General features: G+C 36.6%; 9 protein-coding genes across 14 annotated transcripts in view; 4 read left to right on the forward strand and 5 right to left on the reverse strand.

The window, feature by feature from the left end:
• Positions 1–5921: 5921 nt before the first annotated feature.
• On the forward strand, positions 5922–10493 carry SQD2 (sulfoquinovosyldiacylglycerol 2). Its single transcript, XM_021433571.2, has 11 exons — positions 5922–6555; positions 6890–6956; positions 7364–7434; positions 8072–8189; positions 8311–8384; positions 8493–8548; positions 8638–8721; positions 8971–9058; positions 9232–9309; positions 9513–9569; positions 9869–10493. Exons 1-11 carry the CDS (start codon positions 6200–6202, stop codon positions 10362–10364), a joined length of 1545 nt encoding a protein of 514 aa, XP_021289246.1. The 5' UTR covers positions 5922–6199; the 3' UTR covers positions 10365–10493.
• A 659-nt stretch (positions 10494–11152) lies between these two features.
• LOC110420600 (HXXXD-type acyl-transferase family protein) lies at positions 11153–13648 on the reverse strand. Its single transcript, XM_021433978.2, has one exon. The coding sequence runs from the start codon at positions 12828–12830 to the stop codon at positions 11421–11423; it is 1410 nt and encodes a 469-aa protein (XP_021289653.1). The 5' UTR covers positions 12831–13648; the 3' UTR covers positions 11153–11420.
• An 11997-nt stretch (positions 13649–25645) lies between these two features.
• Positions 25646–28521, reverse strand: LOC110420766 (transcription factor DIVARICATA-like). The gene is made up of 2 exons (XM_021434136.2): positions 27241–28521; positions 25646–26852 (listed from the first exon to the last, which is right to left on the reverse strand). Exons 1-2 carry the CDS (start codon positions 27669–27671, stop codon positions 26354–26356), a joined length of 930 nt encoding a protein of 309 aa, XP_021289811.1. The 5' UTR covers positions 27672–28521; the 3' UTR covers positions 25646–26353.
• Positions 28522–35258: 6737 nt separating this feature from the next.
• LOC110420196 (laccase-4-like) lies at positions 35259–38135 on the reverse strand. Its single transcript, XM_021433417.2, has 6 exons — positions 37944–38135; positions 37368–37519; positions 37038–37282; positions 36781–36909; positions 35774–36700; positions 35259–35666 (listed from the first exon to the last, which is right to left on the reverse strand). The coding sequence occupies exons 1-6, from the start codon at positions 38028–38030 to the stop codon at positions 35536–35538; spliced, it is 1671 nt and encodes a 556-aa protein (XP_021289092.1). The 5' UTR covers positions 38031–38135; the 3' UTR covers positions 35259–35535.
• Positions 38136–38716: 581 nt separating this feature from the next.
• Positions 38717–44411, forward strand: LOC110420412 (protein NRT1/ PTR FAMILY 8.1-like). Its single transcript, XM_089784272.1, is given in 7 exon segments — positions 38717–38726; positions 42173–42271; positions 42373–42590; positions 42668–43218; positions 43315–43485; positions 43777–44340; positions 44342–44411. Coding segments are annotated over 7 exon segments (1683 nt in total).
• A 2013-nt stretch (positions 44412–46424) lies between these two features.
• LOC110420411 (protein NRT1/ PTR FAMILY 8.1-like) lies at positions 46425–50355 on the forward strand. Of its 4 annotated transcripts, none has more exons than XM_021433715.2 (5): positions 46425–46654; positions 47852–48006; positions 48138–48355; positions 48530–49080; positions 49266–50355. In XM_021433715.2, the coding sequence occupies exons 2-5, from the start codon at positions 47901–47903 to the stop codon at positions 50095–50097; spliced, it is 1707 nt and encodes a 568-aa protein (XP_021289390.1). In that variant the 5' UTR covers positions 46425–46654; positions 47852–47900; the 3' UTR covers positions 50098–50355. The 4 variants fall into 4 exon arrangements, with proteins under 4 accessions (XP_021289390.1, XP_021289389.1, XP_021289392.1 ...); XM_021433714.2 differs by having other exon boundaries at positions 46426–46654; positions 47855–48006; XM_021433717.2 differs by having other exon boundaries at positions 46648–46745.
• A 553-nt stretch (positions 50356–50908) lies between these two features.
• On the forward strand, positions 50909–52023 carry LOC110420894 (8-amino-7-oxononanoate synthase). Its single transcript, XM_021434286.2, has 2 exons — positions 50909–51474; positions 51570–52023. Exons 1-2 carry the CDS (start codon positions 51139–51141, stop codon positions 52002–52004), a joined length of 771 nt encoding a protein of 256 aa, XP_021289961.1. The 5' UTR covers positions 50909–51138; the 3' UTR covers positions 52005–52023.
• LOC110420893 (Pentatricopeptide repeat (PPR) superfamily protein) lies at positions 51577–54842 on the reverse strand. 3 transcript variants are annotated; one of them, XM_021434284.2, is made up of 4 exons: positions 52486–54842; positions 52289–52375; positions 51825–51940; positions 51577–51716 (listed from the first exon to the last, which is right to left on the reverse strand). In XM_021434284.2, the coding sequence occupies exon 1, from the start codon at positions 54806–54808 to the stop codon at positions 52727–52729; it is 2082 nt and encodes a 693-aa protein (XP_021289959.1). In that variant the 5' UTR covers positions 54809–54842; the 3' UTR covers positions 51577–51716; positions 51825–51940; positions 52289–52375; positions 52486–52726. The 3 variants fall into 3 exon arrangements, with proteins under 3 accessions (XP_021289959.1, XP_021289958.1, XP_021289960.1); XM_021434283.2 differs by having other exon boundaries at positions 52289–54842; XM_021434285.2 differs by lacking the exons at positions 51577–51716; positions 51825–51940 and adding an exon at positions 52046–52174 and having other exon boundaries at positions 52289–54842.
• Positions 54843–56694: 1852 nt separating this feature from the next.
• Positions 56695–58401, reverse strand: part of OPS (LOW protein: UPF0503-like protein, putative (DUF740)) — a 2278-nt gene continuing 571 nt past the window's right edge. The window contains exon 2 of the mRNA XM_021434028.1: positions 56695–58396. Coding sequence (XP_021289703.1) covers positions 56823–58396 — 1574 coding nt within the window. The 3' untranslated portion in view covers positions 56695–56822. The remainder of the gene's footprint in view (positions 58397–58401) is intronic.

Below are 58401 nucleotides of genomic sequence, written 5' to 3' on the forward strand. Positions count from 1 at the left end.
GGATCTTTGCATGGCTGATCGAATTGATTTCTCTACCGATCGCTTCCACCATTTTCTACATGCACTCAGCACGTTAGATATAGGAAACTCTTAAAAATTGATTCTCTCAGCCCAATGATGCTAGGATTTGTCATCTTCAATTTACTCTGTCCAATTTAAATCAAGGTATGAGAGATATTAATGCTTACTTTACTAAGTTAAATGCAATATGGGAAGAACTAAAAATTGTTAGACCTTTACCTAGTTGTGACTATGGTTCTTGTAACTAGAAATGTTTTCAAAAATAAATCGATCAGTATGAGAAAGATATGGTGTTTAAATTTCTCAATGGTGTTAATGAATCCTTTGCTGCTCTAAGGTCTTAGCTATTGTTAATGAAACCCTTCTTCACTTTAAACAAGGTTTATAACCTTGTTCTAAGGGAAAAAAGTCAACTATCTATATCTATCAATCAAGTGTTTCATGAAGCCTCTACTATGACCATTATTACTGATGGAAGAATGAAGGACAAACCTAATGTCATTTGCAGTCATTGTGGCAAATTTGAGCACACAAAGGAAAAATGTTATAAGTTTGTAAGTTTTCCCCTTGATTTTAAGTTTACAAAAGGTAAGGGAAATCCCATAACTCCTAGAGCTGCTTCTCGTGTTAATAACTCTATGATGAGTATGGAAACAGATCAAGGTGAGGATATTACAAACTCTTTGTTTGACATTTCTCTTACCAAGAATTAAATTCAGAAGCTCGTGGTATTACTTAGTGATTAAGGAATAGATTTGGTTGATAATCCATGCTCTAATACTAACTTTAGGACAGATTTTACTTAGCATACTCCTTCCATTGTGAACTCTGCTATGGTAGGTATGATTCTAATCTCAAAATTTTCATCTATTTAACATTTGCCTTCTACGAAGCCTATTGTAAATTTTAATCATCATACGTGGATTGTTGATTCAGGTGCAACAAATCATATAACATGTTCTTTAATGTTATTAATATTATGCAAACCTATTCAAAACATATATGTTGAAATGCTAAATGATACTAAAGCCACAATTACTCATATAGGAACTATTAAGATATCATCACTTATCATTCTGCATAATGTGTTGTCTGCTTGAATTTAGATTCAATTTAATTTTAGTGAGTTGTTTTGACAAAGTCTAAAACATATCATTTGACATTTATTCATAATGGTTGTGTAATTTAAGACATAAGTACTTTGAGAATGACTGGTCTTGCTAATGTACAAACAGGCCTATATATATTGCAAACCAAGTTTCTTGGCACTCAAGTTGAGAGTTATGCCCTTGGAGATTTTGTTTTCAAATTACCTCCTCAGAAGATTTCTAAATATGTATCCAAGAATTTAGTTCCAAATAGTTCAAATGTTTTTAATGTCAGTTGTAATAGAATTTCTAGAAATTTTGATGTTTGGCATTTTCGTTTACAACATCCTTCTTCAAATAAATTATTTGTTATTCAACAGTTTTGTTCTAATGTAAGTAATTCCAATGACATAATTTGTGAAATTTTCCCACTTGCTCAACAAAACAGACTTAAGTTTCCTTTACATGAAAAATCTACTATTTCTTATTTTGAGCTAGTCCACATAGACATTTAAAGTCTAGATTCTGTTGTTACAATTCAAGGTTATCAATACTTCCTTACCATTATAGATGATTATAGTAGATTCACCTAGACCTTTCTTATGAAAAACAAATCTGAAGTTTCTCACATTGTACCAAGTTTTTACAACATGGTTGAAATACAATTTAATCATAAAATTAAACAAATAAGATATGATAATGGACTTAAGTTTAATCTCTTAGGATTCTTTTCTTCAAAAGGCATAATTCATCATCTTTCATGTATGGATATACCCCAAATGTAGAGGAAACTTCAACATTTGTTAAATGTTGCAAAAGCTTTAATGTTTCAAGCATCAATGCCTATGCATTTGTAAGATGATTCAATTTTAGTTGCATCACATTTACTAAACAGAACACCTTTTCCAATTATTAAGAACAAAATCTCACATGAAATGTTGCTTAACAAATTGCCTTCATATAAGCATTTAAGAGTATTTGGTTCTTTGTGTTTTGCATGTACTTTAAAAAGAAATAGAAAGAATTTTGATACTAGAGTTAGGAAGTGTGTTTTCATTGGGTATCCTATTGGAGTTAAAGGATATAAGCTGAATGATTTGAAAACACATCAAATCTTCAACTCTAAGGATGTTGTGTTTTATTAACATATATTTCCTTTTGCAAACAAGAACCTTCTATTTGAATTTGATTTTTTTGATAGAATCACTTTACCTTATCATAATTTGGTTGATATTTTTAACAATGTTTCATTAGTTTCTCCATATGTTGATAATTCTACACCTACATACTCTTATAACTCATTTCTTGTTACTGCCATTCACCCTACTTCACCTACATCCCTTACTAATAGTAATTCAAATGAAGATAATTCCATTTTCACAACTGATGTCATATCTGTCAATAGTCATTCACATGGAGGTAATGTTGATGAAAATCTATCCAACTCCCCACAAGATATCAATCTTTCATTTAAACCTAGAAAAAGCATAAGAACTAGGCAAAAACTCAAATACCTTGACATATATCATTGTGATTTGCCTAGTTCATCAAATAATGTCTGTCTTTATCCTATTTCTACCATGTTTCTTGTAAAAGGCTTTCTTCTTCTTTTAAGGCTTTTACAGCAACTTTTAACCAAGTTCTTGAATCATATAGCTATCAACAGGCTGTTCTATATGATCATTGGATAAATCCCATGAAATCTGAAATTAAGGCATTAGAAGAAAATAAGACTTTGTCTGTAGTTCCTCTACTTGATTGTGCTCATATAGTGGGATGCAAATCTGTATATAAGGTTAAACTATATTTAGATGGGACTGTTGAAAGATACAAGGCAAGACTAGTTACAAAAAGGTACAACCAAGTGGAGCGTTTTGATTACATTGAAACCTTCAGCATTGTAGCCAAACAAACAACAATAAGGACATTCTTTGCCTTAGCAGCAGCCAAAACTTGGACACTTTGTCAGTTGGACATAAACAATGCCTTCTTGAATGGGGAATTAGCATGAATAGTCTATATGGATCTACCACAAGGCTATGAAGTGAAAGGTAATCATCTAACAGGCTCCAAATTGGTGTGTAAGTTGAACAAATCATTGTATGGCTTGAAGCAAGCCTCAAGATAGTGGAACTCTAAATTTATAGAATCCTTACTTAGTTTTGGCTTCTAACAATCAAAGAGTGATGATTCTGTATTTACAAAAAATACTTATACTAGTGCTTTCATTGCCTTATTAGTTTATGTAGATGACATCATCAGTAACAGCACATCAATGGAGGCCATAGAGATTGTCAAAGAATACCTAAAGACAAAATTCAAACTAAAAGATCTAGGAATACAAAGTTTTTTCGTGAACCTGGAAGTTTTAAGATCTTCTAAAGGTATTTTTCTTTGTCAAAGCAAATACACATTGGATTTGATTCAAGAGTGTCGTTTTCTTGTTGCCAAACCAATCACCACCCATATGGACTACAATATTAAGTTGATTAGAGATGAAGATGCAGAACTTCTACCAGATACCACAACATACAGAAAACTAGTTGGAAAGCTCTTGTACTTGACCTTTACTAAACCTGACATATCTTTTGCGGTGTAATGTCTTTCTCAATACATGGATAAGCCTCGGGTCGCACATTTGCAACCTACTTATAAAGTTCTAAAATATCTAAAATAAACTCTAGGTCAAGGCATTTTACTATCAGCAAACTCTAATCTATAGTTTCAAGTCTACTCAGGTAGTGACTGGGCAAGATGTAAAGACACTAGAAGATCCATATTTAGCTTTGGAATATTTCTTGGAGATTCTTTAATAAGCTAGAAGTCCAAGAAGCAATCCATTGTAGCTCGTAGCTCCACAAAAGTATAATATCGTGCAATGGCTTTAGCATGTTGTGAGGTACTACGGCTTATCTATCTATTGCATGATTTTGGCATCATTCACAAAGATTAAATAGTTATGTACTGTGATAACCAATCAGCCATGTACATATGCAAAAAACCTACTCTTCATGAAAGGAATGAGCATATTGAGATTGATTGTCATTTGATGCGAGACAAAGTACAAGATGGAACTATCAATCCACAACACGCTAAGGAGCAAGTTACAAATTTGTTCACAAAGGCACTACATCCATCTCAATTTCAATTTCTAAAAAGCAAGTTGAGCATAGAAGATATCCATGCACCACTTGAGAGGGGTTAATAGAGATATAATATTTTATATATAGTTTGTATTTTAATATTTTACATCTTTAATGTACATAATATTGGCTTGTTGATTTATAAAGTAGTAACCTGGCATTACATATAAAGATAGGATTTGTACATGTTTTTTAATAATGTGAATAAAACACAAAAAAGACAATTCAGCTCTTCCCTTTCAGATATTTCTTCCATTCTTCAGCTTCTTTCTTTCTTCAGCAAATTTCACAGTTTTGTCGAGTTACTCCATCATAATTGAACCTTGACCAGAAGAATTCGGGAAACCCAATACAATTTAGCATGTATGTACAAGAATTAGAGAGGAAAAACAATGGCAGAAAGTGATCAATTTTCCTTCTCTAATATTGCTGTCAATTTCCTCGTGCTTTAAATATTTCATAATGGCGTGTCAAGGTGTCTCAATTAGTTAGTAAAAGAAAGGGTTAATGATCATTGAACCAATGAATTATATTAGCTTGTGACCCACCAGATGAGCATTTAAACATGCAAAGGAAAGGATATTCATTGGGAATATGTCATGGATATCTCCATCCTGTTATAGATCTGATAGACGTATGATATTGGTAAGTGAAGGCTGACTCAAACAACTTAAGCAATGGAAGTAGCAAAAATCTATGAGAAATTCTATATCAGCAAGCAATGTCCAGTCAAAATGAAATCTCCTTCGTTTCAGATGTTTATATTCATGGATGAACGTGGTGACTTCTTTGCAAAGATGACAATCGACTTGGTATCACTGTATATTCGCCATGCAAGCTCATACATAGAAATTTATGGAATGTTTGATAATTATAAGTTCCTCTACGATTTCAATTTTTCTGATACAACATTTTGTATTTTCATTTTTTTAAATTAATCCCACATAAATAAGTTTCGTTTCGAAAATGATTACATTGTTAACAGTATAATATCCCTTCTAAAGATTACAATTATTGAAATATGTTTTAAAATTATTAATTTTAACCTTAAATCTTTTTATGAAACTCTACTTCGTAAATTATTTTTAATTAATCAACCAGGAATCACTGTCTTGACAGATCATTTATCTTCCAAATTGAGTGCCAACCACAGGCTTGCTGTACCAAACAATCAAAAAGAGTTTTTAGGTTCTAGTGAAAAAGAAAAGAAGACAAGCAGGAAAGGGCAGTATCGTCACCCAAAGAAGCCAAGTTTGTGGTACTGCGTTTAGTTGTATGAATCATTGAGGATAATGAAGTTAAGTAGGGACCCTTCCCAAGTGTGTGACCCTTTATGCTGAAAAAGGGCAAGCAATTCCAAAAGAAATTGTACCCAATAAAATTAATTAACAACCATGGAAGTAAAAATATCACATGCGATATTATTTTGATTGTTTATGAAAATATTTACATTCTTGACACACGAAAGTTATTTAATTTGCACGTAAATCAGATGTCCTTTGGATAGAAAGTGCCGTTCGTATTGAGTTTAAGGATGATTAATCCGATTTAAGTATGAGTTAAAGAATGAGAAGTATTATCACAGTTCAAAAGCTCTTTTTCGATGTTTAAGCCAAAACTATAAAAATATTACATACTGATAACAACTCGGGAGGGAGCAAAAATGGAAAATGGATTAGTGTGAGGAGAAAAAGAGCCAGCCAAATCCTGAATAGACACTTGCCAGTTAGCCATCAAGCGTATGCTCAGGACAGGTTCCCTTCGATACTCTTTCCTGTCTTCCCCTTGTAGAGAATATCCATCCTCTGTTTATTCCATAGGCCCTTTAGATTCCTCCACCATATCTTCTACACCATATTAATCAATCCAATAAAAGGAAAAAGAAAATTCTAACTTACTTATTCAAAATTAACACCCTCCCGCTATAATTGATCGTACAGCAACACCATGTCTCTCTCTATAAATTCTTCTCTCTCTCCTCCTTTCTTCTATCCATACCCTTCGAGTTATTATTCTTCTTCTTTCACTTTCTACCCTCCAAATTCTGTTAAAGTTTTGCCTTTTCCTTCTTTTCCAGCAATACCCATCACCCTGGTTGTTAAAAGAAGTCATTTTTCTGAGCCTGTGAGGTTGAAGAGTGAGAGAAAGAGAAGGGTAGTTGTTGTTAGAGCAAGCGAAATGACAATTACAGAGGTGAGGGAGGAAGAGGAAGGGGGAGAGGAAAGTCCTCCTTTGATTGATTCTGAGAACAACAATTCCAGGCCTCGTCGTATTGCTCTTTTTGTTGAGCCTTCTCCTTTCTCGTGAGTCTCTCACTTGCTTTCTTTGCTTAAGGAGACCCTTTTCTTTTTGATTTTTAATTTCCATGAATTCTTCTTGCTGTTGAATTTGAAGTTCTTCAGTGAAAGCTTTATTGATCTTCGGTTGTTAATTAATGTTGTTTTGTAATTGAGAGGTACATTTCACGGTTGTTATCTTTTCGGTAATTGTCTTTGTGATGTGTCAGCTGTCAATTATGTGAAAGTTTAGATCTTTGCTGATGTCTCTGGTGTAACATGATCTTGGTCTACTTGTTGCCTACTCTGTTAAAATGTAAAAACTTGGCAGTCACTAAATGCATTACTTTCTATTTTGCAGATATGTATCAGGTTATAAAAACAGGTTCCAGAATTTTATAAGATATTTACGGGAAATGGGAGATGAGGTATGCTCATTATGTGTCTGCAGTTATGCTTACTACTTTGTTAGCTAATGATGTTTATGGCAATGCCTTTAGATTATATGCCATGGAAGCTTACCCTAAGTGCCCTTGCAATTTAAGAAGCTAGAGCATTTGTGTTGGGATCAGATTGCTTGCTGTCCCATGTTATAATTATTAGGAATCGATTTCATTGGCTTTTGATCTGATTCAAGTGATTCCTAGATGGCAATAGTAATGTTAAGAGGAATAATGGTCAAACGACTTGGCTGTACAAAGCCTGAAGTTCATTCTCAGTTTCTAACTTGTGAATTAATAGCCAAATTACCAAGCAGTTTTGACCAATAGTTTTGCTGTAGTCTGCAGAAAAGTTTGCAAATGATGAACTAACAGTAATGTATTGATCCTTATAGGTAATGGTTGTGACAACACATGAAGGGGTCCCGCAGGAGTTCTATGGAGCAAAGTTGATTGGATCAAGAAGGTTGGTGTAATCAACTAATTTCAAGTGATAGGTTTTCACTATGCTATCATTTCCCTTTTGTTCTTGCCTATGCTTTCTAATTATCTAGAACTGGAAAAAAAAGTTTATTTAGAAACAACAAAATACTAGCTGCTTAATCCTTTGATTACATGCTAAGATGTTGACAAGCCAGAGAGTGACTTATTTTTAACACCCATAATAGTTAATATTCACAAGGCACTCTTAGGCATATAAACATCAGAAAGTTGGTTGGTGAATAAATCAAACAACATTATCAACCCCATAGACTAGATGCGGTAGTTAATATGACTATTAGTTAGATCTAAGTTGTGTGTTCATCTGCTTACAATTGATTCAGTGTCCACGTCTTCATCCCTAAACATGGAGATAGCCAGGTTCATGAAAGATGTTAAGCACTTTTCTTTTGTGAAGAGATATGTCATGCTCAACATTCTTACAATATATCAATTATAAATTGTTTTTATCACCCTCAAGTGATCTTAGTTTGCTTTTCCTCAATTCTGAAATTTGTTTTCATCCTACTTTTCTTTGTTTTGACTGTTTCATCAGTTTATTCTTTGGATATTTATTTCCTATACCTTTTTTTTTAAAGAAATTCTCTCCCTCCTTATTGCAGCTTCCCCTGTCCTTGGTATCAGAAAGTGCCCCTTTCCTTGGCACTCAGTCCAAGAATAATATCAGAAGTTGCACGGTTTAAGCCTGATATAATACATGCCTCTTCACCTGGGATCATGGTATGCCTCTAATTGCTGCTATTTGAGTTCTTGATATATTATTATGATTTCCTTTTGAGAGTGAAAAGGTAATGAGTTGTGGTAGGAGACACACTTCTGATTTTTGTGGACTACATTGCAGGTTTTTGGTGCTCTCATTATTGCAAAACTACTATGCGTACCCATAGTCATGTCTTACCACACCCATGTTCCAGTGTGAGTTTGATACTTCTTTGCTGCCTTTTGGAAGGTTTATCATTCTAGGTTCAAAACTAAATGAACTGTTGTATGGACCCCAACTCTAACTTTTCTTTTATTCTACAGGTATATCCCAAGATACACATTTAGTTGGCTGGTGAAACCTATGTGGTTAATTTTAAGTATGTAAGATCTTTCTTTCCCCTCCTCTTAAGCCAATATTCTTGCCAAAGTCTGAGCAATTGACAGCCTTTTTGCTTTTTCATATCAGAATTTCTTCACAGAGCAGCTGATCTTACACTGGTTCCTTCAGCTGCAATTGGGAGGGATCTCCAAGCAGCTAGGGTAACCGCAGGTAAGCAGAAACATCCTTTACATTATCAAAATAGCCTTACACAATGAAACTTGGTTGTTATAATACAAAGCTTAGCCATTTGTTTGTGCATTAATCTATTTCCTCTCTCCATTGCTTACCCCAAGTGTAATAAATGCATTTTGTGCTTTAAATATTCTCTTACTTTGCTTTTACAGATGCTGGGCTGTTGATGGTAAGTAGATAGCTAAGCTGTAAACTAACGTGCTTTTCCTTTATCAATACTTTCAGCTAACAAGATCCGTCTTTGGAATAAGGGTGTGGATTCTGAAAGCTTCCACCCTCAGTATCGCTCTCATGAAATGCGGTTAAGATTGAGGTGCTCCACTTATCCGTTATTCTGTTCCTTGCTCCTCAATTACAGTTGAACACTTTTTCTATTCTGTTCCTTGCTCCTCAATTACAGTTGAACACTTTTTCTATTCTGTTCCTTGCTCCTCAATTACAGTTGAACACTTTTTCTCTTAACGCTGCATATTTTTGCTTGTACAGCAATGGTGAACCAGATAGACCATTGGTAATTCATGTTGGGCGTCTTGGAGTTGAGAAGAGTTTGGATTTCCTCAAAAGGTACCATTTCAATTGCATGAAAAACGGTTACTAATATCTTCCTTCATAGGAATTTCCTTTCATAATTAGTTAAAACATAATTCAATGTCTTAGCTGAAAAGGAAAAACTAATGGAGTTATCTCAAATTTTCATTGCAATCATTTACTCCCTTCAATTTATGAATTTTGTAAATTTTTGACATTGGGATTGTGCTATTTCACAGCGTTATGGACAGACTTCCAGATGCAAGAATTGCTTTTATTGGGGATGGACCATACAGGTACTTCACTTGATGCACATGAATTTACCCTACTCTAAAAGAATATACATATCATGTATTAGATGGACAGATCTAATATCATACTCTCACCCGTACTAGACTGCCCTAATTGGATTGGTGAATACTTTAATCTGTTCTCACCAATTCAGGGATATTATATCTGCTAAGTGATTGTTAATCTGAATTGTTTCCTTAATAAAAGTCTCATTTAGAAAATGAGAGAAGTTGGTCAGGAAATGTAAGATTAAGCAAAAACCTTGTGCTTCTCTGTTAAATATAATATGGTCTCTTCTTTGCAGGGAAGAGCTAGAGAAAATGTTTACTGGCATGCCTGCAGTGTTTACTGGGATGTTACAAGGTGAAGAGCTCTCTCAAGCATATGCAAGTGGTGATGTGTTTGTGATGCCTTCGGAATCTGAGACACTTGGACTTGTTGTTTTGGAGGCCATGTCTTCAGGAGTCCCTGTTGTGGGAGCTCGTGCCGGGGGAATCCCAGACATAATTCCGGCAGAGCAGGAAGGCAAAACTGGCTTTCTCTTTAATCCTGGAGATGTTGACGACTGCTTGAGCAAATTGGAGCCTCTACTACGAAATAGGGAATTGAGAGAAACCATTGGCAAAGCCGCACGTGAAGAAATGGAGAAGTATGATTGGAAAGCAGCCACTAAGAAGATACGCAATGAACAATACAATGCTGCTATTTGGTTCTGGAGGAAGAAGAGAGCACAGCTACTGAGACCTCTGCAATGGCTGGCCAGACGCCTTTTCCCATCACAAGAGGTCAACTATAGTTGATGTGTGGATATATTACATAGATTTGCTTGGTAGAATTAAAGAAAATAGCATGTCAAAATAGGGATTGTGAACCTGTACTGGCCTTCAAACAGGCTCTTTCTATGGTGTATGTATGATTCTTTTGCAACGTGTTTCTTTGTTGTATATCACGTACTCGAAATTGTTTGAATGCAAGTTTTTTCCAGTATGAACGCCAAACTATGCTTTTCCATAAATATCTCTACTTTTGGTTTTCCTGCAACCATACTCTCAACTTCAAGCCAGTCACTAATTGCAAGTAAACATATCTTTAGGAGTTAAAAGGATTGATTAGTTCAAACATTTCTATTTCAAAGTTTGCTTAATATTCTCTATCAATGTGCTAAATTGAGGTCATGTGTATCAAATTTCAAGTTCCATGTCCAACACCAGCTAGCTAGCTGCCCTCATGCCGAAGGTTCCAACTAAAATGGTAACTGGACCCTGTGGCCCAACATATTGTAACTGGATCCAACACTGTGAATGTTGTGCTGGTTTTGGGCCTTTAGGGAAAGCTGATTAGAGCTCGATAATTTTTCCTTGTGGACCCTCGAACAGAAAAGTTGCTATTGCTATTATATCGTTGGAAAAATAATATTACAACGTTTTTAGTACGTTTATGTACTTTTTATGACATATATTTTTTGTTTTCAATTACTTTTAAAATTTTATCTCCTTAATTATAGAATAGGCAACTTGATTAGTGACAAGGAAATTCACACGTCTTTATATATTGGAAAAAAATTTCAAAATAAAAAAAAAACAAAACAAAACAAAAACCTTCCTTTGATTTCGTCACGTGGAAAATGAAAGCTTCAATGTACAAAGCCAAAGCCCAACATACCAACTCCGTGGTAAAAGTAGCCAAAACGTTACCGCTTTAGTTCTTATGATTGATTTTACACAAATGAAATCACAACCGTCCAAAGATCACCGCGTCTTCCGACCCGAAGCCCTTAACCAACTAACCACCAATCATAAATTGCCACCTGGGATTCAATTTTTTTAAACAGGAGGTTCAAACTACAGTGTAGTCACTCACACGATCGCGGATACGTACTGCATAAACTCTGCGTCGTTCTCAATCCCCGCCATCGTATCAGGCGCCAAAACAACCTCCAAGTCAACGCTCCCGTTCCCTTCTCTTGCAGGAAAGGCCGAGATCTTCCCGTCAAACTTATTGGCCCTACCACTCCTCACAGCCAAAGGTCGGCCCCACCCGAAATCATTATCGTACATTGGAAATCTAGGAGAACTTCCCATGGTGATCGATGCGCCGTCGGAGTTCCCTAGCGGGAACAGCCTCGGCTGCTTCTCCCAATCGGCTACACCTCTCCGCACCGTACCGTGGTCGTGCGCCACTACGTTTTTGTGAAGCAGATCGGCGCTCCAGCCCAAGTCTTTAGCCAGCAACTCGCCGGCTAGAGCGAAAGTCGGGATACTCTGAATCGCGTTCCCGAAATAGTACGGCTCGAGCTTGGGGTCCAACCTGTGCCGGCAATTCACAGCCATCCTAAACGTCGTCGTCTTGGTGGCCTCTAATTTTCTGGCACGCGTGACCGACCTCCAAAGCTGAGCACAGAGCGATTGGAAAGACGAAATCTCATCGTTACTGTTTTTCACCTTGCCGTTGGACAAACCGTTGGTTTCTCCGTTAACGGATTTCCAGCTGTCGTTGCAGAGCTTGCCCAAAACTTCGGAATTCGTTTGTTTAGTTAAAAAACGACCGTAATTAGCTCTGCATTTAAGTTTCAAAATGGCTTCTCTGGTGAAATGGAAAATCCTTTCCCTCAATGGCTCGTCGCCGGCGAAAGTAACTGTGGGTCCGCCGGGAGGGAATTTAAGCACGGCTTGAGAATTAAACACGGTGTTACGGCTAAAATCAGGGGTTTTCGATATTTTTGAAGCTCCTTTAGTCATCTCAGCGAACGTGTTGAAAAAGTGCCAGAACGAAGTCCCATCGGTCACGGCGTGGTTCACCGTGCACCCGATAAAAACCCCGTCGACTAACTCGGTCACCTGAACCGCAGCCAACGGCTTGAAATGGCCTGAGTAACTAAGCGTCTTGTCAAAAGTGAAGAACTCCTTGACACAATAGGGGACATCGCCGGGGCACAAAATGTCGTGGATGGAAACTTTAGGAGATTTCACCACGAGGAACTCTATGCCGGCGTCGTTGCACGTGATGTGCACATGCCCGTCGTGGTCTGTCATGAGACGACCGGCCAAAGGAGGGAAGTGAGAGAGAGTAGTTGAAATAGATTGTTTAAGGAAGACCACTAGGTCGTCGACGGAGAAAGGAGGAGCCGTCAGCAAAACTCCTTTCTGAATGTACTGACAGGAGAGCATGGGGATGTCCGAAACTGAGAGCTTTAAGGTTTTGACATTGGATTTCTGGTCTGGGAAAATCGTGCATTTGGAAATCAGAGTAGCTGAAGAAGAAGGCATGATGATTCTCGAAAAAGGGTATTCTTTGTTTCTTTCTTTTTTTTCCTTTGTCTTAAGCTCTCACTAGATAAACAAGAGGGGTGTAGGAGTGAGGGAAGAAGGAAGAGGCAGAGAGGGTTTATATAGGAGGAGGAAAGGCATCGGGTTCATGAACTTAAAAGCAGCTTGGTAGTTTCGTGGTGGTTGTTTCTTTGCCTGCTTTGCCTTTTTTGGCTGTCTTCTCATTATATCCATTTGTTTATGTGACGGATTTTTTTATCAACAGGGAGAGATAGAGAGAGCTTGACGTGGCAAGAGAAGGTGGAACTTTGTAACACTAAAGGGATCATTTTCCTATATTGTTTTCTTTTTGTTTTGGGAGTTAATGTTGAAGTTTGAGCTTCTACTGCTGCATCTGTAATCTTTTTCTGGTTTTTTTGCATGCCAGATTGTCAGGTAACTAAAAGAGGAAGCTTTTTTCTTGGGAGGATTAGAAAATCATGGAAACTGTCAGTTCTGGAATGCCTAGGAATCCAACAAGTTCCATGCTTTTCCTGGGAAAAAACAGATTCAGATCCCGTTATAACAGCTGCTGATTCTCGTGACCTGCGGCAATTTCTTTCAATATCCTAGCCATGTGCCCCAGATCTTTAGGATTCAGAGCAAATCTTTTGTTCATGTTTCTGGGAAGATCTTTGTATCACAACTAGTTTACTAGGTTGTACCTTCACAAAGATGATAATCTCTGCTGTCTTCCCTCATTTGTCTAGTTGGTGTGTCAAAGCTAGCTAATGGCTTCAAACTCAATCTCTTAGATTTCCTAGTGTCTATGTAGTTTTCGTCATAATCTTAGCTTAGTTTATCCTCAATTTGCCTATATCTCTGGATTTAGATTGTCTTTGATCCCAACTTGTTGGATTTATAACTATAATTTTATCTTATGTTTATTCTCACAGGAATATTAATTACACATTTTATTGATCAAAAGTATTTTAAACATATAAATATAATAAAAATCTCTCCATTTATTATCAATCGACTTTAAGTTAAGTATATCTTAAAAATTCCATATGATACCAAAACAAACATTATTTTCATTCATTAACTCATTTTCTTGTAATTCATGCCATGTAATCAACAATAAATTTGTGAATCTTGATTTTATAACTCAAAAGATTCCATTCATGGGTCTGATTTCATCTTACTGTTAAAAAGAGAACATAAATGGGAAAACTTGGTTCTCTTGTCTGGCTGTTTTTTGTTATCTAAATTGTTTGAATAATTGACAAGAGCAATGAAAGAGATGGGAGGGACTAATGTGCTAATCCTGACGTTTCTCTTTGTTGTCTCTGCAGCCACCCTGGTTTGGCAAATCATCATCAATAAGTTGCAAGAAGAAAATATGTTTTATTAGTCTCAACAATGCATTCATTTTGTCCAAATCCAACCCATTATTGCCCAAGGAGGGCATTTTTTCCAAATGGTACATGGAATACCAAACCCACTATTTTCTTTCCACAAAATGATTATGGTTTCTTGCTGTCATCTTAACCCATCAAAACCAAATAATTGAATTTTTTTTTTCTTGTTTTTTTTCACCATAACCAATATCTGTCAAAAGCCTAGCAATCTGGTTTCTCTGTTCAGATTAGTAGAAACAAACTTGGTATTCTGCAAAAGATGTTGACATGATGATTATGATAAAAGGGAAAAAGCGCCATCATTAAAGCAAAGAAAAATCCAAAAGAAAAATGAGGTCATCCATGGAAATCACGAATCAGAAAAACGAAAGTGTTACTGCTGAGGACCACACAAAAATGAAAATCGTTTTCCCCATGTGCTACAATTGCAGTTTTGCTTCTGGGAAAGCTCGAAACAAACCAGACAGATCCACGAAGCTGATAAGCTACAGAGCTTACGATGCATATTACTCTTTGCCAAGAAAATGCTCTTAGGCCTACTTGCTTTGACTAAAAAGAACAATTAACCACAGGATTATATTAAACGTGAAGCAAATGTTAATTTGTAACTCACCATGAATTAACAACCTCGACTTTGTCCTGGCTCACCAAAGTTTTAACAGGAAGGTTCCTTGGACGGTGTAAGCTCAACTTGTAGCCGACCCTGTTCAGGTTTTTTTGCCTTCTTTGCTTCCTGTTTGATGGTTTCATCTGCCAGGCCGGCACATAGCTCCCCAAGTCTATCGGTTCAAGCGTCCTGCTGCAACCAACAGCAAAAGGGTAAGACAAGTGGAAATTAAATTTACCTTGAACATCCTTTTGCTGGTGGATTTGGCATGGACCCCGTTGAGAAATGGTGTGCTACTTGCCGAAAGTGGCACTAAGGCAGAGAGTCAATAAGGTGTCGTTTTGTATTTAAGACTTACTGTTTTTCCAATTGTTAGTGATTTCACTTTCCGTTCCTCTTTCAAAATATGTTGTTATGCTTAGTGTCTACTGTCTGTTTTGTGGCAGGGTATCTATCACAGATCCCTACGCTTCTAGAATATAGGATATCAGCTCAAGTGCTCGTGCACAACTGGTGCTAGTAAATTTGGTTATCCTCCATTGTATATATTGCTCTATTACTTAATGAAAATTGAGCTTTTTCTCTTCCAGATTTTTTTCTTCTGTTTTTTATTCATTGAAACCTTTGCTTATCTTCATTTTTCTTTTCGGATTTTCTGAGTTTCCAACAGACCCCTCTTTCATTTTGTTTATTGATTAATAAATGTAAAGCAAGTGAGGGACAAAAACTATTGATCACATTATAAGCTACTATTTTATGAAAAATTCTAAAGATTACTCTAAAGTCCAAAGTAGAATGATTAAAGGTCTTACCCACACCCTATTTTTTAAATAAAGAAAATGGTGTCCTTTTTCTTCAAAGTATATAGTTTTTAATTTTAAAGTGTTATTTGAATAAATTGAGAAAACTATTTTTTTCGATGGTTGAAGGAGGAGGGTGTCGAGAGATGAGTCAAGGAAGGAAAATTGAAGGATTTGATTTTTCAAAATTGTCTTGTGCTTCAAAAAAGTGTAAGATGATTTTCCTAGATTATCGAAAGTTTTTTATGTCTTTATCTTTTCGAACATGAAGAAATATTAAAAAATTTTACCCAAAGCATATAGACTTCTAAGTTTAAATTTTCATAAATATTTAATCAAATTCAGACAAATTAAGTGCTTGTTTATCTTGTTTTTTTTTTTAACTTATCTATCTCTTAAAAGAAAAAATTAAACCAAATAAAATTTTTCAGAAACTCTTAAAAAAATAATTTTTTTAAAAAATAAAATTAAAAAAAAGCTTAAAAAAGGCTCTAGAAATGAGCTTTCTCTTCTATTTTTTCAAAAATACGTCAACTTTGCGATATATACCCCTCTCTTTTAATCATTTTTCCTCCTTTTGCAAATCACCATTCTCTAATACAAAATTATAATCTCCTTCTCCTCTACCTCTCTATACAAAGATTACTATAAAAAGAGAAAAAATAAAAGAGTCCGCAACAAAATAACAAAATCTAAAAGTTTTTGTTTTTATAAGAATTAAGAGAAAAGAAGATCCAAAATTCAAAACTCCATTTAAGTACTATTTAATGACTTTCTCTCTTATTCACAAAAAAAAAATCTAATAATATTGCTACTATACAAGTTTGAGAGTTGTTTCATTTTTTTAAAATTTTTTTTTATTTTAACGTATGAAATCATATATAAACTCGAAGTAGATTTATTCTACTTTGGTTTATTAGGTGATTAAATATATCATGAATACGTTTATAGTAATTTTAAAAATTAAAGTCTATATAATTTATTTTACTAAACAGTTTTAATTTAATTTTAAAAATTATTATTTTTTATGAAAGCTTCTTTTAAACTAAAAAAATTAAACCAAACATGCTCTAAATATAAAAAACAATGGGAGAATACAAGCTAACAAACAGATGTTCAAGGAGCTCCCCTTGCAAACCAGCTTATTAACAACTAAGGGACTGAGGGCCATTTTACTTATCTCATCAAATCAGGAGACTCAGGAAAGAAATACTCAACCAGATGTGTGTGAACTATTTCAATCTTGTGCAAACTGACGTACTCTCACTACAACCTTAATTTCAAAGAGAAAATCATGTTCACTTTTCCATAGCATATCTTCGATGTATCAAGGTAGGCCAGGCACTTGTAAACATAATCCAAGAGCTACCATAGCAAATAAAAAATTCCATGCGAGCAGCTAAAACCCACATCCCATGATCGATGACACTGCTCCTGTTTCATTTTCAGGCTGAAATGGCTTCTTTTGACTGACAATTTTTTATCCGGCAATTTTCCTTTCATGATGTGAAAACTCTTGAGAAGAGAAAAGCTGGCTTCATTTGATTGAGATAGCAATGAATTAAACAAATGAGAAAGGCTCTGATGCAGCAGTCATATCTGAATGTGTGGTTCTTGTTATGAACTTATGAGGATATGATCTTAAAGAGACCAATGAAAGGATAAACACATCTGAACAATCTAATGTGACAAGTCATGCCCCCCGAGTGTTACAGATAAGGACCCTGAGTTGAAACCGGACGATCCAAGCTTGTCCGTTGGTTTGTTTATCCAACCATTTGAGAAGGGGGTCCTACGAAATTTAATACAGTTTCCACCATTGATGGCATCTCCTCGTGCAGTTTCCCCCTTTGCGGAAGAAGACAGGCAGAGAAAAGATTTTTGATTTTGCAGCGTAACGATCGTGTGATGTCGGTAAAAGCCATTCTACCTTCCAATCCACTTTAAGCATATGAACTGGTTGATACGTGTCGAGAACCTTTGGGTGAGGGGATTGGGAAAACTTGAGCAGAACCAACGGAATTGTGAAAGGATCTAGATATTTTTTGATGCCATCAAACGCAGACGTAGGTCAAATGTACTTCTACATTCATGCATCTGAGTATAAATTGTCAAATCAGCCGTTGACAATGATATAAAGAAAGAAAAAAGTAAGGAGGACCAGCCATTTTAGCAACTGTCAGGTCCACCTATAAACATTTTACACAATCATCAATCTAAAACTATATATCCCCTGCGCAGGTAATTAATTCCCAAGTCATTTCAGGTCAAAAAGCCCAAAATATTCACCCGATTATTGAACAAAATCTCTGTTCCTTTTTTCCTTCTTTTTAACTGTGATTTTTGTTCTTCGTTCCCCCATTTTCTTCCTTGGATTTGAAACCTGGATAAGATTCCATGTTCTCTCATCACAACCAAAATCATTACTTTCTCTGAGAGTCTATGGATCATCCAATATGTCTGGTAGCTTTATGATGTGCTTCTAGACATTTGGAAATTATGAGAGGCTCACATGAAATTGGAAAAACAACTTAAGGCAATATACCAGAAAAACATATTTGACCTTGTTCCAAGGATAATATACCCCATTTTTCTCAGGTCCCACGTCTGGTGTTCTTCGAGAAAAGTAAATAGTAGCAGCAATGGAGGTGGGAATTTTAAATACGCCAACCTCTTTTAAGTTGGCCTGAGAAGAGGAGACCAAACACAGTGCCAACAAGAAAAAGGCTAGTTGCTTTCCATTACTAATTGATAAATATGTGTTTGGTTTGGAGCTTTTGACTTATGGTGCTAACTTTCCACTAATCCTGGTCTTGGATGATTTTATCTGATTTGGTAATGACAACTTAATTATTGGAATGCTAATGATTATTTGTCCATGGTGCATGTACGCAATGATGCTATAACAGGTAGAAAAAAAAATAAAGAAAAAGAAATCAAGAATCTGCTAGCTGGACCGTTGCATTGATACTAGTAGTTATCAAATTGGTCTATAAATTACAATATTTTGTTTGTTGGATTCACCCACACCTTCAACCATAAAGCTAAATCGAAAGAATCAAGATGACAATCATCAGCACGTATTGCAAAAGGTACTGTGGACTTGGAACATGAGTGAGGGTTTCGTTATAGGATTCGGGAGGACGACAATGGAAGAGAAAACAGAATAGAGTGTCATAGTAGACGTATAAATTTTTAGGTCAAGGAAATTAAACACGTTGATCTAAAAAATGTAAAATAATATTTTAGAATCAGACTTTCTACCTTTCGTGTTCCTTCCTTGACCAGTCTCTGTACCCTCCCCGCCCTCGGATTTCCTGAAAACAGGTTTTGAGCGTAAGAACCGTGTATCACAGGAACTCTAAGGATGGAATATATAGTGACAGTTTTCGGATGTTCATGTATTCTATGGTCAACTGTTACATGCGTGAAAATGCATATGTGTGTATGGTTAAGATATGAACAGTCAGAAACATTCGTTGCTGTTTTTAGACCTTTTGCTGAAGTATAACGGGTACTAATTGGCGGCATGTAGACAGGAGAGGACCGGCGGGACAAGGACGTCCTGGAAAACACAAAGACTCGAAAGAGAAACAACTTTAATTTAACTGTCTCAGACATTATAAGGTTGTTACTTCTCTTACATCACCCCATCACTTTTCTAGCCCAACCTCAACGAGACCAGCTAGCGAGACAGGTCCGTGGGGACCGTAATTAATGTTGCTTTCCATGGTCCATTAAGCATGACCACAAACATGCACTTTCTGCCATTGTTAGGTTCAATGACTCCTAAAAGTTGGTCGGAAAGTTTGAAAATTCTTCACAAGTTTTTCCATTTCGGTGACTGATAGCAAACAATGCTCTATGAGCGACAAGCTGGGTACATGCGCGTAGTCTCGCACCCTCACTATAACTAGGTTCAGTGACTTTGAATCCAGGCAATTGGGGCAGGTCACTGTTTCTCACGAGTTTCCTTGGTTTGAGGCTTGGCCACGTCTTGGATAATCACATTGGCAGCATCGTTTCCTAGCAAACAGATTGGCCCATCCCCTATGAAAGCAGGTTTAACAGGACCGACTGAATCAAAATGACTTGATATTAACAATAAATATTTGTCTAGGCGGTTCCAAGTGGGAGAAAGAATTGGACATGAACAAATCCGACAGACCCAAATGGCATCACAAAAAACTGAATATCTATGTAAAATAGTGTACTCTAATTTCGCTGCAGAGGACAAAACGAGCTTGTCGTTTTCCTCTCCACTTTGGCACATCGTCTGGATAAGGCCGTACCTCCTCCGATTTAATCTTTTCTTCTTTTTCCACATTGCAAAAAGCCAATTTTTCTCATGTTTTTCTTGCTGGTACAAAAGTTTCGGTCAATCCTAGCGTGCTCGGTGACTAGTAAGAAAAGAAGTGAGTGGTGAACTAACATGCAAGGGGAGCCGGCGGCTAGTGATATGGTTCCCATTTGGTTGGTCCGGAAATGGCCTGAACCTTGACTAGCTAACTCGTGCGCCACATTACTCCCAGCAGCACTGAGCATCACTTCAGTACGTAATTTCCTCCCATTTGCCATCGATTGATATGTTTTTTTCCCTTACCTGGTCGTCTTCTAGTCCTAGCCAGGATCAACTTGAAGTGGAAAACGGAATCTTTCCAGGGAGTTAAGATCAGTTTATGACTGAAACTTTTCAACCCATTTTTTGAGAGACTGCTTGTTTGCTTGCTTCGTGTTGTTTGCAATCAGGTCTTTGCAAAGCTTCCATGATCTTAATCAGCTCTACGATGGACAGAAATTGCTTGGTGTTTGGTAACAATATACGTTGTTATCATGAATTGATTGCCTCCTTTTTAACTAATCTTCTAGATTGTATTCATATATAATATAGTATAGTGTTGGCTCTTTAATTAAAGGATGAGCCAATGGCGGCTCAATCCATCTCGAAACAACGCTACAAGCATAGATTTCTTTGCATTTGGAAGCTCGCTTGCAGCCTATTTATTTTTATTAAAAATAGAGATAAGCCGTACCAAGATAGTACATACAAATACAAAACAAAAACAATACCCTTAAACAAATTACAGAGTAATTGATCACCAATATCATATTTTATTGACATTAAACATCAATTATGATAAAATCATCAGTCAACTCATTAGCAGCACGAGATATATATTGAATTTGTTATCTTCCCAACTAGAGATTTAAGATTTTCTCATCTCCACAGAGTAGTTTGAGAATTTAAAACACAATTGTTCATATTTGAAGAATCCCTTTTAATTATTAAATTGAAAGCTTTAACATACATTTTCGGAAAAGGGTTTTTTATATTCTTATGTATAACAAAAGGAAATTGAAGATTGCCTATAGGTTATCAATGGACATTAATAAATCTCTCCTGTCCTTCTATCCACTTCATATTCTTGTCGAAAATTTGGAAAGTAGAGATATCATCAAATTACAAGTTACAAAAGTTTAAAATAAACACTTAGAGATAAGGTTGACACATCCTCTAATTGCCTTCTTTTATTTAAGAACGAACAAAACAAATGCCAAACAGGCCAAGACATATCTATCTTAACAAAGAAGATAAGGAAATCTAGTGTATATATATAATAACAAAAGAATTCTACATGAAGTGGATGACTAGTTTTATCACAACATAGAAAGCCCTAAATTGCTCATAGAAGACAGTTAATTAATGGAGTAATTGACTAACCCATCGATTAGAAAAAAGAGAAATAGATGTGCCTAAGAAAAGAGCAGCTACCTGCCTTTCGACTGAATCTAGACACTAAACTAAATGACTAAGATTTAAGCTATTTCAATGTTTCAATAAAAAAAATATTTTAATCTCATATAGGACAAATAAATAAAGCGATTTTAAAAAATTTATAAACTTGGATACTGTTTACTTTATTAGGTTAATTTTTTAAATAGAGAATAATGATTTTGTAATACACGTGTAAAGATATATGCTATAGTCAACACTACATTCCTATTAAAACAATGGAATTAAATACAATAAAGTTTGTCATTAGGGATGTTACATCACCGCCATTAGTAAATAATTCATGATCTAACCCAGGATAATCATGTACATTGCATTTAGTATTAGGGACAATTACATGACTTTTCCTTTTGGCTTTATTAGTTTATTTTAATCTTTTTTTTTTCTCATAATGGTAGGTTGTTATACAATTATAATTAGAATATATTTGAAAATATATGAAAGAAATAATTTAATATTCATTAACAGAGAATCCTTCTCTTATTCTTATTACACTATATGAAGGAGACTCATTTAAAAATATTACCCAATAGTACTATAAAAGTGTTGACTTTTGTAATTTTATATAGTCATAGTATTTTTTATGAGCTATATATATAAAATTAATTAATATTTTGTGGATGTACATCAAATTCTGTATAAAGATGGTAAACTCCCAAGTTTTGCACTTGGGATTTCTAAATCAATGAAAAAATTAATTGTTATAATATTAAAAAATAGAGAGATGGAGTCGAGAATTTTCAAAATATTTAATATACGAATATATATTTCATACACTGTTAATATATAATATTTATATATGTTATCATTTAACAACAGAGTGTTACTTCATAAATGTATAAAAATAGACGTTCAAAACATTTTCAAAATTTTAAAATAATTTATAACGAGGTTACAAATCTATATGTTAACACTGCATAAAATATAAATGTTTGATATTCTCATTTGTCATGGTTTGGGCCTTAGTTTGTATAGACAATTGGGTCTTTCAGGTTTCCCATGAAAACTCTATTGGTCTTTTAAGAAACTGAAGTCGCCTACCCAACAGAGCAGCCCAGCCCGCACTCAGCAATAAGGCGTCCCCGTTTGCCTTCTCCAAGCTGAAGCGTATCCTAATTAGAGTTAGCTTCCAGCCTTCAATTCTTAACACCTTCCATGGAGCATGCATGAAAGACAGCTTTCTCGTTTTCTGAAATTTTGCCCTCCGATTTCAGAATCAAAGAGCAACCAAGATTCCACTGCAGAATTCGATTTGCGTGTAACCAAGTGATTCTAAACAAACAAACAGGGTTTTGTTGTTCTTCACATTCGAGTACATTAGGACAGGTCACATCAAGATAGAGGTCCTTGTATGTCTACAAGGTAGAGTTACAAGCATAACTTGTAGCAAGACAACAACTTGGAGAACTCCGTGGTTTGCAGTTACCGTCAGTCTACTCCCCACTAATATGCTTTGATTGATGGTCGGGGAAAAAAAGGATGTGACAAATGTTGTCATCACGATTTTCACCACTCAGACCTGACAGTGTAGTCCATTTATGTCCTGAGCTGAAAATTAAACCGCTTGTCCTATGCATGGAAGGGTTCTTAGGGCAGGCATTGGTTGCAATAATGAGGATTAGAACGGAAAGGTGACAGGTCACAGCTGGTTGTTCAACTGAATTATTTCTCGATTTCCATTTGTATGTCAGATATGCAAATTTTACCTTATGCTCTGCTGAATTCACTGGTTCAATTAGAGAACATTTTACCAGGATAATATAGTTGGTGGAAAACTAGGATGTGAAGGAGGTCATTTACTCCTGGAATGTTTGTTTTGTTTTTCTCGAACCATTGTTGAAGAAAGAACCTTCAATTGTTACTGCATTGATGTTTGTTGTGTTTCAACTGATGCGTCTTGTTTGTTTCTGGCATCTATTGATTCATTAGTCATACTGTTCAGACAGATGCTGGTTGGGAAAGGACAAGATGGTGAAAACAATGAGATTTGAGCTTCAACAGGCAGCAGACAGGGCCACGAAGTAGAAGGGAAGTTCTATTTTTTTTTTTCCCCAAATTATGTGAATAAAAGAAAGACATGACAAGGAACAGGAAGCGCACACTCACATCAAATAAAATCAAACAGATCACAGCTCCCTTGGCTCTGGTATGAAATTGAAATTTTTCTCTCAACAACCACTCATAATTGGAAATATAATTCAACAAAATTAAATGAATGAAAATGTCATAGCTGATGCAACATTCCAGGGTTCCTTGCATCTAACATTATCCTGCATACAGACATGCGTAGCTAGAACCTGTATCACCTTTTTGGACACAAAAAATGTGCAGCAAGCAATTTTTTTGTTCTTGGCCAGAAGTATTTTTTTATCAGATGATTGGTTGGTTTGTTAAATAATTATCCCCACTTTCTGTCTTCTTTTACTTCTCTTCTATCATTTGTATCAAAGGCAACCCACAATAGATTATTCTCTGGTACCCTGGTCCTACAATGATACACCCATGGTGAAGGGGGAGGGCAGATTCTTAGCAAGCTTTGTCAGTTTCTTCTTACAAACTTATTTCCTAGGAGGGGTCAATTAAAAAGCATAGAGAAGAAGAATCTGAATGTTGATAGGGGCGGAAAAGGAAAAGAAATGGGGGTGTGAGACTGGGATCTGTGCGGTCTCAAAACAACTTAAGGACTCAATGGGGAGGGGAGGAGGAGGGGGTTGATTGAAAATTAGAATAAAGTGGCCAAAATGCTTTCCTATGCAACTTGCAGAAAAGCAAATCCATTTTAAAAAAGAAAGTGGACAGTTTTGTCATTAATCAGAGAAAAAAAAAAGTGTATTGTACTTTATGTATTGCTCCATGTTGCCTTGAATTCGTTTGTCTAGTGGGTGGGTCCGAAAATTATGTGTGCATTGTGCAAGCAAAATGGTGGGCACCGGGCCTTTTCCATGAAGGTTGCTGGAGCAACAACAACAACTTAGTGACAGCTCCAGCAACCAGCAGCAAAGAACAACAAAAGAATGGAGCCAGGTGGAACAGCAGCGCAAGGAAATTATTAGTTTGTTGTAAAGGGAAAGCTATCATTTCCCTTTTCTCCTTCATGGGATTGCTTTCCTTTCATCAAGCTTTCTTTTACCTGAATAGTAACTTAACAAGTATGTTTTGCGGGAAAGCTGATTTCAGATCAATGGAATCTCCTGCTTTGCTGTTCATTTTTCTACCACAGGAGTTCTTTGTTTGTCATTTTCATTTTCATTTTCATCAAGGGAAAGCAAAATTAAAAAGGGGGTTCCGGAACTTTTTCTTTTCCCTTTAGAATTCCCAGTCTCACAGTGATGATTTCTGACAGCAGGAAGCTTATAATATTGGTTACTAGTCACATCAGGACTCCTTACTGCACTAACCAGGGAGAAGATTCTTACAAATTTTAAGTGCGTTTACCAAATGAAAAAACCATGATACTCTTTGAGGTCCATCCTGAAAGCATAGGAAAATGGAGGCAAAGAAGTATCTGAAGGTGGTCACACGTATATATATGCTCTTCAGTTAAAATTCCAATCCCACAATAATAGCAGAAAGATGCCCCTATTTGCAGAGGGCGGTGATGAAATCCACGGAATTCAGTCATCAGATAGAAGACTTTCAAAATACTATCCTTTCCATCAGCTTGGCAGACTTCAGAATCATTAATCTAAGATTCCTGTAATGACCATGGAAAAAGTGGGTTTGAAGAATCAGGAGTCTTTTAAAAAATAGTCAGTCAGTTTAGAAAGAAGAACAGGAGAACAAAGGAGAAATAAAAAACACTCATAAGAGAACAAAAGAAAGGTGGGATGAAGAATTAGATGCTTGAATTAGTGGTTCTTAGTCTAGACTTCCGTCAAGATTCTATTGCCAAGATCAGTCAACTGATTAAACTACCATTTACTCTCTTTTTCTTTTTTGGCAATGAGGAAATTTCATTTATATTTGTCATTAAAATGTATCAACGTGGTGGTAGCTTCTTCATCTATTATCAATTGGTTTTAAATTAGATGTCTGGCATAAGAATTTAACTAAATATAAACCCAAATTTGCGGAGAAGGCATCAGCATTAAGCACAGTCATGAAACCATATCATTAAAAAAGGCATGCATAATGACTCGGACTAAGCTACAGTTGACATGGCATATATTGTCCAAATCAACTGCTTCCACTTTGCAGTCTCCTGTTGAAGCATAGAAGGTTTTCTGGATATTCCTTTACAGTATTTTTAGATATGCTTTTGCCCCTCCAGCCCTCCTTCAACCAGGAAGTAGATTGGTTTCATCTTTTAGACTTTTCTCTCCATATGATCTTCGCTTAGGACTGAATTTTGGTATATAGGTTTAAGAAATGGCTTATACATGCTTCACCACAAATCATAAGCAACAAGAAGATAAAGCCTCGTGGCTAAAAGACCAAAGAAAGATCCCTTTGATTTCTTCACTTTGTTCATGATGTGAACTTAAGGTGAGGACAACATCACACTTGAAGCAAGTGAATCTGAATTATTGGAGTCCATTATCAAGTTTTAAGCCTTTAGTACAGTCTATCATTTTGCAGAGGACTCTGACCCACATGGCGGCATTTATAGAACACACGCAATCAATCTGAGAATAAGTGGTGACAACCAGATGATGCAAACACACGAGGTAGAAGCAATAAAGGCCCAAGCTTTCATTGTAAATAAGCTTCCTTTTTTGGTTCAATGATCCAGAATTTTGAATGATAAAATCACAAAACGACCTAACTGATCTCTCTGTAGAGTGATAACTATGGACTAATTTGCATCATTCATCATATACACATGTGGCATGGACAAAGCTAGGTGACATCACTGTTAGGCTAGATCTTCATCTCATTAATTAATACCCTTCAGAAATCTTCCACCACTTTCATCTATGAATTTACTGACGCTGCATTGACTGCATCTGGAAAAGAGTGTTGTAAGATCCAAATTGAGATCTGGGAAGAGTACCCCTTAGGAAATTTTGTTCATCCACCTTGGGTCCATATGAAGAAATCCCACAGAAAGGGGAAAGGAAGGCATTGCCACTCGTCTGGTTGAAAACCATAACAGCTCCTTCATTCTGTTGCTTCCACTCGAATAGCTCTTTAGTTACCCCAGCGACTTTTGGTTGCTGCTGTGCCTGCATGACTGCAGCAGAATTATTTGGAGACAATGGCTTGCTGTGATCTGGTGAGGAAGAAGGGGTATCGGGGACGTTAACTGTTGTGATATCATGGATACTGGACCTCCTCTTATCCTTCCCTCCAGTGAGCTGCCTGATGAAGTATTTTTGAGCATGACTCGCCACTTGAGTTGGTGTTCTAGTCGTCACGAAATTGCGTGATATGTTTCTCCAATCCCCTTTACCATACTTTTTAAGCCCCATTAGAAATTGCCTGTCATCAATCATCAAGTTGGAAAACATCATGAGCTGCTAGAGGATGCTAAACCAATGAAGTACAGAATCAGACAGGTAAGAAAAGAGACATCCACAAACCAAACATGCATAGTGTCTACCAACTACATTGTCAACATTCACACAATTGAAAGGATGAATCAGAAATTGTCCATTCCTACCATAAATTTCAGATTGTTTATCTCTAAAACGTTTTACATCCATTATCTTCCAGTCAACGAAAGCATACTCCGATTACAGGTTTAACTCTACAAATTTTACTTATACCAAACATAACTTGATATCCTAAAGACTAATTCGTCCAATCATAGTTAAAATGACATCCAAACTTGTCAGAGACATAATAGTCAACAAAATGAAGCAATTACCTGTGCTCTTCTTCAGTCCATGGCACTCCTTTCTTCCTTTCTTGATCAGAAGGCCGAGTCCCCGCCCCTCTTTTTCCACCTGGAGTGTAATATTGTCTAAATCCATCAAAGCCCTGACTATCATTAACCCACTCCAATGTAAAAGAATCACTGCTATATCCAGGAATTGGTATTAACCCAGCTTCTATATCACTAACATCCTCTTCCAATTCTCTGTACTGTTTGATCACATCCCCAACTGTTTTTCCAGGAATCATAGCTGCCACCTTAAACCAGCGGTCAGGGGTGTCTTTATCATACAAAGCCAGAGCATTTTCAAAACACTTGTTCTCTTCAGGAGTCCATTTAGTACCTCTGCTCTCTTGAAACAACCAATTGGAAGTCTGTAAATAAGACGCTGGAGATAGAACTTCAAGTCCCCGATTCATCATTTCTCTCCTTTTTTTTTCTAGTTATCTAACTGCCAACAGTTGATTTGCCCGTTTAAAAAAAAAAAAAAAGACCTTTGCTTTTCTCCCTCTTTGAATGAAATGTTCAAAGAGAGAGAAAAACCAAGATAGAAAAATGCAGAGAAGTGGCTGCTTTAAATGGGCAAAGAAGTATCAAATCATGAAAGCATTGAAACGGAATCCGAGTACCCTTTTTTCACATAAGATTAAATTGAGGAATCTCCAAAAGTTTAACTTTCCAAAACCCAAGGAAAATCCGAGAATTGAGTAGGAAAAATATAAAAGAAAAAAAGCAGATCTTGATGTATGTTGATGAAAAACCCTAGCAGATCCAAAATCACATAAAACAACAGGAAAATCAATATACAGATCAAAATTAGAAAACCCAAATCATCGATTAAAAGACTTAAAGCTCGAAAAAAACCACTAAAAATCCATGAAAGGAGGGAAAAAAAACAAAAGAAAACAGAAGCAAAACAGAGAGCTTCCAGAGGATTAGAGTGCTAAAAAGTGGGGAAATGTTTCGCTTTTTCTTCTCAGCTTTTATATTCCCTTTGGAGGTTAGAGCAAAAGCAAAGAGACTAAAGAGAGAGTGTGTGAAAGAAGTGCATAGAAATATGCCAACCCCATTGAGTTATATCTTGCACTGCTTACATCTATGAAACAGAGAATTTAGCAGGGTGTAAGGGCAGAGAGAAACAGGAGCGGGAGTGGTCAAAGCTGCCCAGTTGTGATTGGTGAAAACGGGGTTTTGTGGGCGCTGCTTCGGCCAAAGCAAAGCTCTTTTTCTATGCCCAAATGTAGTGTCGAAAGGGATGGCCAATCGAAAGACGGAAAATGAAAGGGACAATGTGCAATTGGCTGGTTGGTGAATGGAAGTGGGTGCTGGGTTTTCTAGTCATTTTCTCTAAGAAGAGACCAACCTTGGCCATGGTGCTCAGTGTTGACATTTAGCTGTAGCACGTGAGATGTTTGTCTCTTGTCATCGAAATTTGATAGTTGGTTTTATGCAAATTTTTTTTTGTTTTCAAAGCTTTGATTTGCACATACATTTTAGCATTTGCAAAGTTGGAAGAATATCTATCTTTTCGCGATACATTTATATATAAAATCAAGATTTCATTAATATAATTAATTCTACGTGTTCACACACATACAATTATATATTAAATTTAAAATTTTAATTAATTTGATTAATTTTACATATTCACACGTACATACATTTATACATTAAATTCGAGATTTTATTGAATATGATCATTTGAGTTTAATACATTACATAGATATATAGCAAAATTGCTCTTCAAAATATAATTTTGATTGCATTCCCACATACTTCTCTCTTTCTCTTACCTCCATCATCAATCATATATGTAAGAAAAGGCAATTGATTGGAATTGTATATAGATCATTATCAGCACCAAACTTAGGTCTCCATCATTATTGGTGCTAGAGATATCAATAAAGGAAGGAAGCAAAATCTATAAGGTAAAAAATTCACATGCATAGGATTTGGTCAAGGCTTTTTTATTTGTCTTTAGATTTTATTTACCTTTTTACACTTGCTTTTGTTTAAATGTTCATAATAAAATTGATAATCCATTACAACATATTATACCAGTCAAGTTGAGATTAGATTATATAAAAAATTAAATAAAAAAAAAGAGTTAAGACTAGATATAGATGGAGTATATCTTGTAGGTGTAGTTAATTAATAGTCTTAATAGTCTATTAATTAATGGTGAAGGAAAAGGTTTCATTATGAGAATGAGCCACAAAACTCATTGGTTTTGACCCCAGCTTGCAAATTTATATGATATAAATTCTGCTTTGATTTCTTTTAGTCAACTCAGATTTAATTATTTTAGATTAGGGTAAGACCTTTTTGGGAAATTTTAGCTTTTGGTTTTATCTTTGCCGCTGAGATTTTATATGTTAATCTTTCAATTTAATTATCCAAATAATGCATGATTAAGCTATGGTCTGAACTATAAGCATGCATACTCTTCATCTTTAATTAAAAAAAGATTATTATAAATGTGTGTGAATGTCATGGTCTAATCTTTTAAATTTGTGTAGAACTTAATGCTTTTATCTTTACCTAAACTGCCACATCTAAGTGGCCAGACCTAAAAACCTAAAAGAAATAGCACACACTAAATTATCAAATTAGCCATTATACGTTTTTTATTTTATTAATCAAATTTTAACAGAATAGTTAGGTATTGTGACAACTTCCAATATTAAAAAATTATAAAAAATAGCCATAATGCCAAAAATAGATTGAATAATTCATATACTCAAAGTTCAATTGGGAACAACCCACCATCTTCCCATTGCCCCACTTAGTTTATATTTTTTTAATATGAAAATCACATATTTCTTCCATGCCTAAATGTTCGTTTTCTTATTTGGACTGAAATTAAAATAAAAAATATTGATTTTATATATTTTATATTAGAATTTTAAATTGTTTATATAATATTGATGTTCTATAATTTTATTATATGAAAAAGAAAAACAAATCATGAAAAATAAATTTATAATATAAAAAATAAGAGTATTACATGTCTAAATTAAAATTTTTTTTATTCTTTTCATTCGAAAACTATCGAATCAAATATAATTTAGAAAGTTATTGGCTTAGTGAACATTGGAACTATTCAAAAAGCAAAAAAAAAATAAAAAATCTTAGAATTATTAGGCCTCATTATGCAAAAAGAGCCTTTTCAAAAAAGAGGACAAAGAAAGAAAGAAAGAGAAAAGGGACCAAAGAATCTGCTTGGAGAATGGTCCAAAGTTAATGGGGATGCTCTACCCTTGGCTTTGCTAAAGAAACAATTAAATATGTTAATTTTTAAAATTATCTATAAATTAAATTAATTAATCATAGCAAGGATTGTTTAATAACCTCAAGCTAATGGAGATAAAGAAAAACAAAGGGAGATTCTCCCTTGTATTAAAAAGCTATAATTAAGACTAAGGTATTCTAAGATTGTCATTACTTATACACAAAATCCAAAATCAAGACAATAGGTTAGGTAGCAAAACAATAATTTGAAAAGCAAGCAAAAATCATTTCTTTTATCTACAAATATAAATTATTCTCGTCCATCCCTTTCTCATTATCCATCTTTTCTTTGAATATTTTAGATATTTCAAAAGAAAATCCACTTTTTTTAAACACTTATTATTTTAAATTTTCATAAAATATATCAAAATCAAAATTTTTATCTTAATTTCGTAACATTTAGGGACGGTCAAAGTATTAGAAAAGGTGGGTATAGAGTTTGGTGAAGATTTGTATTATATTTGTCTAATATTCTCCCATTTTCTTATTCAATTTAGAAAAAACAATGGGTTACTTTCATTTGTTTTTTTTATATATATATATATATATAATGAATGTCAAATTAGAGATATATATTGGTGCTTACTTCAATTTACAGCCTGTTCAAGTGATTAATTTATTTACAAACTCACCAAAATAAAGTGTTGAAATATAATTTTTTTAAATTAAAAAACCCAAAATATCCCTATCATAAAAATATATATGCTTCCATCAACTTTGCTAGGTCCCATTTTAAGTGCAAAATATTAATTGGCAAGTCAATGACTTGGATAAGCTCCTCCCGCCCTCCCTTAATTGATGATGATAGTCTCTTTCACATACGCACCCAAATTCAACTGTTCTAGCCGTACAATTTGAAACACTAACATTTAATTTACAATTAAATAAATAAATCACTCAAATCGGTATTATCAAATTTGAGTTTCGAAAAAAAAAAAATTCAAACTTTAATTAGGCTTCATCGACAATATTTTATATTACAAAAATGACAAATCACTGTATCAAATTTGATTTGATTCACGACTGTATATTTTTAATAACACATTTTTGTATATTTTTTAATAATATTTTTATAAATTTGATTATATTATATAATATAAAGACTACATATAATAATAAAAATTACATTTTAATATTATTATTAAAATGCAAATTTATTTACTAATTCAAGATAATTTTAACAATCATTAAAATGCAAATTTATTTACTAATTCAAGATAATTTTAACAATCATTAAAATGCAAATTTATTTACTAATTCAAGATAATTTTAACATTCAATTGTTATATTGATTTAAATGAAATTAATTTTCACTTGATTACAAAGACGGTGGAAGGACACACGCGTACGATGCTACCCTACAAATGAATTGTCATTTTTTTTTAATAAATAAAAAATAATTTCCAAAGTTATTGTCTACCACTCAGCCCCTCTTCCCTCTTAAGGGTTTTTAATATGGAGCTGTTGGGAATGATAATGACTGCTTAAACGATTTAGGAGTCTTTCCATTTATGGAAAGATTCCTCTTCTTTATTATAATAATATTTGTACAAATTTGGTACGTGGCTCACCTTTTCTCTTTTCATTTTTTTTATTTTTCTTTTGCTTTTTAAATATATATGTGTTTCCTTTTTTTTTGTTTTTTTATGTGTATTGCCATAGCTCATGTGGTTGTCTGCGCAAAGCAATTTAATGCACACCTTGCAAGGGAATTCAACAATGCCAGGTGGGGGGAGCTCCCATCATTTGCACCGTTTCATGCGGAAGAATTTAATAAGAAAGATTGGTAATTAGCGATTAAATTGTTAATCAAAGTTACCTTTCTCTCACATCAAATCCAAACGAAGATATTGTTTAATTAAGTTTTTAGCAGCAGGGATAAGCACTTGGTTTTGAAAATTGGTGTTAGAGTGAGACTGCAGGTTCGACTCCCAGGTTATTACTGGGGGAGATTATTGGTTATGGGACCAGCAATCATTCTTTGAGTTGATCATCAATTGTATGAGTGACTGAGGATGGAGAATGTGACTAGCCAACTCACGATGCTACAATGATGCAGTCTCTCATGTCCATCAGTCACTTAGTGCTAGGCTCTGCGCTGCTGATACCTAAGAAAATTAAGTTGCACTTCTGCCATAAGCTTAAACTCTTTGGCCCAAGTGATCAGTGCTTGATCCTGAAAACTAGTATGTACTTTATGACATTTATATGATAAATCTCAATCTTGTAAAGAACTTTAGAACATGTTGGAAGGTTGCTTAAAAGGATAAAACGAGCCGAAAAGATAAACGAATGATCAACAAGCCGAATGAATGATGAAACAGTGAAAGGGCAGAGTTTTGAGAGATTTTCCAGGAAAATAAGATAAGGTTTCTAACTTAGGAAATCCAAGATCAAAAAGGGCAAAGGGGAATGGGGGGATTCGAGTTTACAATATTCACCCATTGTTTTTTAGGGTTAAAGAGTCCTGAAAGGTCAAAATGTTTATGGTGTGGGGGGTGAGGTCGGGGGGAATCCAGGCTGATGTAGTACAGGTAGGTTGGTCCCCGGTCCTTTGGTAACTGGAAACCCACAGATTGGTCCCCATTTCCTCATCGGAATGAGGCTGGTTTTGGTTATTCTTTACTGCAGAAGCTCAATTATCCATGCCAAATGCTAGAATTTATGTCCAATCAAAGGTTGCCAACATAGCATATTGTTCAAAAAAATATTAAAAAAGATATAAATACAAACTAATGTGGGAAATCTCAATGGGTTTTGGTCTTATTCCGGGCAGTAAACTCTTGTTTATATTTTCAGTGGTTATAATTTTTCTGATACTGTAATATTTTTGGATAACTTTAGACCGTTAAATTATAAAAAATATTTTTAAAATTAAATAAATTAATTAATATTAAAATCAAATAACTGAAAATTATTTATAAAATATCATAAATTTGTTTAAATTATTAATTTATAAACGCAACAAAAAGGCTTTTTCAATTAGCAATGACAGGTAAAAGTCCTAAGCTGAATAATTGAGCTGATGGGAGGTCAGCATCAAAAGTCCCATCCCATTTCCTCCCACTAAGGCACCATCCCAAGCAGTGACTTACTGATTTTTATTTCCCCTGCTTCTTTCCTGTTCTTTTGCTTGTGCTTTAAGCATGGGGAGTTTGAGACAATGTTTTAGAAGATATTTGTAGAAAAAAGTTCATGCAACATGTTTTTCAACTTTTTTTTTGTCAATTCCTATGATTTTTTCCCCTATCATGTCATATATTTGATCATGTCTTTTAGAATTGGAAGGTAGAATTCATGGCCTTGGTAGTGATTAAGGCATGTTTTCAATAATTGGAAGGTATAAGCAAAGTATTATTGTTTATAGACAATACTTTTAGGGTAGACTTTAATTCTTGTGGGAACTAAATTTGATTGTTTAACATGATTTAACCAATCACTTTGAAGATTGATTGAATATAAAAGAAGAATTATATATATTTTATAGATTATAAATTTTACCGTTCTAATTATGAAATTAAGATTATGTTTTTAGATTAATATTAAATTATTTGCTTCTGTTTTCAACAAAGTCGAGCAATTGCGTGACTGATTAGTTATCGACCCTAAGAAGCAAACAGAGTTTCATGACTTTTTAGGTATAAAATCCTCCAAGAATTTCCACAAACACAATGAAATAAACAGGCCACATCCTCCATTTTTCCTATTTGGTCCGTGAATAGATAGATAGTCGACCAATGGGCTTTTTCAGATGAAAATTTTAAGGGAGAGGTGCAGCCCAAGACCGAGGCTATGCGAAGCCATAGCCCACAGACGGGCCGAAGATTCAATGCTATCAGAAACACCATCACGCACCCTGTAAAGTTGGCAACTTGATAATTACATGTACGACAAATCCTGGAAACTGTTGGCTAACTTGTTAATTGCAGATTGAGGAATTCTTCCGCAATTTCGTCTCCTGCAATAACAAATTCCAGGGTCTCCATGTAATTATGAGCATCATGCATGGAAGGACTTCCATTAATGGGAAGATTCTTAGTTCTTAGGGTTCCAGGATCGTATAGAAAACATTGGAATTCGGACCTGCCATGGTTTTATCATTGGTAAATAGTTTAGTCCAAGACTCGTAAACTCCACATTCACAAACAATGACAGAAAGAGATTCCCTTATCAGAGCAATTCCTCTATCCTTTCCATGGTCTAATCCATTGAAATCAGGCAACTTAATCCTTTCAAATACCTCCTCACCCATGTTGAATGAGACTATATATTGACGATTTAAATCTTCCATCCCGTGAAAGCCAAATGCCCTGGATGAATACTAGCTTATAAACTTCAACTTGGGCTGTCAGTTTGCTTGAATCATCAAAAAAAAAAAAAAACCAATGCTGAAACTAAATCCAAGACAAACATTAATAACAGGATCGTTGCGTGTTCCATCTGATTGTGTGAATCATCTTAAGTTCATCCTTTGAGCCACAGGCTAAAGAAACCTGGGTGAGTTCTTTACCCAAGATGGGATGACTATTACTCTGCTTTCTCTGGAGGGCATTGGGCATCCTCCATCGTTTGAATGAACTTTGCCATGGAGTCATATTAATGGATGGAAGGCATGCCATTCTGATACATGAAAGAGTACTGAGGCTTGCATACTTATTTTGGGTTGCATAAAAGATCTCAGACAGGAAGTTTCCATTGCATACTTGCTGTACCTTGTTTACGTTACTTATTTAGATGTTTGAATTTGAATAAGACTGTGATTTTATTCCCCAAAAAATAAAAATGCTTATACAAATGTTATTCAAGCACGCTTGAGTAAATTCTTTCATTTACCCAAGAAACCAATGCAATCTCAACTCTTGCTTTGCTTATTAAATAAAATAGCTCCAGTCTCAATAGTGTCTTTCTTCTGCATGTGAAACTCTTTTCCCCATTCTTTGCACGTCTCTTTTTCGATGTGGAAGTCTCTCTGCTGGTGGAGATAGTCCCCCTGGTTTAACATTTTGGAAGATCACTTGGAGGAGGAAGAAGCGACTGATTAGGACCTTTTCCATTGTCCACCAAGAATGCCATCTTAAGCCCCCATGTTGTATGCACTTCCAAATGGCAGTGCAAGAACCAAACTCCTGAAAATTTACAAAAGAAACAGGAACAAATAGAAGAAATTCAGATCAGAGAGAAGTTCATGGATGAAGAGGAAGGGAAAAAAACAAAACCAAAATTGTTAATGTACCTGGGTTATCAGCACGGAATCTGATAGCTACCCATCCACCAGTTGGTACCCCAATTGTGTTCCTCTCAACAGGATCAACAAGATTAAAATTCTGAGGATCTGTTTTTGGATTATAGTTCCCAAGTCCTCTACCAACGGCGAAGAAATTGAATCCATGCAAGTGGACTGGGTGGTTCTCTGGGGCTACGATGGCCGTATCTTGCAAAACAAGTTGAACTGTAGAGTTATAAGCCAGTCTGAAAACCTTTGTCCCATTTGTTGTCTGCAAATTTGTTGGTGGAGTTCCAGAGTAATTAAACACGTTTGGTGGGTTTGCAGGGAAATCAGTGGTGAAAACCCCACTGATGTTGAAGAAATGTGCTTGTAGCAAGGCTGTGGTAGGCATGACGAATGTCACATTGTTAATTGAAGCTACCACCCTGCTGCCATTACCGGCCTTGCAAGTAGGACAAGGGTTAATACCCAGTCCAACAGTGAAGAAAAGCTTGTGATCAATACTTTGTGGGACTAAGGCAGGGTATTGTTTGGAATTTAGGGCACGAAGGGAGTTTATAAAGTTGTTGGCAACTGGAGTTGCATTTTTTGGTGTTAGGCTAGTGAGAGTCGTGGGGGTGTTGTCAAGTGTGCCTGAGTAGTGCAACGTTGCTGTTGCAGTCAGGTTATCCACTGCAATTGGAGCGTCCATAAAAGGTGAGGCAGTAACCAGGTACTTGCCAGAATTTTTATCAGCGGAGACAAGGACGTTGGTGGTTTGCCCTGGGGCAATTATAACTGTATTAGTTTTGAACGGTTTAACATACGTGGCGTCAACTTCCACAACAGTCAGCTTGTGCCCAGCAATTTTGAAGAAGAGCTCTTCATTGAGTGCAGCATTGATAAGGCGTAGCAGATAGGTCTTGCCGTTTTCAACAGGCAATGTGAAACCTCCTGCGTGTGATTGTAACAGATTCTACATCAAATATCTTTACTATCATACGATTTGGAGAGGAGAAAGGGGAGGGAAGTACCCTGTGAAGGACAACTGGAGACGGGTCCTGGATGGCCATTTATGGTGTGAGCGTCTGAGACATTTGGAGCCAATCCAGACTTGAGTGCTTCATTGATCACAGCTTCAGTGTCTGATTTCCACCACTCAGCTGGCAATAAACCATTGAGTTAGATTAACTCCAACTTGTGCAAGTTTGAATAACTAAGCAGACCATAGAAATTGGGTGCTAATCACTGGTAGAAAGGCACACATCAATGAACTAAAATTTGAGCTCACCTAATATAACAACTACTTCCTTGTGGGGTTTTGGGAATGGATAAGGCACACCGCGCTTAGGCAAGATAACAATGGCGCCATGGACTGTGGACCTTAGCCAGAGAATATGGGCATGCCAAAGCAGTGTGCCTCTTTGGCCAGTGATGGTAAAGTTATATACATAGCTTTGCCCTGTCGGGATTGGACACTGTGTAATGTATGCTGGCCCATCCGCCCAACCTGTTCGGAGCTGCCTGACACCATGCCTGCAAATTAAGTGAGCAATCAAATGAAAAAAAGGGTTCTGTGCTCGATCTTTGCAGGGATAAAAACAGGGATTTGGGTTCTCACCAGTGTATGGAAACATTGTATTTGACATGGTTGACGACTTTGACAAGTACCGTATCGCCTTCCCTGGCGTATAAAGTTGGCCCTGGGAACTTACCATTGACGGTGACAATGGGCTTGCTTGAACATAATCTAGTTTTGTTCTTCAGTACCACCTGCGCATGTTACAGCACCTCAAGCTCACTTACTAGGTAGATGAAATTTACCGTCAATGTACTCATGCATTTGTTTGTTTGTTTGAAGTGGGGGTTGATTCTAAATATCCTAGTTAGAAATGATTATTGCTTGTTCTAAAATTTACAACAGAACCATAAAAAAAGGAAGAAAATAGAAAGTTGGTACCGAAACTGAACCACTTATTTTAAGTTGGATATATGATTTTTCCTAGGCAAGCAAACATCAGATAATATGCATGTACGTATATACGTATGAAGAGATGGTTTATGTGGAAAATCAACCATGTCAAGAGAGGAAAAGGTTCTCATATTTTTACTGCTGCAGAGTGTAGACCATTGCTTTTCAGTCAAGGTGGCTCCAAACCAAACACATGTGGTCAAAACAAATAAATAATGCACTTACATCAAACTTGTAGTTTCGGACTGCACAGTCGACAAGAACCGGAAAGAGGCATGCAACAAGAACTAAACCTCGAACCCAAGAGTCCATTTTCTCCCCTTTTCGATTTGTCTTTCTCCTTCCCTCTCTCTCTCGCTCTCGCTCTCTCCCTCTCTCTTTTATTATTGTTTGATCACTTTGTTCCCTCCAGCCCTGTTGCAGTCATGTATGGCTCACTACGCCACCCTTTTAAAGGGTGATAATCATGGAGCAATTGCTGCCATGTCGTTTTTCTTTGGTTAGGTGGATTGGATGAATGTATCCTTTAGAAACAAGAATTATTGAGGAATACCTAGGGGTTCTCCCATGATTTCTTGCATTGCACATAAAGTTGTTTTTTAGGGACCAAATCATAATTGGAAGCTAAGTTATTAAACCTCTTAATACCGTTTCCAGTTAATTACAAACTTAATCAGAAATTTGGTTTGGTTGGAATTTATGGTCTACCTTTTGGACCACCTTTTAGCTATTCATCTCCAAGACACAATATTGTCTGATAAATCTTTTGTCCCACTTGGTATTCTCTACTTGAATCATTTAACACAGAAAAGATTAAAATGGGGAGAACTAGACCGATCTGGTCAAGTCAGAAAGGAACAATTTTGAAGAGTGATTCAACTTTAATTTATTACAATGTACAAAGAAAAGCTTTCTGTAGCATAAGGATTGGAGACTATGGTGCAAGCTGCACATGTAACAGTTAAACATCAGTTCTTACTACTGGTAATTTCCTTAAAATGGGAAAAGGTAGTCGAAAGACACATCATTTTCAAGCTGTCGTGGGACAAAGAACAGCGAGGAAAACCATCAGTGAGCAGAAAGGTGTGGTCCGTCACCATGTTCCTTAGAGGTTTTAGACAAAGATTAAGCTCCACGAAAATGAATTTGACGTTGCAACTCTTGGGAAAACACAAGAGTATTTTGGTCCAATGCTGCTGTTTTCTTTCCCGGTTGACCCCAACTTTTTCCACTGGCATCAATGTTAGGTTTGGGGGTTGGATCCCAAACAACATCAAACACAACGCCAGGTGATTGTGGCATCTCAGCCTTTTCTTTAATTCTTCTTTTAACAGAAGCCTGAAAGCAGGTTTTCAATCCTAGACAGATTATTTGGTCTCACCCAAGAATTAAGACGTGCAATCCAATAATAAATGAGTTTTGAATGACTTTAAATTGATATTATCAGAATTCAAGCATTTAACTCACTGATTGACAAAGTTTAAAGAGCAAGATTAAAAAGAAAACAAATCAAATTTGAGCTTAGTTACACTAATTTGTCAAGCAAGAGACTTCCGATTCAAATTTTTGACTAACAATGATTTAAGATTGCTTAAGTACATGTTGTGTAGATGGCAAATAGGTAGAAGCAACGTAGGAAGAAGAATACAGGGTAGCTAGCATGGCAATCCGATGCTATCTTTTCAACCAAAGTAATAAATGGTTGAGAAATACCTTTCATGTTCTCCATCAGATGCCAACCCAACGTAGAGTATATGTGCTTGTTTGAAAGCTAAGACTAAACCAAACGAGAGCAAGAAACAAACTCCACCCCCCACTCCCCCTCCCACTCCCACTCCCACCCATTGTATCCGAATCTGCCTTCCTCTCTCCTTCTAAATGTTTTCCAAAGCCAATTGGGTAATAGTTGTTAAATTGGTTGATTACTCATTTGAAGCCAAGTAGCCATTAGACTCAAAAGGTTAGCTGCCAGATTATGATGAACTCGTTTGGAAATGAGTCCAAATCACGTCTAGTCTAAGTTTGAAGCCACGTGAAAAATCTTTAATCTTGGTCCAAAATTGAAAAAAAAAAAAAACCCAGTAAAACCAGTTTCCCATATTGGCTCTAAGTCTTTCCTGGCCAAAAGGGTAGATTTTGTTTCACTCTCAGAGCTTGATTAAGCTTTGATCAGGATAGGTTTTTTTAATAGCTTTGACTAATTGTTTATGGACTCCATGAACATGCAAGACAGAGCTATCAGGCTTTATTTGCTTAGGATGTAAGAAACTAGAATATTAACTGTCTTGCGTGGTTGACCATGTTGGCAGCGACATTGTAAGTGAAGGTGGAGAGGAGCTGTCAGTAAGTACCCATGGAGTTCACCTTGTCATTTTCAGGCGCCATTAACCGATTGATTTGAGATTTAATCTTTTTTTAAATCAAATTTCATTCCTAATTTGTATTATGGAAGAGAACTTATAAGGAAACATGCTTGGTGAGATATGATAATTACAAAGAGGACTTTCAAGACTTGTATATTAAATTTAAATAAGAATTTGTATTATATACACAGTTAAATGTATAATATCACTAGATTATGAATAGAATCGATCCTATGACACTGTATTATTATATATAAATTCTTTAAACAAATAGTGAAAGTCATCTAACAAAACAAAATAAAATAGAAAAAGTCTGTACTACTAATTAGATTGGCTTAGGGAGGGATACCCAAGTTTTGCAGCAAGCAAAGGTGAGAATAATCATAATCAAAGCCATGTCTAGATGGGCTTTTTATGGGCATAAGTATCTTTTGGACCATTTCTAATGGAGCTGAACCAAAAGCCAACCCACCCACTATTTTCTATAGGCAAAACAAAACTATAGGTAGGAAGATGATTTACACATTTTACTCTAATTTAGAAAAAAAGATAAAGAGAGGAAAAGGAGGAAAAAGCTAGGTTAAATAACATTAACCATAGAAGTTTATTTCTCCATTTTGTTTTTTTTTTTCTGATGGAAATGGAAAGAGAAAGTATTAATTGAAAATCAAAGGCATATAGATATCCAATGTGGAAATTTACTGTGAAGAACCAATTACAAAAGAAATATGTTAACTAGACATGATAGGCCAAGTCCAATGATTGATTAATGGCTTGCAGTATCATAAAGCAACTGGCACTGCCCAATCTGTGGGTAGTGAGTACACATTTGAACACAATGAAAGCTAAGCTTCAGATACCCTTTGCAGTGGGCAGTCGCTAGCCCTGATTCTCATTCGTATGGAGGTGTGCTACTGGCAGGAAAAGCTCGGGAAGGAGAATTGAATGTGGCTAATATAAATCCAGGCTTCTCTGTTCTTGAATTTATTGGTACTTATGATTTGTTTCGAATAAAAATCCTCTATATTATTTAAATTTTATTTTATAATTTTACATTATGTATTCAATTTTATTCTGTCAATTAAAATTTTAATTTTTAAACTCTAAATTTTTTTCTCAACTTAAAATTTTAAATTTTTGAGTATAAATTCTAAATCTTATTAATGAAAACAAATAAATTAACGATGAAAATAATACTATGAAATATATACAAAATTGCGAAAAAAATACTGAACACGCATCAAATGGAAGTAGTATCACAATTCTATGACGACCGCCATCAAGAAAATGACACTGCTGATCGAATTGTGTGCCCAAACATGGCTCCAGAAGTAAATGTATGAGCTTACAACTTAGCTCGAAACACTTCCATTATGAGGGCTCTACCTAGGATTGGCTTTGTAAAGGACCAAGGAGCTGCTTTGGGAAAAACAGAAAGTAGCATAGCATTTAAAAACAGGTTAATAAACAAAAATAAAATGAATGAGAAAATGATTTTTTTCTGAGGATCATTTATAATGAAGTGAAATCTTATCTGGGCTGCTTATAAAGTGATAACTTGGCTCCAGGGGTATAAAATTGCTGGGGGAATGATTCACTTGAGCTCAAAGCCACCAAGTTGAAGTCAAACTTCTTAAAACAAAGGTTTGAAATAGGGAGAAATTCTTCAAGAAATCAGGTGAGAAATCCAACCTTCATTGCTGCATTAATCTTTTTATCTGGAAATTCTATTTTCTCAACTGAGTTTGAAAGAGCACTTTGCCTTGATAGAGATTCAAAATTATATAGTTCATTCCACTGGAAATTCCATTGATTTACTAGTTTCTATGATCCAGATCCCTGTTCTGTCTGAGGCAGTTCTGACCACTTTGGCATGTCTCTGTTACTTGAATGAATTGTTTACTCCTATAGCTGCTACTAAGCTTAACTTTCATCAGTAGAGTAAAATTTTTTACAATTGAAATGGTTATCCACTTTTGTTTTGTTAATGGTTTCGGATAGTTGGCAGCAAAGCAGGAAAGGAGTCGAAGTCACGAAAAAAATACACCAAAAAATAGTGAAATCTTGGGGTTTAAGAATTCTAAATGGCAGAAGCAGATATCTATACCAAGGATGGAACAACTGACTTACGCAACAAACCGGCCATCAGGAATAAGACAGGGACATGGAAAGCATGTCCGTACATCCTAGGTGTAATAAGTCGAATTGTATGTCATTTGCTGATCTTGGTTGTATATATGATCAGTTGTCTTGTTCAATGACCTTGAGAAATAATCAATGCATACAAACAGAAAATGAATGCTGCGAAAGATTGGCATACTACGGGATTAACACAAACTTGGTTAACTATCTCAAATTCCAACTCAACCAGCGAAATGTTGCAGCTGTTAGTAATGTCACGAATTGGTCAGGAACATGCTATGTCATGACGCTAATTGGAGCATTTCTAGCTGATGCCTATTTGGGAAGATACTGGACAATTGCTAGTTTCTCCATCATCTATGTTCTTGTAAGTTCATCTGATGATTATGTATTGGTGTTTTCCTGGATCTTGAGACCGAGTTAATGTTGTGTAACTCGTTGCAGGGAATGACGATGTTGACAATGTCAGCATCTATTCATGGTCTAAAACCAGCTTGCGAAAACAACCTTTGCCATCCGACGGGATTGCAAACTGGAGTGTTCTTTCTAGGACTGTACTTGATAGCCCTGGGAACCGGAGGGATTAAACCTTGTGTTTCATCCTTTGGTGCAGATCAGTTCGATGACTCTGCTAAGACAGAAAAGAAAAAGAAGAGCTCTTTCTTCAAATGGTTCTATTTTTCAATCAATATTGGTGCCCTTGTTGCTGCTTCCATCCTTGTCTGGATACAAACCAATGAAGGATGGGCTTGGGGCTTTGGCATTCCAGCTGTTGCCATGGCGATTGCAGTTGCAAGTTTCTTTTCAAGTACTAGGCTGTACAGAAACCAGAAGCCAGGAGGGAGTCCCCTGACCCGCATCTTCCAGGTTCTAGTTGCTTCCTTCAGGAAAGTTCGGGTAGAAGTACCTGCTGACAAGTCTCTTTTATGTGAGACTGCGGATAAGGAATCTGCTGTCAAAGGAAGCCGAAAGCTTGATCACACAAAGCAGTTGAGGTATAGAAAATAATCATTAGGATTACAAATGAACATTTTCTTTTGTCTAATTGTGGATAGTGGCATCTACTAATTGCTTTTATCTATCTTCCCTAGTTTCTTTGACAAGGCAGCTGTGGAGACTTCATCTGATCGAATCAAAGGATCCATAAATCCATGGAGAATGTGCACTGTAACTCAAGTTGAAGAGCTTAAATCCATCATAAGATTACTTCCTGTATGGGCCACAGGTATAATCTTTTCTGCTGTATACAGTCAAATGGGCACATTATTTGATTTGGGGGTGGAAAACGTTTAAATGGACTCTTGTTTTATTAAGTCAATGCTGTTGTTCTATTAAGTCAATGCTGTTGTTCTTAGTTCGATGCATCCAATGTTATTGTAAGATGAATGATCAACTGATGTACCTTATCGTTGGCATTATCACAAACCATCTGATTTTTGCCAGCCCTTAGGCCAAGGGCTCTTTTTGGTTTTGTAAGCCATTGCAGCTTATCTTTTGTCTCCCATATGAGACTTTTAATAATATCATCACTTTTCAAAAAAAAAAATGGGCACATTATTCGTCCTGCAAGGCAACACTATGGACCTTCACATGGGAGGATCATTCGAGATCCCTTCAGCTTCACTTTCCCTCTTCGACACAATCAGTGTCATCTTCTGGGTTCCAGTGTATGACCGTTTCATTGTTCCACTCGCGAGAAAGTTCACCGGCCATGAAAATGGATTCACTCAACTTCAACGCATAGCAATTGGCCTTGTCATCTCCATCTTTGCCATGTTGGCTGCAGGCACTTTGGAGCTTGTCAGGCTCCGCCAAGTGAAGAAGCACAATTACTACGAGCTTAGGCACATGCCGATGTCAATATTTTGGCAGGTTCCCCAGTACTTCATCATAGGCTGTGCTGAAGTTTTCACCTTCATTGGGCAATTGGAGTTCTTCAATGAGCAAGCCCCAGATGCCATGAGGAGCCTGTGCTCTGCTCTCTCACTTACAACAGCTGCCTTGGGAAACTATCTGAGCACATTTCTTGTCAATATCGTGACAGATTTCAGCACCAGGCACGGTAATCCTAGCTGGATACCAGACAACTTGAACTATGGTCATCTTCACTACTTTTTCCAATTTGGGAGCCTACCTTATGCTTGCCAGGTCGTACACTTACAAGAAGCCAGTTCTATCCATCAACTAAATTTGCATGTTCTCATTAATTTTAAATTATGTCAGCCAAAAAAAAAAAATCCCTCCTGATGAGTCTCTGATTTATAAAACTACTATTGTACTTCTAGTACCAGTGCCATGACAATTCTGGTATTAAATTTTGTAAGTTTTAACGTAAACAAATTTATTCATTTATAATTTTTTTTCTTTATTAATTCATTTCACGTGATAAATTTATAATCTTTACACGAAAAAAAAAAACATTATTCAATGATTTAAAATTGAACATCCGTACAATCAACTTGTGAATTTAATTTTATCATAATTTGATCTTATTACGCAGAATAGATGTAAGCATTACCCGATTATAAGGATAGGTACAACAGCATATAGCACAAACCCTTGTCAAAATCAGGCAAAACTATGGTTATCAAGAAAAGCAACTTAAACAAGGGAAATGGGGTCAAGCAATGGATCAGTGCTACATCAGCCGACCTGCTTTAAAATTTGAAAAAGATACGCATGATAATGTGAACAACCTCCAAATCCAAGCTGGGGGCCTTGGCCTCTCTAACTTTTTGCAATAAGAAATTCATGTTTACACTCTTACTTTCAAAAGATTATATAAAAAGACAAATAAATAAAAACAATGTATAACAAGTTTGAGTATTTGACTTAATAAATAATGAATGATTCACTTTTTAAAATGAATAGAATTCGGATTTTTTATGACTCTATTTTGAATCAAAATGAATCATTTACTTGGACGCTAGCAAAACAGATAAAGTAATCCCACGAAAAAATGGAGCATGAAGCCAATTCTACTCCCACAATGTCTGCCAAAGTCAATTTCGTGCTTATGGTTTCCATACTTTCAATGAGTCTTTCAAAGTTGACATCAATAGCTGTCTATGCTATAAGCATATTCTTAAACAAACAGTAAAGAAATGCACAGGTATGGATGAATATAAATATGAACTGGACCTTTCCAGATCTGGGTATCCAATCAAAGGATTTCAAACCAACTGTTTTGATTGAACAAGGAAACGTTTTCCAGGTTGCAGCCAAGTGCCAAGCTATGCCAGGTGATGTTCTCATGTCCAGCACAATGATTTCAGACACCTCCAAAAGATAGAAGAAGATCCCGTAGAAGATCAAAACACTGTCAAAACAAACAGATTCTTTTACCAAAACCCTTATCCTAGAGAATCTTGAACTTACTTTGATTTGGAAAATGTCATACCCAAATCAAAAAGCTAAAGATTATGGGAAAAAGGAAATATTTGGGTCATCATACCTTAGATGAAAGAATTGTTGGCATTACTATCTTAATGTGAACAGATTTCGAACCATTGGGTCCAAGTTAAACAGAAAAAACCAATGCAAATTCGACCAAAAAAAGGGGTAGTTTTCCATTTTTGGTAGTAAATAAATACAAAGGTCAACCAAATGGCAAGATTCTTCAAGCTTAGGAGGAAGCATTTTGCAGCTAATCAGTATTTCTGATTTTTGACATTAGCCCCTGATGAATTTGGTATATTATCTATTTAGTCCTTTAGTCCTTTTTTATTTACATTTACACACTATTTGGAGTAGTTTTATTTCAAAGCAATATATTATTATTTTATGCATTTATAATGTATAATATTGATTTTTTTTATAATTGAAAGAGAGGGGATTCGAGTTTTAGATAAAGAGATCATGTACTAACTAATAAGTTAAATGCTGAAATGCATAATATTGATCACTGTTAATTAATCAAATGCTATCATCTCATTTATAAATAAATTTAAAAATCAAGATAACTCATCGAAATTTAATGCTAGATTATAATATTTAAATTCAATATTCAAGTAATAGATAAAGTAGATTTTGTGGATATAATAAAAAATTAAAAATCTCTTTGAATACAATAAAAATATAGAAAGTCAATTGCATAAACTCAAATAGTTTTGGGATTTTAATTATTTTAGTAAAAAAAACTACGACAAAAACATTAATGCCAAGTGCAAATACCAAATAGTTAGGGACTAGGATCGCACAGAATCCCAACTTTTCGCTTTTTGCATCTTCTGCAAAGATTATTAAGGCAAATCATGGGGAAAAAGAAAAGCCAACTTGGTGACAGATTGGCTCTGACTTGAATTCCTAGACCTTGTTGCTGTGTGCACGAGTGGGAACCGGGCTTCCCTTCCGTGCCCTGGTTTCTCTCGTATAAACTACTGTTTACACTTCCCTCTTCTGTTGTCTCTCCTACACTTCTCTCTCAGAAGGGTATGCACATCTCAACTCTCTCATCACTCTTCATCACATTCCCAACACTTGTTTTGTTTCTGTTGTCTCGAAAACCTCCACTGTTTTCCTGGTTTGTGTTTTCCGTCTTGTTCTGCTCTTTGCATGCATGTCAAAAAACATGGCCTTCTGGGTTTTTCTTCTTGAATTATTTCCTGCTGAACGTTTCAATGAAGTTTTCGTGGATCTGAGATTAACAACACGCAGATTCGTTATGGCTTGGGTTATTTTTATAATATCTCCGTTTCGTCAACGATGGTTTCGTTTTTCTTTCTTTTCCTTTTTCAGTGTCTTCTTTTAAGCTTATATCAGTACTCAGCAGATTTTCTTTGCCTTGGCTAGAAACCATGAGGAAATATTGTCAGTTTTTAGGTTGCAGGTTTCCATCATCTTGTTCTTCATTAATGGAGTTTTAACCTTGGCAACTGTTGGCTTAGGCTTAAGGGTTCTGTTGTTTGTTTATGTGAATTTCAAATCATGTAATACTAATTTTTGGATTCTCTTGCCAGTAGATTATGGCCTATTTTGTCCTGCAGTGATTTTTTATTTTGTTCTATTTGGATTTCCTTTGTTGGGTGTTGCTATCGACTATTTTTCTTATACAATATTATATTAAACAACCATAGCAATTTGTGCCCTTTCCCTCTTAGCCTTTCGCTGACTGTGATTCAAATTGATGCGCTTTCTTCTAGTGCATAGTATTTTATTTCTGTTTTGCTGATTTCAAGACGTTTTTGAAGACTTGAAGAGATTGCCATTCTTTTAATTCTATTTGTTTTTTCTTATTTGGAGTTGAAGAGTGTGCCTTGCCTACTCGGCAATTGGCATTGGTTACTAGAAGTTAATGAGTACAGGACTTTGGTATGACCAGATTTTATGAGATTAGTTGGGAATTAGTTTAGTTGGCAAAGGCCACATGCATAAGTGCTCTAATATTTTATTTTAAAGGTTAGTGATGTGAGCATTAAGTAAGATTATGCCCTGTTATTGCCAGTGATTGAATGCTGGAAAGAGAATACTTTGCCAATTTTAAAATTCCAGTGTTCCTTCATGTATCAGGGTACTTGCTTAAGTTCTTAAGATGATGAAATATTAATTCTGTTTCGGTTTTTGTTGCTAGTGATTCTTTCATTAGTTTCATGATATAACTGCTGACTTTGCTGATATTCCTTTTAAAAGCAGATTGATTCCAAGACTCCAAGGGTAGAGAGGTTGCTCCATAGATAAGATGGGAGAAGATGATATCTATACAAATGATGGGACAGTGGATATCCATAAGAATCCTGCCAACAAGAGTAAAACAGGGAATTGGAAAGCCTGCCGATTCATTCTTGGTATGATTTCAAGCTTTTTTCGTTTTCATCCTTGTTTTTTAAATATATACATTATATATATGTTTATTTTTTTGGCCTCATATTTGGCTCCTGATTTGCTTTGCATTTTTTGAACTCTAAAATTTTATCAGGAAATGAATGTTGTGAACGTTTGGCATACTATGGGATGGGGACCAATCTGGTGAATTATCTTGAACAGCGTCTCAATCAGGGAAATGTCACTGCATCAAACAATGTCACAAATTGGTCAGGCACCTGCTACATTACACCGTTGATTGGGGCTTTTCTAGCTGATGCATATTTGGGAAGATATTGGACAATTGCCGGTTTCTCAATCATCTATGTCCTTGTAAGTTTGGCTTAAACACAGAATTTTCCTTCCCTTTTTTCAATCTATGTGGTACTTAAAGGCTCAGAATGCTTATGCTGATGGCATCTTATAGAGGCTAGATTGCGGGAGTTCTATAGTTTATTTGAATATAAATTTACTCAATGTCTTGACTGATTATCTTTTTTCTTGAAGGGTATGACACTCTTAACATTTTCTGCTTCTGTCAATGGACTAAAGCCATCATGCAATGGGGATGTCTGCCACCCAACAGCATCACAATCTTCAGTCTTCTTTGTAGCCTTATACATGATTGCTCTTGGTACTGGTGGAATTAAGCCATGTGTCTCGTCCTTTGGTGCTGATCAGTTTGATGAAACTGACGAAATTGAGAGGAAGAAGAAGAGCTCTTTCTTTAACTGGTTTTACTTCTCAATCAATATTGGAGCACTTGTCGCTTCCTCAGTTCTAGTATGGATACAAATGAATGTGGGCTGGGGCTGGGGTTTTGGAATCCCAGCAACTGCAATGGCCATTGCGGTTGTATTCTTCTTTTCTGGTAGTCGAATGTATCGCCTCCAAAAACCTGGGGGAAGTCCACTTACGAGGATATTTCAGGTTATAGTTTCATCCTTTAGAAAACTTAAGGTGAAAGTCCCTGCTCATGAATCCCTTCTTTATGAGACTGCTGACCAGGAATGCAGTATTCAAGGAAGCCGAAAACTAGAGCACACGGATAAGTTAAAGTATGTTGTTAAAGCTCGACCCTTGTGGAATTTCATTGCTGAACATATTTTCTTTTATCAGCATTATCACCATCCCTGCTTATACTTTGTCTACATACACCACCCTCGCTTTTTATTCGGTCTAATTTGATCTTTTAGTTGCAAATTTGATTGTTAATCTAGTCACTGATGATTTAAGATTACAGGTTCTTTGACAAAGCTGCTGTAGAGACCCAAACTGACTATGTTAAGGGCTCGGTAAATCCATGGAGACTGTGCACAGTAACTCAAGTTGAGGAGCTCAAATCCATTATCAGGTTGCTTCCAATCTGGGCATCTGGAATTGTGTTCTCTACTGTATACAGTCAAATGAGCACTATGTTTGTTTTACAAGGCAACACAATGGATCAACACATGGGCCCGCACTTCAAGATCCCTTCCGCATCCCTCTCCCTCTTCGATACTCTTAGTGTTATCTTTTGGGCTCCTGTCTATGACAGAATCATTGTCCCATATGTAAGGAAATTCACTGGCAAGGAGCGAGGCTTCACTCAGCTCCAACGAATGGGGATTGGCCTTGTCATTTCTATCTTCTCAATGGTCGCTGCAGGTATCTTGGAGGTGGTCCGGCTCAAGATTGTCAGGAAGAACAACTACTATGATCTTGAGTACATCCCCGTGTCAATTTTCTGGCAAGTCCCACAATATTTCCTAATCGGATGTGCAGAGGTTTTCACATTCATTGGACAGCTGGAGTTTTTCTATGATCAGGCACCTGATGCTATGAGAAGCATGTGCTCAGCCCTCTCGCTAACTACTGTTGCATTAGGCAATTATCTGAGCACTTTGCTCGTTACCATTGTGAGTAAAGTGACCACAAAGGATGGGAAGCTTGGATGGATCCCGGATAACCTGAACCGGGGTCATCTTGACTATTTCTACTGGCTCTTGGCTATCCTCAGCCTGGTTAACTTCTTGGTCTATCTATGGATTGCAAGGTGGTATACATACAAAAAGGCAACGGGACGCCCTTATTGACACTGTAAATCCTAGGAACGCCAAGAGCAAGATGGCCCCATTGAAATTACCTCCTGCTTTGGAGATTTCAGTTTAGTATTACTATTTGTGGAATTTGCTGATTTGTTAAGATTTACTCTTAGTTTGCTTGATTGTTTTAAAGAAGAATGAGTACTTGTAAATATTGTTACATCACATTTAATTCTCAATCTAGGGCAGGGATGACTGCTATATTTAATTGGTTCAAATTAAATTGCAGATATTTTCTGTTTGATGATTGATTTGATTTGATTTGATTTGCAATAATTCTTTTGGTGCTCTCTTGCTCCCATTTCCAAGGCGTGCCTGGGAAGAGCTTCTCACCTGAAAATGACGCCATAACTTTGCTTTTCCAATTTTAATATTTCTAGCTTCAAAGCATCAATTCTCTCTCCAATTCTAAGCATCCAATTTCATTTATAATTTTTAAAACCCAATTTTTTGAATCTGCAATCTTTTAAAAAAAAATTTAAATGAATGTGCACGTGACATAAATCTTAATCATGTGAATGTTTGTGACAAAATAAATATGACCAAACAAAATAAATATGACCAAATATAAAAGAGATAAATCCGATTGATTTTTTTTTAATTAAAGTTTATATTAGATAAACATCTATGTGATGTTAAAGTGACATATTTTGTTGATGAAATATGTTAATAAATTTAAAAATTAAAAATGAAAAGAAAGTATTATAAAACAATCATGGATAATTGGTGCAATTTTACTCTTGTACTAATTTATCTTAACATGTCCAGGCTGACTAAATTTGAACTTAACTAGCTCCCATGCCTTTACACTTGTGCCCATTGCCAACAAGTGGCGGTGGCTAGAGTTAGAGAGCAGGAAATAAAATGGTAATTGCACACTGCTCGACAAATGGACTTTCTCTATAATTTATAGCCAAATAGTGGATAATGTAAACAAAATGAGAGGTTCAAAATACCTTCCTGCTTATATACAACATACTAGCTTAAAGCATCTTGTCTCTCCTTCTCGGCTTGAGAAAAGACAGGAAAAAGATGATTGCCCTGAAGGCCATCCAAGCCTCCTCTACGCCCAGTAAGCATGCCCTATTCCACACAAGAAGATTTGCTTACAGTAGGAAGAGTTCCATCCTGTGTCTCAGCAAGTCCAGTGATTCTGAGTCTGATTCTGATCCCCAGTCCTCAGACGGAGACACTCGTAAGCAAGAGCTGCTTGCCCAGATAGCAATGCTACAGGCTCAAAAAGTTCGTCTCACTGACTACCTAGATGAAAGATCTGCTTATCTCAACCAGTTTGCTGAAGAAGTCAATGCTGACTTTGATAAAGTTGGAGAAGATGCTCTCAAAGGGCTTGAAGAAGCCGGTGAGCGGGTAGGGTCTATGTTAAGTAGAGGAAATAAGAAAGTTCTTGGTTGACATGCAATTTTGCCTGATAACTCACTTCTTGTTTCATTTGTTATAAGCAGATAATGGAGAACATTGAGAGCCAGATGCAAGCCTTTGAAGAATCCCAAGAAATGAATAGGCAGGAGATTGAGAAGAATGAAGGCCAGTTAGCGCAGTTCGAAGGCCAAATTGAGAAAGATAGGAATGAAGGGTTGTTCTTTAAGAACCTAACGGAGAAAAAGCCAGTAGACAAGGCAAAAGCTAAGCAAGAAGCAGAGAAGATTAAAGAGATTACAAAAGAAAAGGCGGGGTCAAAAGTGCGGAGGAACATTTACCTTGCTCTAATTGCACTTCTAGTCATTGCAATTGCAGACTCTTTCATCTCTTCATCTGATTGGAGAAAAGTTGCAGTTCTTGGAGCTATTTTAGTTGCTTTATTTTCTCAGTTCACCTATGAACAGACATTGTTATCCGAAGCAGAAAAATCAGAAAAGAAGGATGAAAACAAGAAGTAAAGGCTTTTCTTATATCTAATCTAACAAACTTCTGCTGTAAAGCTGTAATCCATAATTATTTAGGCACATATGACTTGATCCAATAACCCCAAGTAATAACTTAATACTTGGGTTTGATACATCAAGCAACTTTATTTTTGCATCGTCAACATCCGATCTTAGTGATATAGCTGCAATCACCAAAACCGAAGTGAGTTACCAAATCTGATGCTTTATGAAGCTTCTCTCACTCATCCTATTGGAAAACAACAAATCTAATAGCCAACTAGGATTGGAGGACTAACCTTTGGTCAAATAGGTAACTGTGGTTTCATGTCAAGATATCTAAACTCTAAAAGAGCGTAAATCCAGCCCGCAAGAATCCGCACGATCTTAAAAAGCAATTGGTTAACAGTTGGAAAGGGGAACAAATCACAAACAAGAAAGGAAGAACAAAAGCCATTTGAAGGAACATGACCTTTAGGTGCTCATGCATCCATACCTCCGATCACTTTGAAAGAATTTTCCTGGCAAAAACCATCCTCACATGCACGTCTGGTGAATCCCTGGAATGATGAAGATAGCAGTTCTTGATCCCAGAACTTAGGATCTCTCTCTTAAAGTTATGTAGTTCAAAGACTGGTCTTCAAAATTCTTGAGGTGGCGAAGAGTTGCCTAATATTTTGAACCGCCAACTAGAGAAGTATGACTCTTTCAATAGGGAACTTAACTGCATGCAAATCCTAAAGCACTGCCCTGACAAGAATGTTCCATGTAATGACAGTAGGAACAATTCCACGCTCTAAAGCATCATCCAAGAAGCCAAGTGCATCTTGTATCTTACCACAAGAACAAAGCCCCTTGAGAGTAATGTTATAAGAAATAATATCTGGCTGTAGTCCATCACTTGAAATTCGGGTCCAGATCTCTGATGCCTTCTCATATTCTCCAGCTTTGTAAAGCCCTTCCATGATTGTATTATGGGTTACAAGATTCGGAGCACAGTTCCTTTTCCGCATCTTTGAGTAGAGCTGTAATGCATCCTTGACTTTGCCAACAGAGCAAAGGCCATGAATGATAATATTGTGCATAATTACATCAGGCTTGAAGGCCTTGTCAAGCACATGGTGCCATAAGCTGAGTGCCATGTCAACATTCTTTCCTAAGAAAAGACCTTTCATCAACGAGCTGTAGGTGATCATGTCAGGTTTCCACCCTTTCCCTAACATTTCCTGCAAAAAACAGTACGCCTCTCCAAATCTTTCTGCTTTACACAAACCAGAAATGAGAATATTATATGAGGCAACAGTAGGAGAGTAACCCATTGAGTCCATTCCCTTGAAAAATTGAACCGCATCGTCTAGTCTGGATGCTTGGATAAAACCATGAATTATGGGATTGCAAGTGTAAGGATTCAGTTTACAGCCACACTTAACCATCTGACTGATTAAACCAACTACTTCGTCTAGTCTCCCTTGTTTGCAGAACCCATCAATTATTGAGGAATATCCAAAGCTATCCAATTTACCTCCCCCAAGTTCAGCCTCTTTCAATATTTCTAAAGCTTTTTTTAAGTAGCCATTCTTACACAATCCATGAATCAAAACTCCATAAGTTGAAGCTTCAGCATTGCAACCTCTCTCAGGCAAGATCCGCCATGTAGAAATCGCTTCATCCACCTTTCCATTCTCTAACAACCCTCTAATCAATATATCAAAACTAACAACATTTATACAACCCTCCTTTTCCATCAGCTTCCACAACTCAAAACACTCTTGAAATTTCCCAGCTTTACAATACCCATTAAGCATTGCATTATAAGTAACCACATCAACCAATACCCCACTTTGAACCATCTCTTTATAAACTCTCTCAGCACCATCAACCTTCCCTGCCTGACACAATCCATGTATCATACTACTATAAGTAAACAGATCCTTCTCTCTTTCATTCTTCTTCATCCTGTCCCATAGCCTCAAACACTCATCAAACTTGCCACATTTGCACAAACCATTAATCATAACATTATAAGTAACGGAATCCGGATAAGCAGAAGAATCTTCCAACAACCTCTCCCAAACCTCATTTGCCTTCACAAAATCTCCTTTTTTGAAAAAACCATCAATTAATATATTATAGCACATAACATCAGGGGTAACTTTTCTGGTAACCATTTCATCGAACACTTCCATTGCAACCACCAACTTCCCGCCTTTGACAAGCCCATTAATCAAAGTCCCATAGCTTTGCACGTTAGGATGAAAACCCATTTTCCAAATCCAATCCAATAACCGCTTCGCCTTCTCAAAATGCTCCTTTCTACACGCAATCTTAATTAAAATATTGTAAGTTTGCAAATTTGGCTTTACGCCCACTGTTTCAAAGTACTTAAAAAACGACTCAGCTTGTTCCCAACGATTCGACTCAGCAAAAGCGTTAAGTAAAGTGTTGTAAGATCGAATCCCAGGTTCACAACCAAAAATTCGCTTCATTCGTTGGAAGGAATCTAGTGCTTTCTCGGGCATTGAGTTTTTGGCATAGGCTTTTATCACCGTTAAAGCCACGTCTTCTGGGCAGTTACATTTCTGGGTTTGAATGACTTGGACGATCCTAGAAACGTGGGAAACGAGCCTGGAGTCGACTAGTCGACGTAGCATGTGGTGGAAAACGTCGGGTGAGTGGGTGTAACCCGGGTGGCGAGTTGCTGAGTCGAAGAGAGCAAGTGCAGAGTGGATGTTTTTCTCTGATTTGAGGAGCTTGAGAACTCGCTTTGGTGAGAGGTTTTTGGGGAACTCGGCCATGGAAAAGATGGTGGTTTTCGGCATTCCTTAGGCTCACCGTTGAGCTATTTCCCGCTGAGAAATGCTTTCCCGCCGCCGCCGACGACCAGAAAATAAGAGAAATTGAAAATTTTGAAGGGTAGGGCCGATGTGGGCTCAAGTATGGGCTAGCCACCTTGAAATGTAGGCTAAGTTTGGGCCAGTTTGGACCTAAAATGGGCTCAAGAATTGTCTAGTAGCAGTCCAATGTAGTCAAGTGGCCATTCTTGGGCCAGATTGGATCTGAAGTGGGTTCATGAATGGGATCAATTGTCATTGGGCCAGGTGAACATTAGTAGGCTCATTATGGGCAAGTTTAGGCTTACAACCTTCCCATAATAAAGTAAAACTCCATCTACATCTTTTGTAGTTTCGATTTTTGTCAGGTAACAATTCTCAATTAACTGTCTGTGGAGAAGTTCTGTCCCCACAAAAGTTACACCAACTCAAAACTCTTTGGGTTTAGTCATAGCTGTGTATCCAACAAACTGAATTAGTCCAAATAGGACAGAAAAGTTCAAACCCTAGTCCTAATCCCCATGTTTCTCAATCCTGGAGGTCAGCCAGTAAGTGTACAAACGTTGACAAATAGGCTTCCAATTATCTTAAACAAATTATTGCAACCCACTTCGTGTTTTGGCTTCGTTTGCTAGTTTCTCAGACAAGCCAACCATTGGGTTTTGAGCTTCTTCTTTTTTTTTTTTCTTTCTTTCCTTTTCTTTATCTCCTCCATGAAGGAACATGCTGGGATGTTTTCCTAGTCACCTTTTGACTTTAGAGGCAAAAAAACCTGGGTTGATGATGGAGCTTTTCTACATGTTTAGAGAAAAGGAGAAAGCATGATCTCAACACTCTTTGACTGAAAAAAAATGGTTGATTCGGGTGAGATTCCTTTGGCATCCCGGTAAGAAGGGGGAAAGATTTAACCTTTGTTAATTGGGGAATAGATAATCATTGCTTAGCTTCGTTTCTGTTTTTCTTTTTTTTTGGCCAATGGAGTAATGGGGCTGGAAAGTTTCTTGGGACAATTCATGCACTAATTTGTTGTTCTTCATGACAGTTTATTTTGGAGTTTTGACCATGTTGGCTCTCTGCCTAACATTTACACTTTCTGTCATTGCATGTATTGGGGAGGGAAAGTGAACCATTGAAGCTCTGAACTTTGTTCAGGCCACCTTGCAGATTGAAAGAAACTGGCCATGGAAGCTCCATGGCTGCTAAGTATGCAACTAGCAGAAGCGCCAAACTCCAAAGAAACATTCAGAAAAGCAAAGGTTTACCACTGTGCTGAAACCATTTCAGAGAATCCATTAGGTTAGGTCAATCAAAGAAGTTGAACCACAACAAATTTGCAGTAGGATGATGATCCCGAAGCTAATATAAGGACCCAGATCGAGCAAGTTCTTATTCAGAGATTGCACTATTACAAGGCATGCATGTAAGTCTAGTGTAAAATTAGTTGATATGGACGAAGGGCATAAGTTGGCCGTATCTGTTGTCTTGTATGGATTGATTCGTGACAACTAGCAACTTCAAGGGGGGCATGAGCCCACACCCTCACCCACTTCCACAACAGTACACAACATGCCAAATGAATAGAGTAACATACTCTTACAAAATGTTTGCAGCCTTCACCACCTATCATCAGCCAACTCTAGGTGAGACAAAGATACAACAGACACCAAACTGACTACAAGGGAAACACATCTCTAATTCATCTGCACATATATTCTGTATGTCCAAGACTTTTGATGGTAAAAGAGATCAGAAGAACAGAGAGCAGAGGAATGGGGGAAGAATCAAAAACAACTAGCAAAATGTGATTAGAAACAAGAAACACAGAAAATTTCGTTATTTGAATAGTGGGAAGAAGCATGCCACTCACAAGAAAGGCAACAATTTTAGGGTGCTTTTTTTATCCAACCAACCAGCAAGAATACATAGGCAATGTGTGGTTACACAACAAATGCAGCAAAATTAACAACATTAAACCAAAAGAAACACCTTGTGAATCTCAAATTCAGTACAACCTCAGTACGCTCCTCGCAATAGAATGTGCATGGCTTGCCCTGCTTTTGCCTGACCCACCTCTCCGGCTGCTCCTCAGCGGCGTCAAGTAGAACCTTAACAGTCCATTGTCAATGTTATTTGGCGAATATCTTGCACTCCTATTCCTCTCCAAGCCGAACTCATCTCTCTTCTTCTTACTATGCCCATTTGTGTCCACATGGTTCTTCCTTGCACCACCGAACGACCCACCAAAACTGCTCGAATTCCTCCAGCTTACGCTGCTATTGCTCCTCAAAACCTTTGGATTGAAACCCCCCCTGACATCACCATTCCGTTCCCCTCTCAACTCAGGCCAAGATTCTGAGTACGACCTCTCCACACCATTAGCTCTACTATACCTATCTTCATCCTCATCTTTGTTAACACTCCTCCTGTGAATAAACCCCCAAATGTTCCATGCTTTACTCCACCTCCGTGACTTCTTAGACGACCCTTTCCGTTCCCCATTCCCAATCACAGACGCACTGTCTCTGAAGCCAATCTCAAAAGTCTCAGAATAATCATCCCTCAAAGAATTCGAGTTTGAATCCCTGGAATCCCTGTCCGGCACAAGTTTAGGTCCATGGACGTAATCAACAGTTGCAGGAGAAACCTTTGCATTGGAAACCGACTTCATTTCATCGATCTCAGCTACTACGGCTGCGGCAGTCTTCCTAATAGAATTGGACCTATCAAGACTCTTTCGTCTCCTAGAAGAAGAATCAGAATAATAATCCCTTGTCTGAGCTGACCCTCCAGGAACAGATTCATCCTCATTAATAGAATTCATAGCCGGCGGATCCTCCACAGGGATTTGTGTATCAGACCTCATGACATGATGAACTGGAGCATCTTCCACAACAGAAACCATTGTGGGCATTCTTGGAAAAGTTCTCCCAGTCAAATACCCATCCCAAGAAGCTCTTGGTTCATCAAAGGAATATCTTGGATCATCAAACGATATCCTTGCTGCATCAAACGACATCCTCCCAGCATCAAGTGAAAACCTTGGATCCGTATCACAAGACCTTCTCCCGAACCCATAATCCGCAATTTCTGACTGGGTTTCTCTGTATTGCCTCCCAATCGGCTTCTCCACTGGCAATCTCGCTGAACCACCTCCATTACTCCTCTTTTTCAGCTTCTGCTTTTGCCTCCATTTTTGCAATTTCTTACTGAAAACTGAAGCAGCTGACCAGAAACTCCCAGCAATCTCCTTAAAATCTCTTCCGGAAGCCTTCTTTGTTTGCGAATCAAGATCTATATGATCCTTCATGGGCTTCAGCTCCTCTTCTTGACCCAGTTCCTTTTCGTATTCTTCCACAATTTCTTCTACTTTCTCTTCGATTAAACTCGCAGTAGCAACAGCCACATTGGGTTGTTGTTCCTCTATGATCTCTATGTCGTCTTCGTGATCCGTTTCACTCTCAGTTTGGTCCTCTTCTTTGCTTTCAAAGACAGGGCCTTGTACGACACTTGAAGAAGAACCCAAATTTCGAGCTTCAACTTCAACAATTTCAGAAGACCGTCCGTTTCCAGCTGCTTCTTTC

Source organism: Theobroma umbraticum, unplaced genomic scaffold, assembly GCF_002168275.2.
Source record: "Theobroma umbraticum cultivar Fairchild unplaced genomic scaffold, ASM216827v3 scaffold_86.0, whole genome shotgun sequence".
In the NCBI taxonomy this organism is placed as follows: Eukaryota; Viridiplantae; Streptophyta; class Magnoliopsida; order Malvales; family Malvaceae; genus Theobroma; species Theobroma umbraticum.

Bases quoted from the DNA above. Each gene is read 5' to 3' on its own strand.
- LOC110420600 (XM_021433978.2), bottom strand. From the start codon at position 12,830: ATGCCTTCTTCTTCAGCTACTCTGATTTCCAAATGCACGATTTTCCCA.
- LOC110420894 (XM_021434286.2), top strand. From the start codon at position 51,139: ATGATTGCCCTGAAGGCCATCCAAGCCTCCTCTACGCCCAGTAAGCAT. The intron at 51,475-51,569 runs GTAGGGTCTATG...TGTTATAAGCAG, and splicing joins TTGAAGAAGCCGGTGAGCGG to ATAATGGAGAACATTGAGAG.
- LOC110420766 (XM_021434136.2), bottom strand. From the start codon at position 27,671: ATGATGAATCGGGGACTTGAAGTTCTATCTCCAGCGTCTTATTTACAG. The intron at 26,853-27,240 runs GTAATTGCTTCA...GATTGATGACAG, and splicing joins TGGACTGAAGAAGAGCACAG to GCAATTTCTAATGGGGCTTA.
- SQD2 (XM_021433571.2), top strand. From the start codon at position 6,200: ATGTCTCTCTCTATAAATTCTTCTCTCTCTCCTCCTTTCTTCTATCCA. The intron at 6,556-6,889 runs GTGAGTCTCTCA...TCTATTTTGCAG, and splicing joins GTTGAGCCTTCTCCTTTCTC to ATATGTATCAGGTTATAAAA. The intron at 6,957-7,363 runs GTATGCTCATTA...TGATCCTTATAG, and splicing joins TACGGGAAATGGGAGATGAG to GTAATGGTTGTGACAACACA.
- LOC110420196 (XM_021433417.2), bottom strand. From the start codon at position 38,030: ATGGACTCTTGGGTTCGAGGTTTAGTTCTTGTTGCATGCCTCTTTCCG. The intron at 36,701-36,780 runs GTACTTCCCTCC...AATCACACGCAG, and splicing joins CTCCAGTTGTCCTTCACAGG to GAGGTTTCACATTGCCTGTT. The intron at 35,667-35,773 runs GTACATTAACAA...GTAAATTTTCAG, and splicing joins ATTCCGTGCTGATAACCCAG to GAGTTTGGTTCTTGCACTGC.
- LOC110420411 (XM_021433715.2), top strand. From the start codon at position 47,901: ATGGGAGAAGATGATATCTATACAAATGATGGGACAGTGGATATCCAT. The intron at 48,007-48,137 runs GTATGATTTCAA...AAATTTTATCAG, and splicing joins AGCCTGCCGATTCATTCTTG to GAAATGAATGTTGTGAACGT. The intron at 49,081-49,265 runs GTATGTTGTTAA...TTAAGATTACAG, and splicing joins GAGCACACGGATAAGTTAAA to GTTCTTTGACAAAGCTGCTG.
- LOC110420893 (XM_021434284.2), bottom strand. From the start codon at position 54,808: ATGCCGAAAACCACCATCTTTTCCATGGCCGAGTTCCCCAAAAACCTC.